The sequence below is a fragment of the Moschus berezovskii genome, chromosome 6 (assembly GCF_049115385.1).
Source record: "Moschus berezovskii isolate FMDL1 chromosome 6, NW_MosBer_1.0, whole genome shotgun sequence".
Taxonomy (NCBI): domain Eukaryota; kingdom Metazoa; phylum Chordata; class Mammalia; order Artiodactyla; family Moschidae; genus Moschus; species Moschus berezovskii.
In genome coordinates this window covers 62986459-63058547 of record NC_142465.1, presented here as the reverse complement: position 1 = coordinate 63058547, position 72089 = coordinate 62986459, and the positions used below count along the sequence as shown (strand labels likewise).

Here is a 72089-nt window from a genome sequence, read left to right as displayed (position 1 = left end):
TAGTGGTAAAGAGCCTGCCTACCAATGCAGGATATGCAAGAGACACAGGTTCAGTCCTTGGATGGGGAAGATCCCCTAGAGAAGGCCATGGTAACCCACTCCAGTATTCTTGCATGGAGAAACCCATGGACTGAAGAGCCTGGTGGGCTACAGTCCATAGGGAGGTGATAGTACTATCAATTTAAACTGTTTATTCTGGGCTTCCCCAATAGCTCAGTTGGTAAAGAAGCTGCCTGCAATGCAGGAGACCCCAGTTCAATTCCTGGGTCAGGAAGTCTGCTGGAGAAGGGATAGGCTACCCGCTCCAGTATTCTTGGGCTTCCCTGTGGCTCAACTGGTAAAGAATCCACCTGCAAGGTGGGAGACCTGGGTTTGATTCCTGAGTCTGGAAGGTCCCCTGGAGAAGGGAAAGACTACTCACTCCAATATCCTAGCCTAGAAAATTCCATGTACTATATATATATAGTCCATGGGATCACAAAGAGTCAGACATGACTGAGTGACTTTCACTTCACTTCACTTCACCTTAAATAGGACCAGTGGATGAACTGTATGATCAGTAGAATGAAATAAGCAAATATTAATTCTCCTAACTGCTGAAATAAGACATCTTAAAAATTAATAATCTAGGAAGGACTTCCTTGAGTAGATTATATGAGTGTGTCCAGTAACAAAAAGCATCAAGTGATTCCCAGCATTTAGACTATGTAAAACAAACATGATGAGAATCATATTGTCAAATTATCATCTGACTTTTTTCCAGCAACTGATGACCGTTATGGTTGCATTTCTTATCTCTGTGGACACTGCCACACAAGATCTGGGCAATTTTTTTCTTTTTGCTAAAGTTAATTTTACTGTAGATTCATTAGTAGTTTAAGTAGGGTCACCAGGGACATTTCTGCTTGTTCCCTTAATGGCTCCCTGTGCACTTACACAAATAAAACCAGTAAAGCACATGCTATTTCTATACATGAATACTCATACAGTAACTCATTTCTTTGCACAGAGACCTCAGACCATCTTCACTTCTACAGCCAGGGAGAGTTGCTAGAACTATTTGCCATTGTTTGTACATTCTTTCAGTCACAGACTTCAGAGAAGTTTTAATAGTATTTTAATGAGAGATAAGAACCCTCATCAGATTCCATTTTCCACGTGGTGATGGTAAAAGCAAAGGTCCTGGTCTCTAGGTCACTGCATATTGCCTTACACTTGCAGACACTCTTACCTGGAATAAAATGTGGGGTTTAAGGGGATGTCCAAGTTAACTCAAAATTATAGCCATAGCATCTAGTGTTTCTCAGACTCAAAAAGAAGTTTTGCGTTAAATTTCCTGAAAAGTTATGGGAAACTACCAGAAAGTAAGTATGAAATGTTTGTCATTTATGTGCCTAAAAGTTTGAAAAATGGAACCATGGAAGTTTTGTAAATGCAGTCCCTGGCTAAAAGCAGTGAGATCTTTCTGATGGAATAACCTGAGTCCAAGAAGTATCTTCACGTTCAGAGAGGATTTGAAAAGCAATCTGAGCTGCCACTTTCCTCTGTATAACATGGTAATGAACCTGAACACAACTCTTGAGCATTTTTCTGGGAAGTGATTAGAATTAAGGTAAGAAGGGTAAGACCAAATGGAGACACATTAATAATACTGGACTCTGATGTGTTTCTAGGAAATCTTCCTTTCTTTCATATACTATTCTATGATGCTGCTAAGTTGCTTCAGTCATGTCCAACTCTTTGCAACACCATGGACTGTTGCTCACCAGACTCTTCTGTCCATGGGATTCTCCAGGCAAGAATACTGGAGTGGGTTGCCATGCCCTCCTCCTGGAATTGAAACCTTGTCTCACGTCTCCTGCATTGGCAGCAGGTTCTTTACCACTAATGCCACCTGGGAAGCCCTATAGGGGAATATAGAAGATAAATATGTGTGTATCTTATTGTGAAGGACAAAAGTAATGTTATCTCTAAAGGGAAAAATGAAAAATATCAATTTTCTGTAATTCTTCTTAGCAGGATGTGAAAAAGTCATAGCCTAAAAGTCCAGTATTAAATGTAATTTCCTTATGTTAATGATTTTCCTCTTCAAGCAATGATTCAAACAATGATGTGAAGTTATCTAAAACTCTCACTCCGCCATTTCCTCTGAACTGTGAACACTAAATTACACATTTTCACAATATGTAATATGGTTTTAACTGGGAATCAGTGTGTTGACCAGCATGTAGGCCCTTGGTTATGCAGGCAGAAAGAGTTGAGGAGATGAACATTAGCAGTATGAGTGGGAAGACACTTGACTCTCAGAAAAGCATCATGTCTTAGCCTTAGAGAGCCATCTGATGGGCTCACATTATTCAAAGGTTTCCAACACTCTGGCAAACCCTTTACCCCATGAGAGTAGGGTAAAGAGCTGACTTTTCCTGTGATGGTGTCTAAAAATCCTATCACACTGTGGCAATCCTCCTCAATAGAAAAGACACAATGCCTTCTCTAAACTCAGGGGGAAGCATCACTTAAGGTATTTTCTGAGTAATATCTTAAAACATCACATGAAAAAACATTCATGTTACAAAAAAATTGGTGTCTTATGGGGAGATTTCTTCTATTAATTTACTAAAGTAAACCAGATGCCCTGGATATACTGCTTGCAACCAAGACATTTGAAAAGTTGATATTTTAATTAATGTGTTATTATTAGAATGGACACTAAAAATCCTAAAATTACAATTTCCTAGAAACAATTAAGCTTTGGGTCTGATGTGAACTGACCCAAATTCTAGCTCTGACACTTCTTAACAGTTCATTATCACTCTCCTCACTGGGTGCGGTAGGTGAACAGATAGGAAATGTGAGAAATGAAAAGTGCACAAGGGCTTCCTGGTAGGTAGTGAAACGATGGCTTCTTTAACATGAAACAACATAGGGAGGCCATCATGTAGGGAAACTCAAAAGGATGGATTGTGATTCTTTATCCACTTTTAAGAACATTCACACTTAATAGCCAGGTTTTATTTATTCTCCGTGTCATGTTTAGTCTTTGTTACTGTTAATGCCTGATGATACCTGTTCTTTGGGGGAATAGATGCAGAGCCTGAGTTTATCCTTGGTCCAAACTGCTAAGAACAAAGAGGTGTCTTGAAGCCATGAGAGTAGTAGAAATGGTAAGTAACATTCCCAAGGATGAGGTGTGTCCTCAGAGAAAGAAATAATGGCAAAGGAGGTAGTTCCTTCCCTAAGATGTATTCTCACTCTTCTGCATCTTGGAGGATATAGCCTCAGAAGGATTTGGGGAGCTGAAATATCTGTGCATAAACTATAGAACCCCAATAAGGATCATGGAAGCCTAAAGTCAGGATTCTGTTTCCCCAGAAAACCATCAGAATATCCCACTGGTCAGTGATCTGTGAAGGCTTAGGATGGGTGGAACATTAGACAACTGATGGAATTCCTGTTGAAACAGGAATTCAGGGGGGAAAAAAGCATGCTGTTAAAACTGGTACACAAGAGAGACACAAACTAATCTTTCAGCACATTATCTATTATGAAAGGGGCTCAAAGAAGAAATTCTGGAGGGGGATAGGACTTAGGAAATTTCATGGTAACTCTCCTATACTGTTCCTAAGTTTAGTCAGTTCAGTAGCTCAGTCATGTCCAACTCTTCACAATCCCACGGACTGCAGCATGCCAGGCTTCCCTGTCCATCACCAACTCCCAGAGATTGCTCCATCAAACCATCAAACCAGTGAGCCATCCAACCATCTCATCCTCTGTTGTCCCGTTCTCCTCCTGCCTTCAATCTTTCCCAGCATCAGGGTCTTTTCCAATGAGTCAGTTCTTCACTTCAGGTGGACAAAGTATTGGAGCTTCAGCTTCAGCATCAAGACTGTTCCTCGGTCACTCAAATAGTGAAAACAAGATTAAGAAATTATTTGAAAAGGATAATTTTTGCAAAGCATGAAAAATTGTACAACTAAGGCACTGGTGGCTTTTTTATTACCATAAGGCAAAAGAATGACTTGTTGACATGTTGTACTAACAATTAGGAAAATAAAATTTTTATACATCTGTTTCTATTACTCAACATTTTGTACTCCGGGAGTTGGTGATGGACAGGGAGGCCTGGCGTGCTGTGATTCATGGCGTCGCGGAGAGTCGGACACGACTGAGTGACTGAACTGAACTGACTGATTCTATACTGAGGATTAGGGATACCACAGTGGCTGCCAAAATTTCAGAGGACTGTGACATAGACGTTAAAATTGATCCTGTAATAGAATGGAAATAAAATTTCAGATGAATGCTTTTCATAAACATTCTGAAGATGAATTTAATGTAGAGTCCAGGGAAATGAAGCATGATTTAATCACTTTTCTATGTCATGATCAAGTAAAAGCTTTAAAATGTGCATCAGCTGTCTGTTTCACTACTTGATTCTACATAGCTTGATGAAATTTATTTTTATGTTCTATTCCTCAGATTAAACACTTATAATCTATTCATACAGACTTCTTATGTATCTGAAGATAGTGATGAAAAATCATTCAGCAATAACAACATTCATCCTACTAGGATTAACAGACGACCCAAGACTACAGGCTTTTCTTTCAGTGTTTCTGTTTCTCACCTACACTTCCACTGTTGCTGGAAATCTAGTCATTATCCTCCTCACTGTGGTGAACTCTCACCTTAAAACACCCATGTACTTTTTCCTTCAGAATTTCTCCATCTTAGAAATAATCTTGACAACTGTCTGTGTTCCTCGATTCCTGTACAGCATGACAACTGGAGACAAAAGAGTGACTTATAATGCTTGTGTCATCCAGTTATTTTTTGTCATCTTCATTGGGGCAACAGAATTTTTTCTTCTAACTGCCATGTCCTATGACCGCTACGTGGCCATCTGCAAGCCCCTGCACTACACCACCATCATGAGTGAAAAGGTCTGCACCATTCTGGTCCTTTGCTCTTGGCTGATTGGGTTAATTGTCATACTCCCACCACTTAGCCTGGTAGTTCAGCTAGATTTCTGTAACTCCAATCTCATTGACCATTTTGGCTGTGATGCATCTCCTCTTCTAAAGATTGCGTGCTCAGATACTCAATTTATAGAGCAACTTGTTTTAATCATGGCGGTGCTGACCCTCATACTCACACTAGTCTGTGTAATTGTGTCCTACACGTACATCATCAAGACTATTTTAAGACTCCCTTCGGCTCAGCAAAGAAAAAAGGCTTTCTCTACTTGTTCCTCCCATATGATTGTAGTTTCCATCACTTATGGGAGTTGCATCTTTATCTATATCAAACCTGCAAAGGAAGGTGTGGCCATTAATACGGTTGTGTCCCTTCTCAACACTTCCATTATTCCTTTGATGAACCCTTTCATTTATACTCTACGGAATAAGCAAGTCAAACAAGCCTTCAGGGACTCTATAAGGAAAATGGCATTTCTTTCCAAAAATTAGGTGACTAAAAATATTTTCTAAATTAAATATATATATACATAAGTATTTCATCTTTTACTATGTGTTCTAATTCAGATCTACAGAGCAGAACTAAAGGTACAGTCTGATTAGTCACTGAAATTTCTTTTCTATTTCTCTGAGAGATACGGATTGAAAAAAACTGTTATGGCCTTAATTCAAATAGGCCTTCATTCCTTACTTTCATAAGTAGGAATGAATATGAAAGTGAAAGTGAAGTCATTCAGTCGTGTCCAACCCTTTGCGACCCCATTGACTGTAGCCTACCAGGCTCCTCCCTCCATAGGATTCTCCAGGCAAGAATACTGGAGTGGGTTGCCATTTCTTTCCCCAGGAGATCTTCCCGACCCAGGGATCGAACCCAGGTCTCCCGCATTCCAGGCGGACTTTTTAACCTCTGAACCACCAGGGAAGCCAGATTTCCATAATCTATACAACCCCTCACCATCCTGATAGCTGAACCACAAAAAAAAAATAACAAAAATATGAGATGGATTTTTTTCTATTCATTCCTCTAGTTTTACAGCTCTTTGGGGGCAAAATTATTTATCTTAGGATTCCTTCCTGATCTAGCATCTACTATCAAGAAGAATAAGTTGGCCTTCCCTGGTGGCTCAAGTGGTAAAAATCTGTCTGCCAATGCAGGAGAGACAGGTTAGATCCCTGGTCTGGGAAGAACCCACATGTCATGGAGCAACTAAGCCTGTGTGCCACAACTAGTGAGCCTGTGTTCTAGAGCCCAGGAGCCACAACTACTGAGCCCACAGTAGTACTGAGGCCACAACTACTGAAGCCCGTGCCCTAGAGCCTGTGCTTTGCAACAAAGGAAGTCAAGGCAATGAGAAGCCTGTGCACCACAACGAAGAATAGCTCCCACTTGTTAGTGAAAAGCCTGCACAGCAACAAAGACCCAGCACAGTAAAAAATAAATAAATAAAAGAAGAATATGTAGCTGTAATTTTTCTAATCTTGTTTTTTATAATGCACCCCACCTTGCTACAGACTAAAATGGAACTATTTCATTATACTTGCTATTACACCGTTTTGATGTTTTAATCTTTTTATTTTTGACATTACAGCCCTTTGTTTTGTTTTTTCCAGTTTCATTTATATATAATTGGCAAATAGCATTGTATTAGCTTAAGTTATACAACATTATGATTTGATATACGTATATATTGAGAAATGGTTACCGCAGTAAGTTTAGATAACATCTACCATCTCACATAATTACAGTTTCTATTCTTGTGATGAGAACACTTTAAGATCTTGTTTCTTGGCAACTTTTACATAAACTACACAGTATTTTTAACTCGAGTCACCATACTGTACATTACGTCCTCAGGACATATTTATCTTATGGCCAGAATCTTGTACTCTTGACACCCTTTACGCATTTCCCTCAGCCTTTCCCCAATCCATCTCTGTTCCTATGCATTTGATCTTTTTAGATTCCACACAGGTGATATCATACAGTATTTGTCTTCCTTCCTCTGTTTTACTTATTTTACTTGGCATAATGCCCTCAAGGTCCATCCATGTTGTCAAAATGGCAGAATTTCCTTATTTTTATGACTGAATGATATTCCTTTCTATATATACCACCTCTTCTTTATCCATTCATTGACCATCTATGGATATTTAGGTTGTTTACATGTTTGGGGCTAATTTAAATAATGCCACAATAAACTTGAGAGGGCAAATATCTCAATGAACTATGTAATTCCATTTCCTTCAATTACATAACCAGAAGAGGGACTACTGGATCATAATATACTTCTATTGTATATTATAAATCTATTTTTATATTTAATATATATATTATAGTACTAAACAGAGTGCCAAGGTTCCCTTTTTCCACATACCAATACTTATCTTTTTAGTTTTATTTTACTGTTATTGTTATTATAGCCATTCTAACAGGTGTCAGGTGATATTTCACTGAAGTTTTGATTTGCATTTCCCTGATGATTAGTGATATTAAGCACCTTTTCATGTACCTGCTGGCTATTTTATATCTTCTTAGGAAAAATGTATATTCAAGTTCTCTGCCCATTTTTTGCTTAAGTTGTTGAGATATCTTTACTATCAAGTTGTACAAGATCCTTGTATATTTAGGATAATAACCCCTTTTCAGATGTATGGCTTGCAAACATTTTCTCCCATTCCACAGGTTGTGTTTTCACTTTGTTTATTCTTTCCTTTTCAGTACAGAATCTTTTTAGTTTGATTTAGCATCTCATTTACTTTTGTTTTTGTTGCTTGAGCTTTTGGTGTCATTTTCAAAAAAAGCATTGCCAATATCAAGGAGCTTTCCCCCTATACTTTATTCTAAGAGTTTTACACATTCAGGTCTTAATATATAAGTCTTAAATTAATTTTGCTTTGATTTTTGTTTATGGTGTAAGATAAAGGTCTAGTTTCACTCTTTTGCATGTGGATATACAGTTTATCCCATCATTTATTGAAGAGTCTATTCTTTCCCCATTGTGGGTGACCACCTATTTTAGTGCTACAGACAGTATGGTCATCTAAACAACACCAAAGATCTCTTCAGATCAAACATTTCCACTCTTCTTACCACTATGATAATGACATTTATTTTATCTGTTAGTTTTAAGTGATGCCACCTGATGTTTACACTACAGGTTTCCATCATTCCATCGAATTCAGGGAGCTCTTTTTGATAGCAATATTTCCCATTGTCATCCCTTGCCTGGCACCCCCACTCCAGTACTCTTGCCTGGAAAATCCCATGGATGGAGGAACCTGGTAGGATACAGTCCATGGGGTCACTAAGAGTGGGACACGACTGAGCGACTTCACTTTCGCTTTTCACTTTCATGCATTGGAGAAGGAAATGGCAACCCACTCCAGTGTTCTTGCCTGGAGAATCCCAGGGGCAGGGGAGCCTGGTGGGCTGACATCTATGAGGTCACACAGAGTCGGACATGACTGAAGGGACTTAGCAGCAGCAGCCTTCAAAGAATATTCACTACAGAGTACTTCAGGAAGCCAAGTCTCCTCATCAACAATGTATTTCGCAGAGGCTGATGAATGGAATGTACCTTAGAACTTCCAGGGCTATTCTTAGACAGTAGGCAAGCAAGTCTTACATAATAAATCTACTTCAGTATTCCAACCTCCCTAAGTCTTTGGATGCATCCTCAACAACATAAAGAAGAAGTTCTGGAATTTTTACTTTATCCAATGTAGGGAGTCAGCGGGTACTGAGGAAATGAACACATTTTCAATAGATTTCCCATATTTTTCTACATTTGCTTCTTTTTGTCCCCCTTCTCTACAAGGATGGTGTTTAAAAAAATTAATGCACATTTAATTTGTACATTTGGGCCAAATAGAGTCCTGTCCAAATATATGAGAGGCCAGAACTTGAAAGGATAAAACTGTTTCTAAATGATTTAAATATTACCAGAATAAACTTAGAGTCTTCATAAAGATACAGATACATCCAGGTTTCCAGAAGGTAAAATCCATAATGTCTGACATAATCAAAATTCCCAGACATTCAAAGAAACAGGAAATACAGCATATGAGAACCATGAATAAAAATAGACTCCCAAAATGGCACAGATAATATAATTGAAATAGAATATAGCTAAAATAGCAATATAACTATATCCAGTAGGTTGAAGACTATAGAAAAAGAATATTTTAAGTAAAAGTATTAAAATTATTTAAAATATTTAAATCAAACTTACTGAGATGAAAACTGCACCATCTGAGAAAAATAAGCATTGGGTAGTTTTAACATCAATCAAATATTACAGAAGAAAAATTTTGTTAACTGGAAGAAGCAGCAATAAAAGTTCTCTACATAAAACATGCAAAGAAATAGATCCTTAAACAAAATTAACAGAGCATCAGGTAACTGTGAGATAAATTCAAGAGGCCTTATACTTTGTATAGTTAAAGTCTCCTTTTAAAAATAGAAAGGACTGAAAAAGTTTTTGAAGAAATGAGCAGGTAACGTCAGCAACATAGTGGAGTGAAAAATAACTTTGTCTCTCCCCTTCAATCTACAACCAGTAAAATATCCACAATGCAACCCAAGAATATTCTATCCAGCAAAGTTATCATTCAGATATGAAGGAAAAATAAAGACTTTCCCAGACAAATAAAAGCTTAGGAGGTTCATCAACACTAGACCTGCCTTATGAATGCCTGCTAAGTCACTTCAGTCGTGTCTGACTCTGTGCAACACTATGGACTGTAGCTCACCAGGCTCCCCTGTCCATGGGATTCTCCAGGAAAGAATACTGGAGTGGTTTGCCATGCCCTTCTTCAGCCGGTCTTCCAGACTCAGGGGTGGAACCCATGACTCTCACATCTCCTGCATTGGCAGATGGGTTCTTTACCACTAGCGCCACATGGGAAGCCCAGACATGCCTTATAAGAAATGATAAAAAGAGCTCTTCTACCAGAAACAAAAAGGCAAAAGCACACAAAACTTTTAAATAGAACTTTTAGATAAATAGAAAGACAGAATCAGAAAATTGAAACTCTTTATAAGAATAGATTTTTAACCACTTTGTTATAGCATAAGGGAAATTAGAAAAAATAGCTATAGCTACTTCAATTTGGTAACAAACTCACCATATAAAAAGGGATAATTTAAGACATCAAAACACAAAAAGGGAAGAAGAAAGGATGGAATCCATATAGGTAAATAATGATAAGATGCTATCAGTAGAGAAATGAGCTATTTTATCTCTGAGACATTTTATACAAACCCCATAGTAACAATAAAACATAAATCTAGAGCAGAGATGCAGAACACAAAAAAAGAGAACCATCATAGAAAAACTACCAAGCCAAAATGGCAGACAGAAACACAAGAGAAAAGAAATAAATGCAGACATAGAGCAACCAGAAAATAAAAGACAAAATGGCAGTACTAAGTACTCATCTATCAGTGATTATCTTAAAGGTAAATGGATTGAATTCACCAATCAAAAGACATGGAGTGACTGGATGGATTAAAAAACAAGACCCAGCTACATGCTACCTCCAGAGACACAGTTCAGCTTTAAAAACAAACACAGGCTCAAAGTGAAAGGATGGAGAATGAATGGTCCAGGCAAATGACAGCCAAAAGAAAGTTGTCAAGCCATACTCATATCAGACAAAGATAGACTTTAAGCCAAAAAAGTAACAAGAGACAAAAATGGGCAGTATCTAGTGATCACTGGGACAATTCATTAGGAAGACCATATCTATCATAGTCCATCAGGATGTTTTTCAAAAATGTACTATAAACACAGAGAGAGATATCTTCTTTCTCCCCAGCTCATTTCTCTGCCAAGGAACATTTTCTTTTTTTTTTTGTAATTAATTTATTTTTTATTGGAGGCAAATTATTTTGCAATATTATATTGGTTGGTTTTGCCATACAAACATTTTCAATCACTCTCTCCCAATAGTGGGAGAAGTATGATGCATCGTGTCTATTCAGTGTGAGAAAACTCCATAGAGCTATAGTGAGTGGCCTGAGGAGAGGAAACATCTGCCCCAGTAAAGGCACCAAGAACACTCCCCTGCTGAATCATTTGACATGAACATTAGGAATGTAAATGTCCAGAAACAACAGCAGAGATAGTCAAACAGAAAGTTTTGCTCAAGGTCACTGGATAGTAATTTGTTTTTCATTGTTCAGTCATGTCCAACTCTTTGCAACCCTATGTACTGCAGCATACCAGGCTTTCCTGTCCTTCACTATCTCCCAGAGTTTGCTCAAACTCATATCCATTGGGTCAGTGATACCACCCAACTATCTCATCCTCTGTCGTCCCATTCTCCTCCTGCCCTCAATATTTCCCAGTATCTGGACAGTAATAAGCCAAAGCAAAACAAAAAACATATCTTGGAAAGAGGCAATTTTTTATCCAATAGTCAGAATGAAAAATTTTCCATTGCTTCAAATACCAAAGATTGTTTCATTGCCTACCGGAAAAATCATAAGTAGAAGAAGAAAAAATGAAAATACAGGTCAGGTAGCCTTAGAATATCAAGTTTGACATTTAAATGCTAGTGAGTCTTCAATACCAGAACAAGCAACTAGGGTAGCATGGAGGAAGAGCAGGATCTTTGTACTCAAAGATAAACTTTTGTTCTAAACTTGCATCACCACTATAGGGCATCCTGATTATTCATTTCTCTTCTTAATTTCCTCATCTATAAAAAGAGGGTAAGAGGGTTTTTTTTTCATTTTACTTTATCTGAGATTTATGTCAAAGACTTATATATATATATATATATATACATAAAGTGCTAAATCGATTTTCAAATTCTAGGAATTATCTTAAGATTCAGCAAAGAAATCAAAACAGAATTCAGATGACATCAGACCACCCTCAATGTCTCTAAGGACACTGTCTACATTGCTACGTGTGTTTTTGCACTGTTGATTAAGCTTCCACCTATTCATTAGTACTTTGGAAACTAGGTCACCAAGGACTATTTTGTTGTTCACTCAAATGTTCCCTGTGCACTGGTGGCATACTAAACATATAAAAGAAATGTTCCTATTACAGAATTTGCAGAGAAGATTGCCTCCCCACCCAGGAAGATCAAATATGCCCTAACAAAACTCAAGAGAAGTCTTCCTTTTCTCTGCACTATCTCTTTTCCCTTTGAACTAACAGAAGAACTGGGAACTCTAGGATCAGATGCCATTTTAGAGTTGGTAAAGGAAAAGGAGACTGAGATAGGGATCTTTGTATCAGGAGCCATGAAAATCTAGGAGAGTTCTGTTGATTGTCAGATTTGCCTGTGGGAGGATGTGTGTGTGTGGGTGTGTGTGCACGCATCCATGCAGGTCTGTATGGAGATTGAGACTGGGAGTTGAGGCAGGTGAAATGTGAGATTTGGAAAAGAAGTGAACAAAAGCTCCTCACTAACTCAATGCTCCTCAGACTGTGGTTTCCTCAAAGGCTGCTGCTTATAAAAATTGTCAGAAAATTGTCAGTGTTTAATTTGTCATGAAAGTCTTTTTTCTATATTCCCTAACTATATGCAAAGGGTGAGTTCAGTCAATTTTTAAATGTGGGTTTTTAGTTCATTATAATTATGCAAAAGGTAATCAGCACTCATTTCTAGTATGTTGTGACCATGGAAGGAAAATTCTAACTTCATGTTCCTTCAGAATAACAACACACTATCTCTTCAGTAAACCATTTTCCCCATGAGCTAAGGAAGGGATTTCTGCTTCAAAAGCATGTCTGTGAACCCTGAGCAGTGCACCTCGATAACTCACCTAAGGTAAGTGATAATGCTGACAATTTTAGTGGAAAGAAAAAAAACCTAAAGAAATTGAATGAGCATAGAAAAATATGAATACTTACATAGTATAACTGAGTGCTAAGGAACAAACTTGGAGCAGTTGTCATCCCAAATCTAAAGTGCGTTTTCACTTTTATCTGTGTTACCACATCACTGAGTAGGCACTACAGTGAAATGTTATCTCCTACTGGTAGCCTGAAAACTCCTAGTGGAAAGAGATCCAGTTAATGGTTGGATCGCCAGTCTCTGATATTGTGTTCTTTACATAATAGATGCTTATTAAGTATTTCTTTGTATGAGTAAGTGTAGATTATCTGAATAAACTGTGGACTTTATTTAATAATAATGTATCAGTACTAATTCACTGGGCTTCCCTGGTAGTTCAGTTGGTAAAGAATCCGCCTGCAAAGTAGGAGACCCGGGTTTGATCCCTAGGTTGGGAAGATACCCTGGAGAAGGGAATGGTTACATACTCTAGCATTCTTGCCTGAATAATTCCATGGACAGAGGAGCCTGGTGGGTTGAAATTCATGGGGTCACAAAGAGCTGGACACAACTGAGTGACTATCACTTTTATTACAGCAACTTTATTCATTATAGTTCCAAACTACAAATAACCCAAAAGTCCACCATGACTGAGCAGATTGAAAGGGAACATATATGCCAAACATATAGATGATTCTCAAAAACATCCTGAGTGAAAACCAGGTTTAAAAGATGGTTCCTATCATACAAAATTCTTGAAAACTAATTTATACTGACAAAAAGCAAATTAATGATTATTTGGGGGGCCCAGAGTAAAGGAATGGATTGAACTGCAAAGGAAAATGAGGGAGATTTTTCATGATGGAAATGCAATGTTTCTTGCATTGCATCTTGAGGTATCTTGGTTGCAGTGGTGGTTTCACAGATATATACGTTTTTTCCAAACTCAATGAACTGCAAATCTTTTAATGATTGCAGTTTATTATACATAAAAGAAAGAAAGATAGCACTAAGTGGTGTACAACTCTTGTGACCCTATGGACTGTAGCCTGCCAGGCTCCTCAGTCCTTGGGATTCTCCAAGCAAGAATACTGGAGTGGGTTTCCATTTCCTTCTCCAAATATACCTTAATAAAACTGAAAAAAAAATGAATTAACAATCCCAAATCCTAAATGCCAGCAAATCTTATGGAGCATTTCTCATATAGTTAAGACAACTTACCCACCAACTCAGACGTATGTTCTTTGAGTTGTTCTTTCAAAAGAATGATGCAATAAGAACTAGCACTTTTAAATGAATGTGCTGCTGTTAAAATTTGCCATAACAAATAAGATGATCAACATAAAATACCAATTAAATATTTGTCCAAGCCCGTGGACATTGAACACCAAGAATGAACCATAAAGTAAACTAATAGACTCTGAGTGATTGTGACGTGTCAAGTTCATCAGTTATAACAAATGTACAGCTCTGGTAGGGGTTGTTGATAATGGAGGGGAGGAAGCTGTGCATATGTGGAGGCAAGAGGTATATGGGACATCTCTGTACCTTCCCCTCAATTTTGCTGTGAACACAAAATTGCCCTAAAGACATGTTTTGATTTAAAACACACACCAAAAAGGGACTAATAGATTTTTCTTGATTTTGAAAATGGAGCATTTTGGTATAGGGTGGAGAAGCAAAGAAAGAAGAGGATGGGCAAAAAACTTCAAAAATGACACCACTTCCTCCAGGATGAGGGCAAATAAAATCTAAGCCACAAGGCAATATTGTTAAGAAGCTGAATGTCAGATTTATGGCTTTTTGGTCGGGGCTGGTGCACTGGGATGAACCAGAGGGATTGGGATGGGGAGGGAGGTGGGAGGGGGGGTTCAAGATGGGGAACACATGTACACCAGGGCAGATTCATGTCAATGTATGGCAAAATCAATACAACAATGTAAAGTAATTAGCCTCCAATTAAAATAAATAAATTAAAATTTTAAAAAAGAAAATATATATATACTTTGTTTTTCTAACGTTTATTTGTTTGTTTATTAATTTATCTGGCTGCCCTGGTCTCAGTTGCAGCATGTGGGCTCTTCACTGTGGCACGTGGGATGCTGGCATCCCTACTGCTACTGCTACTGCTAAGTCACTTCAGTCGTGTCCGACTCTGTGTGACCCCATAGACGGAAGTCCACCAGGCTCCCCCTTCCCTGGGATTCTCCAGGCAAGAACACTGGAGTGGGTTGCCATTTCCTTCTCCAATGTGTGAAAGTGAAAAGTGAAAGTGAAGTCGCTCAGTCGTGTCCGACCCTTAGCGACACCAGGGACTGCAGCCTACCAGGCTCCTCTATCCATGGGATTTTCTAGGCAAGAGTACTGGAGTGGCTTGCCATTGCCTTCTCCGTGGCATCCCTAACCAGGGATCAAACCCAGGACCCTTGCATGCACAGAGTCTTAACCACTGGACCACCAGAAAGAAAGAAACAATAGTAAAGTCGCTCAGTCGTGTCTGACTCTTTGCGACCCCATGGACTGTAGCCCAACAGGCTCCTTGGTCTATGGGATTTTCCAGGCATGAATACTGGAGTGGGTTGCCATTTCCTTCTCCAGGGTATCTTCCCTACCCAGGGATCGAACCCGGATCTCCCTAATTGTAGGCAGATGCTTTACCGTCTGAGCTATGTCCTAAATATACTTCCTATTTGGAGAATTAGAGGTGTAAGATTCATAATAGGTATTTCTTATAAATGTCTCAGTAGGATGTCAAAGTCACTGTTAACAAACTGATTATTAAGTAAAAGGAAAAAAGTGCATGTGAACTGGCTTGCTGGGATATTTCATTCATATTCTAATGCTGCTGCTGCTGCTGCTGCTTCTTTTATTTAATATAAGTGTATTCATTTTAATTGGAGGCTAATTACTTTACAATATTGTATCGGTTTTGCATACATCAACATGAATCTGCCCAGGGTGTACATGTGTCCACCATCCTGAACTCCCCTCCCACCTCCCTCCCCATCCCGTCCCTCTGGGTCATCCCAGTGCACCAGACCTGAGCATCCTGTATCATGCATCGAACCTGAACTGGCGATTCGTTTCACGTATGATAATATAAGTGTTTTAATGCCATTCTCCCAAATCATCCCACCCTCGCCCTCTCCCACAGAGTCCAAAAGACTGTTCTATACATCTGTGTCTCTTTTGCTGTCTAGTATACAGGGTTATCATTACCATCTTTCTAAATTCCATATATATGCATTAGTATACTGTATTGGTGTTTTTCTTTCTGGCTTACTTCACTCTGTATAATAGGCTCCAGTTTCATCCACCTCATTAGAACTGATTCAAATGTATTCTTTTTAATAGCTGAGTAATACTCCATTGTGTATATGTACCACAGCTTCCTTATCCATTCGTCTGCAGATGGACAACTAGGTTGCTTCCATGTCCTGGCTATTGTAAACAGTGCTGCCATGAACACTGGGGTACACGTGTCTCTTTCAAGTCTAGTTTCCTCAGTGTGTATGCCCAGCAGTGGGATTGCTGGGTCGTATGGCAGTTCTAATACTAGGTTCTTATGACATTTGTTTCTTCAGGTGGATTCACTCTTGACTTGGCAGGAGACAGTGATGAGAAATCATACAGCAATAACAACATTTATCCTCCTGGGACTGACAGATGACCCAAAACTACAAGTTCTGCTTTTTGTATTTTTGTTTCTCACCTACACGTTGAGTGTGGCTGGGAACCTCATTATTATCACTCTCACACTTTTGGATTCCCATCTTAAAACGCCCATGTATTATTTCCTCCGAAATTTCTCTTTCTTAGAAGTCTCATTCACCACGGTCTGTATTCCTAGATTCCTGTATTCTATGGCAACTGGAGATAATACTGTTACCTACAATGCTTGTGCCGCCCAATTATTTTTTATTGTCCTCTTTGCAGCAACTGAATTTTTTCTCCTTGCAGCCATGTCTTATGACCGCTACATGGCCATTTGTAAGCCCCTGCGCTACACCACTCTCATGAACAACAGAGCCTGCACTGCCCTCGTTCTCTGCTGTTGGTTGGCTGGCCTGCTAATCATCCTCCCACCTCTTGGCATGGGCCTCCAGCTGGAATTCTGTGACTCGAATGTGATTGATCATTTTGGCTGTGATACATCTCCTATTTTACAGATAACTTGCTCAGACACAGTGTTAATAGAGAGAATTGCTTTGAGTTTTGCTGTACTGATACTCATTTTTACCTTACTGTGTGTGGTCCTCTCCTACACATACATCGTCAAGACCATTCTAAGATTCCCTTCTGCCCAACAAAGGAAAAAGGCTTTTTCCACCTGTTCTTCCCACATTATTGTGGTTTCCATCACCTACGGCAGCTGCATCTTCATCTACATCAAGCCTTCAGCAAAGGAAGGAGTGGCCATCAACAAAGTGGTATCTCTGCTCACAACTTCAGTTGCCCCTCTGCTTAATCCATTCATCTACACACTTCGAAACAAACAAGTGAAAGAGGCCTTTAAAGACACAGTAAAACAAGCTGTATTTCTCACAAAGAAGTAAGAGACTATTAGTGTTTTTGATACCAAGGTAAATTAAATTTAAATCTTAATAACTCAGAAGTAACAATTGTGAATTTGCCAAATAAATGGTTTCTTTATATTCTGTAGATTCATCAAACTAATCCAACCCCAGGAAGATTTTTCTCTTATAAAACAAAAGCCAAAATAAAGCTTTTTCTTCTTTCCTTCAAGCTTATTTCATTCAGTATGGTTTCTTCAATTAATGCATGTTCCAGAGAACAGATTCCCCAAAATAACCCATATCACAAAAAAGAAATTTAAATAAATAAAATTATATTTCTGATCATATGGCCATCTCATGACACAGAATATAAATGCCCAGAGAGCATTTCTCACTCATTGGGAAGACTTCAGTATCTAAGACTCATTGGGAAGATACTTCCAGTATCTAGTGTTCAATTGTACAAGAGTCATTAGTCATTAAAGATTCTTTATCAAAGCTTAAAAAATGACCTTTAAGATAGTAAAGCTCTGTTTCTCATTTTAAAATGTTTATTTTTCAGGAATGAGTAAATGGTACTAATAGAGCAAATTCAAAATCAGTGAAGATAATTATCTTCTTTCTTTTAAATCAATGTATATAGAAAAATATTTCTGCTGGCCTTTCTGAAAATTATTTGGCTGCACTACATCCTGAAATATATGATTACAGAAGAGAACGAAAAAGATTTCCAAATGCTGGAGACTCCTACTGACATTACCATCAATGGTGCTTAGACATAAACCTAAGAAGAACAAGCCTTGAATTTAGGAATAAGATAAGTAAATCTTAGTTAATTAAGTTCTCCAGTATCCAAACTTTTATTATCCCTTGATTTAAAGAGAAAGTTAGAAATTAGGAGGGTTGATCAAAACATCAAAAAGTTCGTGATTTGGGAAAGACATTCTAAGGGGTGTTTTCTTGCTTATCCTAGACTACTGAAGATAAAATCCAGGTATAGTGTGAAAAAAATGATAGACTTACAGAAGATAGAAGTGGTAAAACAGGTAACAGTTACACAAGGACCTTGGGCCAAATGATTAAAATTCTTTCTGTTAAATGGTAACGACAGTCTTTGTAGTTCTGCACTTGTGAAAATAAAATTTTGTGCTTTCACAATATTATCTATGTTTATTAACCATCACCTCGTTGCTCAAATGTACTTTTTATTTTGATCATATTTTTAATTGTTCTTTACATGATAATGGCCATAGCATGAATGCAAGCTTCTTCTATACTTCAAAAATATTCAGGGAAAACAGGCAAGACTCTATTCTCCAAGACCTTTCTTCTTTTTCCATTTAAAATTTCTAAAACACCAAGTCCTTGACAGCATGTGGGAAAAAAATGCCAATTTACCTCTGTGGTCTTCTTCCCAATATTGTCAGACAACTTCCAATAGTGGGGCATCTTATATTAATAAAATATCTAACAAGTGATCCTCAAAGCTGCCAGAGTCTTCAAATATAAGAAAGTCTGAGAAACTGTCACAGGCCCAGAGGAGACTAAGGAGATCTGACAACTAAATGTAACATAGTGTCCTAGATGAGGTCATGGAATAGAAAAAATGATTCCAGGTGTAAGCTAAGGAAATCTGAATAAACTGTGGACTTTATTTAATAATAATGTATCAGTCCTAGTTCATTGGGGTTCCCTGATCGTTCAGTTGGTAAAGAATCTGCCTGCAAAGTAAGAGACCTGGGTTTGATCCCTGGGTTGGGAAGATACCCTGGAGAAGGGAATGGTTACCCACTCCAGCATTCTTGCATGAAGAATTCCAAGGACAGAGGAACCTGGCAGGCTGCAGTTCATGGGATTGCAAAGAGCTGGACGTGACTGAGTGACTATCACTTTTATTATAGTAACTTTATTCATTATAGTCCTAAACTGCTTCCCTTGTGGTTCAGCTGATAAAAAAATCCACCTGCAATGCAGGAGACCTGGGTTCGATCCCTGAGTTGGGAAGATTCCCTGGAGAAGAGATAGGCTACCCACTCCAGTATTCTTGGGCTTCCCTTGTAGCTCAGCTGATAAAGAATCCTCCTGCAATGTGGGAGACCTGGGTTCAATCCCTGGGTTGGGAAGATCACATGAAAGAAAAGAAAGGCTGCCCACTTCAGTATTCTGGCCTGGAGAATTCCATGGACAGTATGGGGAATCACAAAGAGTTGGACACAACTGAGAGACTTTCATTATTACTTTTTCACTAATTCATTAATGGTAACAAATGCATCATCCTAATGTAAGATGTTAAAAGGATAAATTGGTTATATGGTATAGAGGAATCACTCTTACTATCTACTCTGTGGGAGCTCAGTTGTGTCTGACTGTTGGCAACCCTATGGATTGTAGCCCTCCAAGCTTCTCTCTCCATGGGATTCTCCAGGAAAGAATACTGGAGTTGGTTGCCACATCCTTCTCCAGGGGATCTTCCCAACCCAGGGATCAAACCTGCATTTCTTACATCTCCTGCATTGGCAAGTGGGTTCTTTACCACTAGTGCCGCCTGGGAAGCCCACTACCTTCTCCATTTTTCTGTAAATCTAAAATGTTCTTTTAAAAAAAAAAGTTCTTAAAAAAATTAAATCTATTATAAAATAAATATAAATCCTCAAGCTAAATAGAAACTATTTCTCCATGCTGAGAAAAATCCATGGTTACTTAAGTGATGGATTTGAAAGAAGACATAAAGATGGGTTTTGCCGGCCACTCAATGCAAGGATGCCTCCCAACTCCATTGTTCTGTCTCTCATTCTTCTCCTTAGTCTCCTGATGACCTTTATTTCATGCTCTCATTGCAACTTTCTTACCAATCTCGCTGGGATGACTTCTCTTAAACATCTACTTAACTTTGTTCTTGGAGATGTGAACAAAAAGTCTTTATTAGTCCCTCAGAACCAGGATCCCCAAGGAATGTATTTTTTTCTCAGCACAATTGATCCCAATGTGGCTGTTCTGAAGAGAGAAAAAATATGTTACTTTGGATGTTTAAAAACCTCTAAAAAGTTAATGATGGTGCAATGGCCAATGCAGGAGACACAAGAGACACGGCTTTGATCCCTGGGATGGGAAACTCTCCTGGAGCAGGAAATGGCAACCCATTCCAGTATTCTTGCCTGGGAAATCCTATAGACAGAGGAGCCTGGTGGGCTACAGTCCACGGGATCTCAAGAGTCAGACATGACTGAGCAACTGAGCATGCATGTCTGGATCTACAATCTGTGTATATGTTGGAAGCACAATACTACTTTCTATTCTAGCAGGACCAATAAGGGGATAGAACCCACCTTAGACTCAGAAAAGATTAGAAATGTGAAAAAGTAAGCAGAGCATTTCTTTAAGAAAACTGGATCAACAAATATATAAGTCTGTCTTTTAAAACTCTTTAGGTTAATCTTTCCACTTGGGCAAAATGTTTCAGGCAAATATAAAAATTAGAAATAATTAATGATATTTGCTGGCATTAATACTAGATGCAAGCAAAGTATAAGTTTCTTATAGAGTTTCAGTCTGGATGACTGGAATTATGCTGCTCTTGACACAAATAGGCAATTAACATGGAGAATCAGCATTGTGCTTTTTGATCACATCTCCAAATTGGTCTTTCAGGCTTCTTTCAAGATTCTTACTTCTTAAAGCCACATTTCTACTTTTTCCAGAATAATCTTCCAGAAATGAATTTGAGCTTTTCACATTCCTCAAAAAAGCTCTTTAGTGCCTCCTTGAGGACAGATTTTAGTCAAATCTTCTTAAGATAGCACTCTAGGACTTTAGTCATCTGGTGTAAAAATTCTTTCTCACTGTCCTCTTCTAATATTTCAGGCCTTCTGTTCAGTCACATGAGATCATGCAGCAGAGTTTTTGCAATGCAGTTTCTTCAATCTAGAAGATCCATCCATTTTTTGAAAAATAATTGCTTCTAACATGGAAAGCTACGACCAACCTAGATAGCATATTAAAAAGCAGAGACATTACTTTGCCAGCAAAGGTCCATCTAGTCAATGCTGTGGTTTTTCCAGTGGTCATGTATGGATATGAGAGTTGGACTGTGAAGAAAGCTGAGCACCGAAAATTGATGCTTTTGAACTGTGGTGTTGGAGAGGACTCTTGAGAGTCCTTTGGACTGCAAGGAGATCCAACCAGTCCATCCTAAAGGAGGTCAGTCCTGGATGTTCATTGTAAGGACTGATGCTGAAGCTGAAACTCCAATACTTTGGCCACCTCATGCAAAGAGTTGACGCACTGTAAAAGACCCGGATGCTGGGAGGGATTGGGGGCAGGAGGAGAAGGGGATGACAGAGGATGATGAGATGGCTGGATGGCATCACCGACTCGATGGACATGAGTTTGAGTAAACTCCAGGAGTTGGTGATGGACAGGGAGGCCTGGCGTGCTGCGATTCATGGGGTCACAAAGAGTTGGACACGACTGAGAGATTGAACTGAATTGAACTGAACATAAAATTGTAAATCAACTATACCTCAATAAAAAGAATTTTAATAAATAAAAATAATTGCTTTATTGATATATAATTTACACACCATAAAATTCATCCTTTTTTCTTTTTTATTGAATGAAAGATTCTTTAAATTCTATAGTGCTTTACAATTTTCAAAAATTCTACACATATGCCTTCATATAATCCCACAATAACCTTTCTTTTCCCTTTCCCTCTCCTTACTGGTAACCACTAGTTTGTACTCTATCGCAGAAGTAGAAAACAGACTTATAGCTACCAGGGTGAAAAAGGAATAGGGCTAAATTGGGAGGTTGTGATTGACATATACACCTTACTATATATATAAAATATATAAGGACCTAATAAGGACCTACTGTATAACACAGGAAACTCTACTCAAAATTCTATAATGGCCTATGTGGGAAAAGAATCTAAAAAAGAGTGTATATATGTATGTATATAACTGAGTCACTTTGCTGTACAACACAACATTGTAAATCAACTATGAATTGATTTACATAGTCGCTCAGTCGTATCTGACTCTTTGCAACCCCCAGGGACTATAGCCCACCAGGCTCCTCTATCCACAGGATTTCCCAGGCAAGAATACTAGAGTGGGTTGCATTTCTTTCTCCAGGAGATCTTCCAAACTCAGAGATTGAACACAGAGTCTCCTGTGTCTCCTGCATTGACAGGTGGATTCTTTACCATCTGAGTCACCAGGGAAGCCATAAATAAATCAGTTTGGCTTCCCTCAGGGAATTCTGAGCAGCTTCTCTCCTAAATTCATCTGAACTATATCTAGGCCATGTGGAGAGAATCAAATCTTTTGACTTTTCATCTGATTCTTTTTGTTTTGCTGATGACCTGTTGTTGCATCTTCCTTTCTCCAAAGACATACCTACCACTGATATATGATGAGAACTTCTATTTCAGAGAATTTCTTCAAGTTCAATACACTGTAGATTAATTAGTGACTTTTGAACCTGGGCTCCCAGGTTCAAAACCTTGAGTTTGTTTAGTCTGTTGTTCCCTCCACATCTGTGATGAACTCAGCAGATATAACTAATCTTGTTCTTGTAAATGTAAATTTTAGGAGGAAACCCATCTGCCTGTTTGAAAGGGCCAAAATCTCAATTTCTCAAACTGGAGAGAGTTGCAATCAGTTTCCACAGTCTTTCCGTCTTCTCAGTTAACCATAATTCAGTCGGTTCATTTCAGTCTCTCAGTCATGTCCGACTCTTTGCGACCCCATGAATCACAGCACGCCAGGCCTCCCTGTCCATCATCAACTTCCAGAGTTCACTCAAACTCATGTCCATTGAGTCGGTGATGCCATCCAACTATCTCATCCTCTGTCATCCCCTTCTCCTCCTGCCCTTAATCTTTCCCAGCATCAGGGTCTTTTCAGAATACATGAACATTTTTCCTACTGATAGAGTGGAACCATAGAAATGAAATTTGTTTCTTTAAAATTTCCTTTTATTTTATTTATTTTTTTAATTTTTTTTTTCTTTTTAAAAGGAGAGGTGACTGGAAATTAATAGGCATTGGTTACTGAGGAGTACATTCTCACAGAATTTTTGTGAAATACTAATGTGAGGTGCACACAAATAATGTGGTGAAGTCTACACTTATTTGTCTTCAGTCATCCATTCTTATCTAGCTTTGAATCACACTAAGGACTTTTGTGATTAAAGTGCACTCAGAAGCCATGAAGGACCATCAAAGAGGTGAGTATAATCAAGCTGATATTTTTATCAGCATAGTTAGTTTAGCAGAAGACTGTAATTTGGGACAAGCTGCTATAGCAAAAATTATAGGCAAGTCTAACAAGCAAATAAGAGAAACATTACTTTGTAGAGATAAAAATGGAAGTTGGGAGGGGTTGTTTCAAATGAAATTCTTTGGGAGGAAAGTGAGAGTTTATTTTTTTAATTTTTTTGAAGTGTAGTTGATTTACAGTGTTGTGTTAATCTCTTCTGTACAGAAAATTGACTCCATTACACACGTATATATTCTTTTGCATATTCTTTTCCATTATGACTTGTCAAATGATACTGAATATAGTTCTCTGTGCTGTAGAGTTGGTCCATTTGTTTATCTGTTTATCCATAGGTCCATTGTTTATCTACCCTATATATAACAGTTTGCCTCTGCTAATCCCAAATGCCCATTCCTTCCCTCCCTTACCCACTGCCCTTCAGCAACCACAAGTCTGTTCTTGGTAAGGAAAGGAGCTCAATAAGTAAATAAGTAATAAGTAAATAAGTACAGTGCAGTAGTTTCCATTGGCTGGGCTTGTTGCTGGGCAAGGAGAATTCTTCCTGTCAGGGTCTGTGATTGATGTCAGGTTGTAGTGTGTGAAGGTTCTTACTTCTGGCCTTCTGACTCCATTTTAAATGAAGTTTCCTTCACCTTATTTCACAACATCCTGTTTCCTTCATCTTGTATCATTGCTCTCTTCTGCTGACATATTTGTTTTTGAATTAAACTTTACAACTGTGAAGTATAATAAAATTTGTTCTGTAAGTTTGTTGATTTTGACAGATATTCACCATTCAAAACTAATAGACTCAAATTTAGGTACTAAAAAATGTTGACAATATTTCAGAAGAAGAATCAACAGATAGTTCTGAGATATTGCCTTGTCCTATGACATGTGACATGATTTTGCACAAGATCTTTTTTTTAATTTATTTATTTTAATTGGAGGTTAATTACTTTACATTATTGTATTGGTTTTGTCATACATTGACATGAATCTGCCCCGGGTGTACATGTGTTCCCCATCTTGAACCCCCCTCCCACCTCCCTCCCCATCCCATCCCTCTGGGTAATCCCAGTGCACCAGCCACGAGCATCCTGTATCATGCATTGAACCTGGACTGGCAATTCATTTCACATATGATAATATACATGTTTCAATGCCATTCTCCCAAATCATCCCACCCTCGCCCTCTCCCACAGAGTCCAAAAGACTGTTCTATACATCTGTGTCTCTTTTGCTGTCTCGTATACAGGGTTATCATTATCATCTTTCTAAATTCCATATATATGCATTAGTATACTGTATTGGTGTTTTCCTTTCTGGCTTACTTCACTCTGTATAATAACTTCCAGTTTCATCCACCTTATTAGAACTGATTCAAACGTATTATTTTTAATTGCTGAGTAATACTCCATTGTGTATATGTACAAGATCTTTGAATAATGTTCATGAAAGGGAGAAGGGTTAAGAACAGAAGCAGATAATTTATAGAGGATACAGTCAATAAGAAAAGTTCCAAGAAAGCCCTTTCCTCTCAATCTGATGACAATGTCTCCCTCATTGTTCTCCACTACACAATCTAAATCTCCAAGCTGAGAATATAGTCTTCTTTAATGAGCTTTATATTTTATAACACATTTGTCCCCATGTATGTAAACACATTAAGCTATTGGTCAATGAATACATTGTTAGGGCATTTCTATGCTATTGCAGAGGAGTTTATTAATTTACTTCCCAGATGAAATTGAGATATGGAAAAAGTAGCTACTGACAGAGAAAAAAATAAGGAAATTTTCAAGGACCAGAGAATAGTCCAGGGCAAGGTATCATATGAGGGCACCTGAAGCCAGAATGAAAAATAAGAGATAGAATCAGGTAGATAAAATGGAAAGACAGTTGGAGGTCAGAGATTTGACCTTGCACCTGAAGTCTCCTATGATCAGTCCCTGAGTGACTGTATTACCTAGAATGGCAGCAGCTAGCAGATAACAAAAGCCACTCCACTTCCCCATAATGCAATCTGAAAACCAGGTGCATCTGAGAAATGTGCAACTGGACACAGCCCATTCCCTCACTGTGGAGGGCAAAGCCATGTGTCCTTAGACTCAGGGGAAACCCACCTCAAGGCTCTTTGTGGGAAATATTTATCAACAACCAAGTGAAAACCATTCTTGCAAAAAACTAGTTGGTGTTTACCTGGAGGATCCTGTTCTATATAAATAAAGGGGAAAATTGGGAGCCCTGGAGACAGAGTACAGGTGGGAAACATTTGAATAGCTACAGTGTGATTAATCATAGTTTTTAAAGAGCAATTGTCTGCCTACTACTGCTCCTAATTCAGATACAATTAGTTAACTGACATTTACTTTGGTCAAATAGGCAGAGGTGGCATCATATAAAAGATTGATTCTCTACTCAAAAAGACAGGGGAAATGAGAACATAGAGAAGTCAGTTATCTATGTCCTCCCATCTGCCCAATAATGAAAAGCTATACACAGGTAAAGTGGAAGGAAGTTTCAATGGCAGTATTTTTAAATGTTTAAGAACGAATCTCTGGAATAAAATTATTTGTCTTCATATCCCCACTTTACCATACCCTTGAAGGATGGTAATCTAGATGGATATTTTAGGTTCCCTAATACTTATGAAGGGCTTCATTCAAGGCTCACCAATAAAGAATCCACCTGCCAATGCAAAAGACACAGGTTCAATCCCGGGATGGTATGATCCCTTGGAGAAAGAAATGGTAACCCACTCCAATATTGTTGCCTGGGAAATTCCATGGACAGAGGAGACTTGCAGACTACAGTTCATGGGGTCACAAAGAGTTGGATACAACTTAGCAACTAAACAAAAATACTTACTCCTCATCTTCAAAGTGTAAATTACAATACTACAGACCACAGAGATTTGTTACATTCAGTTCAGTTCAGTCACTCAGTAGTGTCCAAATCTTTGCGATCCCATGAACCACAGCACGCCAGGCCTCCCTGTCCATCACCAACTCCCGGAATCCACCCAAACCCAAGTCCATTGAGTGGGTGATGCCATCCAACCATCTCATCCTCTGTCGTCCCCTTCTCCTCCTGCCCTCAATCTTTCCTAGCATCAGGGTCTTTTCAGATGAGGCAGCTCTTCTCATGAGGTGGCCAAAGTATTGAAGTTTCAGCTTTAGCCTCAGTCCTTCCAATGAACACCCAGGACTGATATCCTTTAGGCTGGACTGGTTGGATCTCCTTGCAGTCCAAGGGACTCTCAAGAGTCTTCTCCAACACCACAGTTCAAAAACATCAATTCTTCGGTGCTCAGCTTTCTTTATAGTCCAACTCTCACATCCATACATGACCACTGGAAAAACCATAGCCTTGACTAGATGGAACTTTGTTGACAAAGTAATGTCTCTGCTGTTTAATATGCTGTCTAGGTTGGTCGTAACTTTTCTTCTAAAGAGTAAGTGTCTTTTAATTTATGGCTGTAGTCACCATCTGCAGTGATTTTGGAGCCCAAAAATATAAAGTCAGCCACTGTTTCCACTGTTTCCCCATCTATTTGAAATGAAGTGATGGGACCGGATGCCATGATCTTCGTTTTCTGAATGTTGAGCTTCCAGCCAACCTTTTCACTCTCCTCTTTCACTTTCATCAAGAGGTCTTTGAGTTCCTCTTCACTTTCTTCCATAAGGGTGGTGTCATCTGCATATCTGAGGTTATTGATATTTCTCCCGACAATCTTGATTCCAGTTTGTGCTTCCTCCAGTCCAGTGTTTCTCATGATGTACTCTGCATAAAGTTAAATAAGCTGGGTGACAATATACAGCCTTGACGTACTCCTTTTCCTATTTGGAACCAATCTGTTGTTCCATGTCCAGTTCTAACTGTTGCTTCCTGACCTGCATACACGTTTCTCAAGAGGCAGGTCAGGTGGTCTGGTATGGTGAGATAAACTATGAAATGTGTTTAACACTACATCTGGCACCTAGTTTAAGAAATGTTAGCTGTTAGCCTAAAAAAATTCGAAAGTTAATTTGAAGGAAGAAAAATGGACTTCCTTATCCAGAAGCATCTTTTCTATGATTGAAATTTATTATCAGAAATATACTTTCCAATTAAAACCAATTACCTCTAGAATCAATAGTTCAAAATATTTTGAGTGTTTTAAAAACTTAATGAAGATTTTTAAAATTTAATATTGAACAATTTTCTGACTCTACAACAAGAAAGCTATTAGAAAGAAGCTTTCTGAATAAGAAGACACCCTCACTAAGTGGTTAGCCTTTCACATAATAGGTAATTCACTTATTAATTTTCCAGAGAATTTTAGAGACCAAGAAACAGAAATAGGTGAACTAGTAATTGTAGGAAGCTTAAGAACACTTTAGAGTTAGAAAATCTGAATATCACAAAACCTATTCCTAAAACTTTTTTCCCCACACTTTTATAGGAAAGAAAATATATAATTAAGATTCAGGAGATAAATTTATTTTCTTGCCAATTATGAGACAGTTATACATATACTTCGAACAATTTGTTCTCAACATCAAAATTAAAGGACTGAACAAAATGGTTGAAAGTATCAGCTGCATTTAAAATTGTATCAATATGTTAATAATTTATAAATAAAAATTTTATATAAAAGGGACTAGTATTGAGTGCTTTTTTAATAAACAAAAGGATGAAAGGAAATAAATAAGAGTGTAGAAGAGACAACTAAGTTTGCAGCACAGTCTGAATGAGGTATTCTGTTTTGGCAGAAGGTTTTGAAAGGTCAGGGTACCAGGACATGTCCAGATGATAACTTAAAGTTATGTGCATTTGGAGAGTGAGTTCAAAAAGAGATGAATGGGTTGAGAAATATGGTCAACGTGTTATGCCACAAACTGCAAACAGTAAATGACAAACCTAAGTACTTCTTTCTCTCTTTGAAAGAAGAGATCATACCGTGTGCTACATATATGAAGAGCTCTATTAATAATTAGACTTTCCAAGGAAGCAATACTTGTGAGATTCCAGAAGTCCTCAAAATAAAAGTGGATAGAATAGTTTATGGAAGTCTGGGAAATAAGTTAAGGAGGATAGAACTATAATCACAGTGAAGGAAAGGATGGAAAGGGTACCAAACTTCACTTAACCAAAGAGGGAAAGTAGGAGACTTCCCTGGTGGTCCAGTGGTTGAGAATTTGCCTTCTAATGCAGGGAATGCAGGTTCAACCCCTGGTAAGGGAACAAAGAGCCCATATGTTGTTGTTGTTTAGTTGCTAAGTCATGTCTGACTCTTTTGCAACTCACCAGGCTCCTCTGTCCATCGGGTTTCCCAGGCAAGAAGACTGTACTGGAGTGAGTTGCCATTCCCTTCTCCAGAGGATCTTCCCAATTCAGGGATCAAACCCAGGTCTCCTGCATTGGCAGGTGGATTCTTTACCACTGACCCACCAGAGAAACCCAAGATCCCACAAGCCATAGGGCAACTAAGCCTGCAGGCCCCAACTAGAGAGGCCTGAGAGCCACCAACTAGTGAGCCTGCGTATTCCCAGAGCCCGTGTTCTGCAAGAAGAGAAGCCTGCAGGCTGCAATGAAGACACAGCGCAGCCAAAAACAAACAAAACCAAAGAGAGAAAGCACTTAGCACACACAACTCCTTTTTAAGGGAAAAAGAAGAGTAAAAATACTCAGCCTTTATTTAGTATTAATTATGTCCCTAAAACTATGCTGAGAACCTTGGGTTTAATCTTACTTAATTCTCACCATAATTCCATGAGGCACATGATATTAATATTTGCACTTTTTGGGTGATGAAATAAAGCAGAGGGCGGCAGATCCATTATTTGGCTCATTACCCAGATCATTACCCTAATCTGACTGACTCCAATACCCCAGTCCTTCACCATCACCATTTACAAAATGACCCAGGTAAAAATCACTGCAGATGCTGATTGCAGCCATGAAATTAAAAGACGCTTACTCCTTGGAAGGAAAGTTATGACCAAGCTAGATAGCATATTAAAAAGCAGAGACATTACTTTGCCAACAAAAGTCCATCCAGTCAAGGCTATGGTTTTCCCAATGGTCATGTATGGATGTGAGAGTTGGACTGTGAAGAAAGCTGAGTGCCAAAGAATTGATGCTTTTGAACTGTGGTGCTGGAGAAGACTCTTGAGAGTCCCTTGGACTGCAAGGAGATCCAACCAGTCCCTTCTAAAGGAGATCAATCCTGGGTTTTCATTGGAAGGACTGATGCTGAAGCTGAAACTCCAGTACTTTGGCCACCTCATGTGAAGAGTTGACTCACTGGAAAAGACTCTGACGCTGGGAGGGATTGGGGGCAGGAGGAGAAGGGGAATGAGATGGCTGGATGGCATCACCGACTCGATGGACATGAGTTTGAGTGAACTCCAGGAGTTGGTGATGGACAGGGAGGCCTGGCGTGCTGTGATTCGTGGGGTCACAAAGAGTCAGACACAACTGAGTGACTGAACTGAACTGAACTGAACTGAATTCTTTCTATTCAGGAATTACCTTTTCCTGAAGTCTCAACCAACCTTCTAGGGAAGAATTGAGAATGCGGATAGACTCAAGGGCTGGAACATAATTCAGTCCTATTTCCACAAAAAAACAATTCAGCTCATTTCCACAAAACATTTCTGCACATTAATTCATAATAATCTAAAAATTTTGTCTGATTTACTCTTGGGCCAAGGCAAAGACACCTTGTGTCGGTTGAGGAGAGGGGCTTCCCAGGTGTCTCAATGGTAAAGAATCCACCTACCAATGCAGGAGCCATGGGAGAGGTTCAATCCCTGGGTTGGGGAGATCCCTTGGGGGAGGAAATGGCAACCCACTCCATTATTCATGCCTGAAAAATCCCATGGACAGAGGAACCCAGTGGGTTACAATCCATGGGGTCACAAAGAGTTGGACAAGACTTGGCGACAGAGCGAGCATGCACCCCTGTCAGTTGAGGGGACTCAGGTAAAAGCGATCTCTTTACCCTTGATTCCAAAAATAGCTTCAATAAGTTTCGAGACACTATGGGAAGTAAGTAAGACTATATGGAAGTAGATGAATGATGTTTCAGTTAAAGGGAAATCAGCCAACTTATTTCCATGTGTAAAAATGCTTAGTCCTTCTTATTGACTTGAAAAATATTTATTAACTCTCCCTGAGTGCCAGACATGTTGCAAGGCAATCCACTGAGAATAGTGAGCAAAACAAACACGATCTGTGTTCTTGTGGGTCTTGCAGTGGGATAAGAGAATAAAGAGGAAGAAGTTTAAAAGAAAATACATAATTGCAAATAGCAAAGGTGTGCCATAAGATAAACAGTGATGTTCTGAAAACCCCAAGTTTGCAGGTTTGTTTAGGAGAGAATAGGACCTCCTCTCTGAAGCTGGAGAAACTGAAAAAGGGCACCCTAAATGGGCCTTGCCGAGTGAGAGAAACAGTAGAAAAACTGCGGTTGGAGAGAGAGAAGGGAGCCAGGTCACGTGGGAATTTTCAGGCCAAAGTGAGAATTTCACTTTAATTCCAATTTCAGAAGGAAACCATGGAAGGAACTGAAACCAAGAAATGACATAGTTCAATGTATCAGCTTAAAAGAGCATTCTGGTTGATATGTAGAAGATACCTTGTTTTGCTTTTTCTAGTTTTGAAAGTAAAGAGAGTAGAAAAGCAATCTTTTCTTTTTTTTTTTTTTTTTTGTAATTGTTAAATGAGCATATTTGGCTGTGGAATTCAGAAAAGACAGAGAGTGATAGAAAAAGCTTTAGGAACATCCCACCTTTCATTATAGTAAACTCTGTTTACATTTCACTGAAAGAAGATACACAGTATTTATGACCAGAAGGATTATTGGCATTCATTCTGAAGTCTTGTATAGAATAATAATAGTAATAACATAATCGTATATGGTATTGATTATATTTTGGATAATTTTCAAAGTGGTTTAAACATATTGACTCATTTATTCCTTTAACAACACTATGTAATAAATTCAGTTTTTATCCATGGAATAATTCTTCCATATGAAGAAAATGATACACAGAGATTAATAGTTTGCCTAAAGTCATGTGCTAAATAATCATAATTTGAGCCCAGAAAACCAAGCTCCAGAGTCCATGCCCCACACCAATGTGTTGTGCTGCCTCTCTGGTGTCGTTATATGATTCATGATAAATAATGCTTTTGCCTTTATTTTTCCTTTTCTACATGACTGATGTCATCCGAAAGTGGTTCATTCTCTAGAGGGCTTTAATCTGGGAGTCCTTGTACCACAGACTTACAAAAATAAGAATGTTTAATATCAGCTTTTGGCCACACTATCGTATGAATCTTGGAGGAGCATGAATCACCAATGCAATCACATTATCAAATAAAATTATATTGTCTTGCCTGGCATTCTTACTTTACTCGCATTTTTAAGCCATTTGAACCCTACTTATATTCAATTTCTACCTTATTTTAACCAACAGAAGGTGCAGAAGTCAGAGGTCAGTGATGATAAATTACATCGTGTTAACAACATTCATCCTGGTGGGACTGACAGATGACCCAAAGTTACAGATTTTGCTTTTTATCTTTTTGTTCATCACCTAATCTGCTGAGTGTGATTGGGAACCTGACAGTCATCACCCTCACCGTTATAGATTCTTGCCTTAAAATACCTATGTATTTCTTTCTCTGGAATTTCTTCATTCTAGAAATCTCTTTTACCACTGTCTGTATTCCCAGATACCTGTATACCCTTGCCTCTGGGGACAATACAGTTACCTATAATCTTTGTGCCAGTCAATTATTTTTCCTTATTGTCCTGGGTGTGACTGAGTTTCTCCTCCGGACGGCCATGTCCTATGACCGCTATGTGGCCATCTGCAAACCCCTGCGTTACACAACCATCATGAACAACATGGTCTGCATCAAGTTCCTCATTGGCTGTTACATGATTGCTCTAATCATTGTCATCCCACCATTTGGCATGGGCTTTGAGCTTGAGTTTTGTAACTCTAATGTCACTTTGGCTGTGATGCTGCTCCCATCCTGATGATTACTTGTTCAGACACAGGGTTCCTAGAGCAATTCTTCTTGGTCCTGACTGTGCTGATGCTCATTTTCACCTTAGTGTGTGTCATCATGTCCTATACGTACATCATCAGGACCATTCTCAGATTCCCTTCTGACCAGCAAAGGAAAAAGGCTTTTTCTACATGTTCTTCCCATATAATTGTGGTTTCTATCACTTTTGGAACCTGCATTTTCATCTGCATCAAACCACATGCAAAAGAAGCGGTTGCTATGAATAAGGTAGTGTCAGTGCTAAAGACTTCAATTGCCCCCATAATGAATCCTTTCATTTATACTTTGAGGAACAAGCAAGTGGTACAAGCTTTCACAGATATGATCAAAAGGGTTGCATCTATTTCGAAGAACTAAGATTAGTGTACTTAAAAGATCAAAGTGTAAAACAATTTCCTATTATTTTAACAGTTTTATTGAGATGTAATTTAACTATTATAAAATTCACAAGTTTTAATTGTATCAGTGAATACATTCAAGTAAGTTAACAGAGCTGTCCAATCATCACTATAATCCATTTTAGAACATTTCCATCACCCCAAATATTTTTCTGATGACTATCGGCAGTCAGTCACCACTTTCATCCCCTCACCTCCAGTACAAACACTGATCTATTTTCCTCCTCTATAAATTTGCCTTTTCTGGACATTTCATACAAATAGAAACATATATGTATTTGTATCTAACTTCTTTTATTTGGCATAATGTTTTTGAGGTTCATTCATGTTGTAGCAGTTATTAGAAGCTTACTCTTTTTTATAGCAAATAGTATTCCATCACATGGATATATTACATTCAGTTTTTCCTTCACCAGTTGATGAACATTTGGGTTGTTTCCATGTCATTGTAAGACATGTTTTCATTTTTTGTACCTAAAGTTGAGTTGTGTGGTATCTATAGAGCTGTCTTCTAAATCTGTACTGTGTTAGTCCCACCAGCAATGCGTAAAGGATCCAGTTTTGTCACATATTCACCAACACTTGAATTTTGACTCTTTTTTTATTATGGCCAGTCTCATGAGTGTGTAATGGCACCAGATTATGGGTTTAATTGGTATTTCCCTAATGATGAATGATATTGAGAGTCTTTTCCTGCGTTCATCATCTCTTTGTATATCTTCTTTGGTGAAATTTCTATTCAAATAATTTGCCCATTTTTAATTGGATTTCTTGTCTTTTTTTTTTTTAATTTTTGATTGCACCACATGGTATGCATGGTTCTTGGTTTCCCCACCAGATATTAAACCCATGCTCCTGCATGAGAAACCTGAAGTTTTAACCACTGGACTGATAAGGAAGTTCCAGGTTGCTTGTCTTGTTACTGAGTTGTAAGAATTCTTTGTATATTTTTATCCAAGTCCTTTATCAGATATTTGATATTTGAAAATCAAATATTTTCTCCTAATTTGTGGTATGTGAATAAATCTGTGAAGTAATATTCATTTAAAGTCATTCTTTTCAGCATTGATTGTAATAGCAAAAGGCATTAAGTGCAATGTTTTTCAACAGAAGACTGCTCTATTCAACAGAAGTTCCATTCTGTAGAATACCTTACATCTATTTAAAAAAATAAAGTAAGCTTTTTCTGTATTGACATAGAAAATTTTCCATTATGCTATATATTTAAGTAAGAAAGGTGCAAAACAGTGCATACATCCTTTCTGTTTAGAAAAAGATGAAAACTTATCATCTAATTATACATATGCCTAAAAATGCATTAAAACAATGGAAAAATATTGAAAATATATGGATAGGTAACCAAGTGTATAAGGATAAAGTGATGAAAATGAGCTTTAACTGAATATCTTTTTATACATTGTGCTATTATAAACCTTTAAAAATTCATATAATGAATATGAGTATTCATCATGTAAATATATATAAGTACTATATACAAATGCAACTTATACAATATATTCCATCAAAAATGAACTTACATATACTATATAAAATATATTTATATTTCATTAATATTAAAATATTATATTTCCATTTTATTCATATCTGTATTTAATTCATATTCATCATTCATGCAAGTTCATTCATAATTCATACAATTTAAAATATAATTTTATATTGAATGTATCTATCATAAAACTGAATACTAATATGACACATTCAAGCATGTATCATGCTCAGAAAGTGTTAATTTGAGGCATTTTTTTAAAGAAATATTTCTGTATATTTGAAATTTAAATGTCACTGGAGATCCTGTTCGTAGTGATGCTCTCTAAGGCCCATTTGACTTATTATTCCAAGATGTCTGGCTCCAGGTGAGTGATCACGCCATTGTGATTATCTTGGTCATGAAGATCTTTTTTGTACAGTTCTTCTGTGTATTCTTGCCACATCTTCTTAATATCTTCTGCTTCTGTTAGGTCCATACCATTTCTGTCCTTTATCGAGCCCATCTTTGCATGAAATGTTCCCTTGATATCTCTAATTTTCTGAAGAGATCTATTGTTTTTCCCATTCTGTTGTTTTCCTCTATTTCTTTGCATTGATAGCTGAAGGCTTTCTTATCTCTCCTTGCTATTCTTTGAAACTCTGCATTCAGATGCTTATATCTTTCCTTTTCTCCTTTGCTTTTCGCTTCTCTTCTTTTCACAGATATTTGTAAGGCCTCCTCAGACAGCCATTTTGCTTTTTTGCATTTCTTTTCCATGGGGATGGTCTTGGTCCCTGTCTCCTGTACAATGTCACGAACCTCCGTCCAGAGTTCATCAGGCACTCTATCAGATCTAGTCCCTTAATCTATTTCTCACTTCCACTGTATAATCATATGGGATTTTATTTAGGTCATATCTGAATGGTCTAGTGGCTTTCCCTACTTTCTTCAATTTAAGTCTGAATTTGGAAATAAGGAGTTCATGATCTGAGCCACAGTCAGCTCCTGGTCTTGTTTTTGCTAACTGTATAGAGCTTCTCCATCTTTGACTGCAAAGAATATAATCAATCTGATTTCGGTGTTGACCATCTGGTGATGTCCATGTGTAGAGTCTTCTCTTGTGTTGCTGGAAGAGGGTGTTTGCTATGACCAGTGCGTTCTCTTGGCAAAACTCTATTAGCCTTTGCCCTGCTTCATTCCGTGCTTCAAGGCCAAATTTGCCTGTTACTCCAGGTGTTTCTTGACTTCCTACTTTTGCATTCCAGTCCCCTATAATGAAAAGAACATCCTTTATGGGTGTTAGTTCTAAAAGGTCTTGTAGGCCTTCATAGAACCGTTCAACTTCAGCTTCTTCAGCATTACTGGTTGGGGCATAGGCTTGGATTACTGTAATATTGAATGGTTTGCCTTGGAAATGAACAGAAATCATTCTGTCATTTTTAAGATTGCATCAAAGTACTGCATTTCGGACTCTTTTGTTGACCATGATGCCTTAGAGAGCATCACTACGAACAAAGCTAGTGGAGGTGATGGAATTCCAATTGAGCTATTTCAGATCCTGAAAGATGATGCTGTGAAAGTGCTGCACTCAATATGCCAGCAAATCTGGAAAACTCAGCAATGGCCACAGGACTGGAAAAGGTCAGTCTTCATTCCAATCCCAAAGAAAGGCAATGCCAAAGAATGCTCAAACTACCACACAATTGCACTCATCTCACACGCTAGTAAAGTCATGCTCAAAATTCTCCAAGCCAGGCTTCGGCAATACATGAACCGTGAACTTCCAGATGTTCAAGCAGGTTTTAGAAAAGGCAGAGGCACCAGAGATCAAATTGCCAACATCCGCTGGATCATGGAGAAAGCAAGAGAGTTCCAGAAGAGCATCTATTTCTGCTTCATTGACTATGCCAAAGCCTTTGACTGTGTGGATCACAATAAACTGTGGAACATTCTGAAAGAGATGGGAATACCAGACCACCTGACCTGCCTCTTCAGAAACCTGTATGCAGGTCAGGAAGCAACAGTTAGAACTGGACATGGAACAACAGACTGGTTCCAAATAGGAAAAGGAGTATGTCAAGGCTGTATATTGTCACCCTGCTTATTTAACTTATATGTGGAGTACATCATGAGGAACGCTGGGCTGGAAGAAGCACAAGCTGGAATCAAGATTGCCGGGAGAAATATCAATAACCTCAGATATGCAGATGACACCACCCTTATGACAGAAAGTGAAGAGGAACTCAAAAGCCTCTTGATGAAAGTGAAAGAGGAGAGTGAAAAGGTTGGCTTGAAGCTCAATATTCAGAAAATGAAGATCATGGCATCTGGTCCCATCACTTCACGGGAAATAGATGGGGAAACAGTGGAAACAGTGACAGACTTTATTTTTGGGGGCTCCAAAATCACTGCAGATGCTGATTGCAGCCATGAAATTAAAAGACGCTTGTTCCTTGGAAGGAAAGTTATGACCAACCTTGATAGTATATTAAAAAGCAGAGACATTACTTTGCCAACAAAGGTCCGTCTAGTCAAGGCTATGGTTTTTCCCGTGGTCATGTATGGATGTGAGAGTTGGACTGTGAAGAAAGCTGATCACTGAAAATTGATGCTTTTGAACTGTGGTGCTGGAGAAGACTCTTGAGAGTCCCTTGTACTGCAAGGAGATCCAACCAGTCCATTCTAGAGGAGATCAATCCTGGGTGTTCATTGGAAGGACTGATGCTAAAGCTGAAACTCCAATACTTTGGCCACCTCATGCGACGAGTTGACTCACTGGAAAAGACTCTGATACTGGGAGGGATTGGGGGCGGGAGGAGAAGGGGACGACAGAGAATGAGATGGCTGGATGGCATCACCGACTCGATGGACATGAGTTTGAGTGAACTCCGGGAGTTGGTGATGGACAGGGAGGCCTGGCGTGCTGTGATTCATGGGGTCGTGGAGAGTCGGACACGACTGAGTGACTGAACTGAACTGAACTGAACTGGAGATCCTGTATCAGCAGCCAGATTTGAAGGGTATTTTTAAACTTAAATGCACATTGTTGGAAAAGATGACCGAAGTTAAACTTTCAACTTTAATGGAATTTTTTAAATCTCTAAGTAAATATATTAAAATATAAAGATAAGATATAAAGACAGGATCAGAAATTAATGAAATGAAAAACAAAGATACAGCATGAGGGAAATTAATAAAGTGTTCTCCCAGAAAACAGAACTAAGGTTTTCATGTTCTGATAAAATTGATAAGCAAATAATAAGGAAGATATAAATAATATTAAAAATGGAGAGACTTTGATAGCTACAACTTAGATAGCAAAGATAAAAATGCCACAAAAATATTATATCAGTAAATGTAAATCTTAGTAAAATGAACTACTTCTTTTTAAAATGACCTGAAAAAATAAAAAACCTAAATGGTACTATAAAATTTAAGGAAATTAATCAATAGTTTTTGTTTTTTCAGTTGTCATGTTTGGATGTGAGAGTTGGACCGTAAAGAAGGCTGAGTGCCAAAGAATTGATACTATTGAACTATGATGTTGGAGAAGATTCTCGAGAGTCCCTTGGACTGCAAGGAGATCCAACCAGTCAACCTTCAAGGAAATCAATCTTGAATATTCAATGGGAGGACTGAGGCTGAAGCTGAAGCTCCAATACTTTGGCCACCTGATGCAAAGAACTGACTCACTGGAAAAGACCCTGATGCTGGGCAAGATTGAAGGCAGGAGAAGGGGATGACAGAGGATGAGATGGTTGGATGGCATCACCAACTCAATGGACATGAGTTTGAGCAAGCTCTGGAAGTTGGTGATGGACAGTGAAGCCTGGTGTGCTGCAGTCCATGGGGTCGCAAAAAGTCAGACACAACTGAGTGACTGAACTGACTGAATTTTGTTGTTTTTCAGGTGCTAAGTCATGTCCAACTCTTTTCGACCCCATGGACTACAAGATGACAGGCTCCCCTATCCTTCACCATCTCCCAGAGCTTGTTCAAATTCATGTCCATTGAGTCTAATTTACTAGATATTTTTAAAATTGATAAAGTTCAAAATTCATTCTTGATAACTCTTAGTGAGTTATGAATGGAAGTGAATTGTGGAGTGTCCAAGTGGACCTGAAATTGTTAGTTTTGCTCTTTCCTACCCAAGTTACTTACAAAAAAATAAAACCATCTGATCGTGAGGTATATTGCTTTACTTTAGAATCATGAGTGTGCAATCTCCTAAGTACTTATAATAATGAGTCGTGTAATTGGGCAAAACACACATGAGATGAAAGGGTGCCCAAAATCAAGGGAAGAGCTAATTCTCCCACAATAGAAGGTGTGGTTTCACCAAGAGCAACAACTTTGCATTCCTGAGAGTTTCTTCCCTGAACTCAGCAGAATTCCTTAAACAATGAAAAATATGGTGAAAAGAAACCACACTTATGATTCATCAACAACTGTTTTGCACCTGACCTATTTCTGATTCTATTGTTGGATCTTCCTTTCTCCAAGGACACAGTCCCAATTGAGAACATTATTTTTTCCACCCAAAGTTAATAACAATATAGGTTAATTAGTGACTTTTGAACCTATGATCCCAAGGTGTTGTATTGTTTGTTTAATCAGATGATCCCTGCTAGCCTGTTGAGGACCACATATAACTTACACCATTCTTGTTAACACGTAATTTGCAGAGAGTGCTCTCTTTCTGTACAGAGGTCAAGATATCAGTTTGCCCAAACCAAAAAGAGCTTCTCACCAACGACAAGGGTCTTTAATTCTTTTAACTATACAGAACATATGAGCATTTTTCCGAGAATTAAGTCAGAAAATATCCTTCATTTGGTATCCTTATAAGACTATAGAAGATAAAAGGACATCTGAGAAAAATCCCTGGGAAATTGTGGGCAATGGAACCCTAAGAGATCTCTGCTCACTCACACACTTGCCAGTGAGGGCAAGTGAGGGCAAGTGTGTGAGTGCGTGAAAAATATTGTAGGACACACCATCAGCTAGCAAAGTCTTCTCAGCTCTGAGTCACCCTAAGGATCTTTGTGGTTAAATTACACAGAAGCCATGAGCAGCTATCTGAAAGGTGAGTATGATTTATTTGTTTCAAAGTTATAAGACAGAAAGCTTTGACTTAGGTGTTTCAAAACCCAGGTCCAGAAGAGTTAAGAACAGTGTTTCACAGAAATCAATAGTTACATACAATGTTATTCTATTCTCTGACAAGTGACATTTGAATTCTAATAAGACTTCAGGAAGGTGTCCTCTGGAAAAATTTGAAAGCTAAGACAGTAAAGTTTGGGGGGAAGAATACAGTCTCCCATGTGTGAGACCCTAAGACTTCCTTTTCTCTTAATCCAGCAAAAATGTCTCCCTAATGTTTCTATTTTGCTCAAAAGCTTGAATATCTAACATTAGAGATAATTCCCTGTATTTAATGAGCAGTACCACAAAATATATACTTGAGAGGGTAAAACATTGTGCTATTAATAAGTGTGTGTTAGTCACTTAGTCATGTCCGACTCTTTGTGACCCCCTGGGCTGTAGTCTGCCAAGCTCCTATGTCCATGGAATTCTCCAGGCAAGAATTCTGGAGTAGGTTGCAATTTCCTCCTCCAGTTCTGTTCAGTTCAGTTCAGTCACTCAGTCATGTCCGACTTTTTGCGACCCCATGAATTGCAGCACGCCAGGCCTCCCTGTCCGTCACCAACTCCCGGAGTTCACCCAAATTCATGTGCATTGAGTCGGTGATACCATCCAGCCATCTCATCCTCTGTCATCCCCTTCTCCTCCTGCCCCCAATCCCTCCCAGCATCAGGGTCTTTTCCAATGAGTCAACTCTTCGCATGAGGTGGCCAAAGTATTGGAGTTTCAACCTCAGCATCAGTCCTTCCGATGAACACCCAGGACTGGTCTCCTTTAGGAGGGACTGGTTGGATCTCCTTGCAGTCCAAGGGACTCTCAAGAGTCTTCTCCAACACCACAGTCCAAAAGCATCAATTCTTCGGTGCTCAGCTTTCTTCATAGTCCAACTCTCACATCCATACGTGACCACTGGAAAAACCACATCCTTGACCAGATGGACCTTTGTTGTCAAAGTAATATCTCTGCTTTTTAATATGCTGTCTAGGTCCTAACTTTCCTTCCAAGGAGTAAGAGTCTTTTAATTTCATGGCTGCAATCACCATCTGCACCATCTGTTAATAAGATGCCACAATACTTCAGTGAACTTTTGTATGTTATTCTGCATGAGTTTCCCCAATATGTTTCAGGTGAGACTAAGGTAATAACAGATATTTGCAAGAAGAGAAGTTAGAATATTGTGAGTTCACAGGGCTTATCCCAGGTTGAGGAGAGCTTGGTGGACACCATATGTGGGCACTGGGAATCTAGATCAGAAGACAAGGAAGGGTAATAGGAATGCTACTCAACTTTAACATCTGGTCGGGTGTGGTCACTCCCTGAGTGGTTCTACTGAGAAAGAAGCAGTTAATCGACCAACCATTTATTACACACCCAAGTCAGACTCCTGTCCATCAATGCAAGACAGTGGACTCTGAAGTGAGATCTGAGCACATATTGGAAATGGACACTGCACCCCCAGTGGGAAGAGAAAAGCCACATTTCACTAGTCTCAGGGGAAACTCGCCTGAAGATCATTATGGGAAATAGGTGGAAACATCCAAGAGAAAGCATTCATGTTCTAAACTAATTGAGCTCTCCTGGGACGATCTTGTTCCATCCCAGTGATGAGAGAAACCAGAAGCCCTAGAGACAGTGACTGCAAATGGGAAACATTCCGTTTGCTACAAATGTGTGCATTAGTTGCTCACTCTGTCTGATTCTTTGCGACCCCATGGACTGTAGCCAGCCAGGCTCCTCTGTCCATGGGATTTCCAAGGCAAGAATATTGGAGTGGGTTGCCATTTCCTTTTCCAGGTATCTTCTTGACCCAGGGATCTTCCTGACCCAGGAATCGAACCAGCATCTCCTGCATGGCAAGCAGATTCTTTTACTGTCCAAGCCACCAGGGAAACCCTACAAATGTAATGAATTATTACTGTTGAAGACCAACCATCATTCTACTATAACCCTTAACTCAGAAATAAAAACACCCTGGGCATTGATTTATTTCATTCCCTGAAAGTTACTTGACAGATAGTATAACAGAGAAGATGTTGGTCATCTTCTGTTTTTCAAAAGATAAAGAGGAGAAATAAATCAGTCAAATAAAGAGTTGAGAAGGCAGAGTTTTATAGTCGTTATGAGCTGGGTCATATAGACAGACAGTTAATATTCCTGCTTTACCGCATCCTAAGTCATTGACCTTGGGCAAAATTCTAAATATTTCTGGACCGTGATTTCCTCAATTGTAAAATGAGGATTAAATTACAACCAGCCTCAGAGAGCCGCTTTGAGAATTAAATGATGTACTCTAAATGTTTAACATAATTATTAACATTTAGTATCTGCCTTATAAATATTACCTTCCTTGAAGAAGTTTGTGAATTAAATTGAATAAAATGAAAAGGGGATTCTCTACGCTGGTATCTCCATTAAAAGCCTATTCTTATCCCAGGAATTTCCTCATGAGAAGTTTATTCTTCAATTAAAAACATAAATATGCCTGAAGTGAGTAACATAAATATGGTTACCAGCTTCTAAAACCCTGCTGCTGCTGCTGCTGCTGCTGCCAAGTCACCTCAGTCGTGTTCGACTCTGTGCAACCCCATAGACGGCAGCCCACCAGGCTCCCCCATCCCTGGGATTCTCCAGGCAAGAACACTGGAGTGGTTTGCCATTTCCTTCTCCAATGCATGAGAGTGAAAAGTGAAAGTGAAGTTGCTCAGCCTAGGTGAATTTATTTCCTCCTACAGCGCTGATGGTAAGTGTTCCCTGAAGTAATATAGAGACTGAGGAATCAGCTAAAATGGACTGAGTTCCCTTGGAAGATTAAAACACACACACACACATTAGAAGTGGCAAACTTCCTAACGGTTGAGTGGAAATCAGGGAAACCAAAAAAAAAGCTTGAAATTCTCTCCTAGTTTTGGCACAGTGCAAAAAAAGCATAGAAATCAGATTTAGAAAACAGATTCTTCCTTAGACTTTGCTCCCAGTGAGTCTGGTGACTGCTGACCCTCTGATTTCTATCTTTGAAATTAGAGGGTTGGCCAAAATAATTATTAAGGTGATTTGTATCTCAATTTATGTAGCTCTCTTAAGTCCTTGACCATTTCATTTACTGTAACCTGACATCCATTTGACTAAGGTTTGTTTTCTTTTTTTCTCTTGTTTCTTTGCACTAGTTCAAAGAGAAAGAGATAAGGCAACATGTAGAGGTTATAAAAGAGATTTCTTATAAATTCAGTTCAGTTCAGTTCAGTTCAGTCGCTCAGTCGTGTCCGACTCTCCGCGACCCCATGAATCACAGCACGCCAGGCCTCCCTGTCCATCACCAACTCCCGGAGTACACTCAAACTCAGGTCCACAGAGTCGGTGATGCCATCCAGCCATCTCATTCTCTGTCGTCCCCTTCTCCTCCCGCCCCCAACCTTTCCCAGCATCAGAGTCTTTTCCAGTGAGTCAACTCATCGCATGAGGTGGCCAAAGTATTGCAGTTTCAGCTTTAGCATCAGTCCCTCCAATGAACATCCAGGATTGATCTCCTTTAGAATGGACTGGTTGGATCTCCTTGCAGTATAAGGGACTCTCAAGAGTCTTCTCCAACACCACAGTTCAAAAGCATCGATTCTTCGGTGATCAATGGGGAGTTCTCAAGTGCAATGAGATTAAACAAGAGGCCCCTAGGACAAGGAGAGAATATGAAAGCTGCAATTACTGAAAGGAAGTGCATATCCCAAGGAACAAAGCTTGAATTAAGAGACTTGGGCAGGAAATTACATTAGAAAGTCTAAACAGTGTAGATGATGAATGTATGAGATTCAGAGAGAATAAGTCACAAGTTACAGTGTATATAGTTGAATTACTTCCGTGTAAACAGACTTATCAATGAATATTACATTTGTGGAACTTACGAGGACCTTATAATTTTGTATTTAATCTTAAAGATAGAAGCAAACTTAAAGTATGTATACAGAATACAGTAAGAGGTGAGAGGTAAATCTAGGGATAAGGTGGGGGAAAGTGTGAGACAGTATGTGAACACAGGGAGAGGCAATAGGTCCTGAAAGAAGAAATAGAGTGAATAGAATGTATTTGATATCTATTCTATGCCAGGCAGGATGCTAAGAGCCTGGAAGAATTAATGTATTTAATCTTTATACTAACCCATGAAAAACATACAATTATTATTTGCATGTCACAGACCAGGAAACAGAGCCCATTACTGAACTTTCCAAAGTTTCATGACCGTGTGTGAACCCAAGTATCAAGCCCTGGTCTCTATTTTATTCCAGAACTTCCACTCTTAACCCCTACCTCTTTTTTTTTTAAGCTCCTCTGGGTCTTCATTGCTGAGGGTGGGCTTTCTCTAGTTGTGCTGAGCAGAGACTATTCTCTAGTTGTGGTGTGTGGGTTTCTTGTTGCATGGCTTCTCTTGGTTGTGGAGCACGGGCTGTAGAGCCTATGGGCTTCAGCAGTTGTGGCTTGCGGGCTCTAGAGTGCAGGCTGAGCAGTTGTGGTATACAGGCTTGGTTGCCTGCAGCATGTGGGATCTTAGTTCCTGAACCAGGGTTCGAACCCATATCCCCTATCTTGGCCACCAAGGAAGTCCCATATCCTCCTGCTGGGCCACCAGGGAAGTCCCATCCCTATGTCTTATAATTAACCCAGATGGGCTCTCTCAGAGGAGACCTAGGACTGGGTGACAATTCTCCTCAGCCAAGTTCCTTCTGAGAAAATGAGGCAAAGAGATGAACAAAGTGAAAACCTTACCACCAGGCCACCTCCTTCTCCCTCTGCAGTCCTTCCTTCAAGACACCACTCTTAACCCCAAGTAACTTTAAAGATTCTTATTCAATCGTAGGTACAGATGACATAGTTTAGTGTAATCATGGGAGATGATGACTAAAATTGATCATTTATCTTTCTGATTTCTAGAATTGCCTCAATACACTGAGATCCTTAAGTGAAGATTAAAACCTAAAATATAAATGAATGATGTAACTTTTCAATTACACTTTAAACGAAACTAGTCAATCAATTATCAAGGACAAAATGCCCAGCCTCATTCACTCAGTAAATTTGTATTGCATATCTGCTACATGCCAGGAAAAAATCTAGCCCTGGGTTTACAGTGGTTTACAAATAAATCCATCTGTGTCCTCATGGAACTTGCTATCGAGTAGAGCATGAAAGTAAAAAGTAAATGGATAATAAAAGAAATAAACAGAATGTGCTTGCAACATTGGAGGTAGAAACAACACAGATAGGATCCTCAGAAATGCATCTTTGAGGGGATTATGTTTAAGATGCTGGGAAAGGTTGGGGGCAGGAGAAGAAGGGGACGACGGAGAATGAGATGGCTGGATGGCATCACCAACTCTGTGGACATGAGTTTGAGTGAACTCCGGGAGTTGGTAATGGACAGGGAGGCCTGGCGTGCTGTGATTCATGGGGTCGCGGAGAGTCAGACACGACTGAGTGACTGAACTGAACTGATGTTTAAGTTGGCACCTGAAAAATAAGATACAGGCACACGAGAATGCAAGCAGAGCATTTCTAGAAGAGAGAAAACTGCAAAAGGTGGGGGATGGAAAAGAATTTGGCATCTTCAAGGAACAGGAGACCCAAACAGCTAAGCTAGAGATAAATTAGGAGCATTTCACAGCAATGAGATCATGAAATATCTTATAAACCAGAATAAGGAGTCTGACTTTTATTCCAAGGGTTATGGAACTCCAGTGAGTGACTGTAAACAGAGAAATGGATCTTATGTAAGGTTTTGAAAATTACTCTGATTCTTTCGAATAGACATATGAGCGTACTTCCATGCGGTTTAAAAGGGAAGAGAGCAGAGAGATGGGAGGCACCTTAGAGGAGAATGTGGATTATCATCACAAGCAAGGAAGTAGAGGTGGAGAGGAGAAAAAATTTAACTTCACAACATTGACTGTAGTCACCCCTGTATCCCACATAGAACCAAGATGACAGCACAGCTTGAGGTTTTATTGTCAGGAAATTACAAACCATGCATATTTTTATGACAGTGTTTTTCTGTTCATTAACACTGATAATAAAGTCTACCTTCTTTTCCATTAGGTTGTTAACAAAATAATTCCTTTACTATTGAATTAATACTACATTGATATAGTAATAAGAATCTTTAAGTGGAACCTTCTGACTAGTATCCAGTATAATGCTAAGCAGTGAGAATCCAGTAGCAATAATGATTAATAAACCACTGCTCCAATAGCATTCTTTATTAACAGGTAAATAAAATAGCGTTCTTGATTCACAAGAAATAAAATAAAATAAAACTTTGGCTTATGTAACTAAGTTAACATTAGCTAGGAATTTCATGTCATTCTTCTGCTAACTCATGTAACAGTCTAGTTCTCTGATCTAATTTCTCTCTTTCATTTTAACACACAGACACAACCACAGTCAGGAATCAGGGATGAAAAATTATACAGCATTAACAACATTCATCCTTGTGGGACTAACCAATGACCCAAATCTACAGATTCTGCTGTTCATCTTTTTGTTTCTAACCTATATTTTAAGTGTTGTTGGGAACATGATCATCATCATTCTCACTTTGGTAGATCCTCACCTCAAAACACCCATGTATTTTTTCCTCCGGAATTTCTCCATCTTGGAAGTGTCATTCACAACTGTCTGCATTCCCAGATTCCTCTACACATTGGCATCTAGGGATAATACTGTTACCTACAATGCATGTGCCACTCAATTATTTTTTTATGTTATCCTGAGTGTAACTGAGTTTTTCCTCCTGACGGCCATGTGCTATGACAGGTATGTGGCCATCTGCAAACCCTTGCATTACACAACCATTATGAACAACATGGTCTGCATCAAGCTCCTCATTGGCTGTTACATGATTGCTCTAATCATCGTCATCCCACCATTTAGCTTGGGCTTTGAGCTTGAGTTTTATGACTCTAATATCATAGATCACTTTGACTGTGATGCTGCTCCCATCCTGAAGATTAATTGCTCAGACACAGAGTTCCTAGAGCGATTCTTCTTGGTCCTGACTGTGCTGATGCTCATTTTCACCTTGGTGTGTGTCATCATGTCCTATACATACATCATCAGGACCATTCTCAGATTCCCTTCTGACCAGCAAAGGAAAAAGGCTTTTTCTACATGTTCTTCCCATATAATTGTGGTTTCCATCACTTATGGAACCTGCATTTTCATCTGCATCAAACCACATGCAAAAGAAGCAGTTGCTATGAATAAGGTAGTGTCAGTGCTAAAGACTTCAATTGCCCCCATAATGAATCCTTTCATTTATACTTTGAGGAACAAGCAAGTGGTACAAGCTTTCAAAGACATGATCAAAAGGGTTGCATTCTATTTCAAAAAACTAAAATGATTACTGAGTACAAAAAAAACTAATTGTAAAAGTATTCCTTGGTATTCATTTTATTTTTCTCTAATGACTGATGCTAAAGCTGAAACTCCAATACTTTGGCCACCTCATGCAAAGAGTTGACTCACTGGAAAAGACTCTGATGCTGAGAGGGATTGGGGGAAGGAGGAGAAGGGGACAACAGAGAATGAGATGGCTGGATGGCATCACCAACTCGATGGACATGAGTTTGAGTGAACTCCGGGAGTTGGTGATGGACAGGGAGGCCTGGCGTGCTGTGATTCATGGGGTCTCAAAGAGTCGGACACGACTGAGCGACTGAACTGAATTGAACTGAACTGAAGGCTTTTTTTCTTAATAGATGATCAGACTTTAATCTTAAAAATGTGAAAAGAAAAATAATAAACCTTCTAGATGAAAATTAGAATATTTCCATGATCTTGGGGTAAAGAATTTTTTTTATATATTGGAGTATAGTTGATTAACAATGTTGTGTTAGTTTCAGGTATACAGCAAAGTGATTCAGTTATACATACGCTGTTGTTGTTGTTTTAGCTGCTTAGTCATGTCCGACTCGAGTGGAGTGTGTTGCTATTTCCTTCTCCACCAGTTATACATATATATGTATCTATTTTTTTCTAATCTTTTCTAATTCTTTTCCCATTTATGTTATTACAGAATATTGAAAAGAGTTCCATGTGGCTAAAGAATATTTTTTAAACTAAAAACAGAAAGCATTAATCATTTTTTAAAAGCCTAAAAAAATAACTTTTTTTAAAGTATGGTAAACTGAACTATTTTACAATTAAGAAAGTTCCATTCCTCAAGAAACATTAGAGAATGAAAGGTTGATATATGAGTCTAGAAGAGAATTCAGATAAATGTGGGAGTATGAATTTTCCCTGGATTTTTTATGGTTCCTGTAAAATGTCAACTCTTTTGGTTGGCATTTGGGAATGCTAATTGGCAGTTGGGAATGCCAATTCCCAACTCTTCTCCTGCCTTAAGAATTAGATCTACAGCCATTTAGCTAGTTAATTGCCCTGATACAAAAAAATAACAATAAATTTTTATCTCCCCTAGTAAGCCAAATTGTTACAGCCAAAGACTGTCTTTAGGTTAAACACCAAGGTTCCAGGAAGACTAGAATTGTTTCCCTAATTATTTTACACATCAAGGAAGAAGGAAACTCAGGAACTTGGCTGCCATCTCTAAATTGTAAAAGCTAAGACCTGCATGGATCTATCTGACTCCTGGAGACATTTTATTTACCTAGCAAATGGCTAAAGAGAAGACCCTTTCTGGAAGGGAGCAGACAGCTGCCTCCTTTTCCTTTATAAGCAGAGAATTATTTCTCCTCATTTATTGCCTATGGGCTTCCCAGGTGGCGCTAGTGGTAAAGAACCCACCTGCCAATGCTGAAGATAGAGGAGATGCAAGTTCGATCCCTGGGTTGGGAAGATTCCCCAGGAGGAGGGCATGGAAACCCACTCCACTATTCTTGCCTGGAAAATCCCATGGACAGAGGAGCCTGGAAGGCTACAGTCCATGGGGTCACACGGACTCAGACACGAATGAAGCGACTTAGCACGCATGCATTGCCTGTGGGTTTAGAATTGCTCACACAGGATATCTGACTTGGCTGTCATCATGTCACCTCAGTGATTAGATTTAGGGTTAGGAGATCTAATGTACTTATTATTTATTTGTGTTAGTCGCTCAGTCACGTCTAACTCTTTGAGACCCCAAGGACTGTAGCCCACCAGGTTCCTCTGTCCTGTGGGCTAATAAAGGTTGAATCAGATGCACTTTCTTAAGATCAGATGATTACACAGCTACTCACCAAATGTTGAAAATGTTAGTCACTCAGGCATGTCCCAACTCTTTGTGACCCCAGGGACTGTAGCCTGCGAGTCTCCTCTGTCCATGAGATTTCCCAGGCAAGAATACTGGAGTGGGTTGCCATTTCCTTCTCCAGGGGATCTCCTCAACTCAGGGATCAAACTGGAGTCTTCTGCATTGCAGGAGGATTCTTTACTTCTGAAACACTAGGAAATCCCATTATTTATTTCAGTTCAGTTCAGTTTAGTCGCTCAGTCCTGTATGACTCTTTGCGACCCCACGAATCACAGCACACCAGGCCTCCCTGTCCATCAACAACTCCTGGAGTTCACTAAAACTTATGTCCATCGAGTCGGTGATGCCATCCAGCCTTCTCATTCTCTGTCGTCCCCTTCTCCTCCTTCCCCGCAATCCCTCCCAGCATCAGAGTCTTTTCCAGTGAGTCAACTCGTCACATGAGATGGCCAAAGTATTGGAGTTTCAGCTTTAGCATCAGTCCTTCCAATGAACACCCAGGACTGATCTCCTTTAGAATGGACTGGTTGGATCTCCTTGCAGTCCAAGGGACTCTCAATAGTCTTCTCCAGCACCACAGTTCAAAAGCATCAATTCTTCAGCGATCAGCTTTCTTCACAGTCCAACTCTCATATCCATACCTGACCACTGGATTATTTATTTACTGAGATGTAAATAAGCAGGTCAGGAAGCAACAGTTAGAACTGGACATGGAACAACAGAATTGTTCCACATAGGAAAAGGAGTACATCAAGGCTGTGTGTTGTCACCCTGCTTACTACTTATATGCAGAGTACATCATGAGAAACACTGGGCTGGATGAAGCACAAGCTGGAATCAAGACTGCTGGGAGAAATAGCAATAATCTCAGATATGCAGATGACATCACCCTTATGGCAGAAAGTGAAAAAGAACTAAAGAGCCTCTTGATGAACATGAAAGAGGAGAGTGAAAAAGTTGGATTAAAGCTCAACATTCAGAAAACTAAGATCATGGCATCTGTTCCTGTCACTTCGTGGGAAATAGATGGAGAAACAGTGGAAACAGTGCCAGACTTTATCTTTGGGAGCTCCAAAATCACTGCAGATGGTGACTGAAGCCATGAAATTAAAAGATACTTACTCCTTGGAAGAAAAGTTATGACCAACCTAGACAGCATATTAAAAAGCAGAGACATTACTTTGCCAACAAAGATTTGTCTAGTCAAGGCTATGGTTTTTCCAGTAGTCATGTATGAATGTGAGAGTTGGAGTAGAAAGAAAGCTGAGCACCAAAGAATTGATGCTTTTGAACTGTGGTGTTGGAGAAGACTCTTCAGAGTCCCTCAGACTGCAAGGAGATCCAACCAGTCCACCCTAAAGGATATCAGTCCTGAATATACATTGGAAGGACTGATGTTGAAGCTGAAACGCCAATACTTTGGCCACCTGTTGTGAAGAGCTGACTCATTTGAAAAGACCTTGATGCTGGGAAAGATTGAAGGCAGGAGGAGAAGGGGACGACAGAGGATGAGATGGTTGGATGGCATCACCGACTCAGTGGGCATGAGTTTGAGTAAACTCCGGGAGTTGGTGATGGATGGGGAGGCCTGGCATGCTGTGGTTCATGGGGTCACAAAGAGTCGGACACGACTGAGTGACTGAACTGAACTGAGAGGTAAATAATAAGAAATCTGCCTCTGATCTAGAATACCTCAGTGTACATTCAAGAATAAAATTAATAGAAATAAATATTTTAAAATCAAAAATAAAATAGTATTATATTTCATACTTTAGTTTCAATTTAAAATTACTGTATATAACATCAACATACAAAAATCAGTTGTATTATCTATATGCCAAAAACAAACCAGTAGAATATGAAACTAAAATAAGACACCATTTACAAATCAAATAGTGATAAATGAATATATGCAAGATTTATTGGAGAAAATATATCATTCTATTTGTAGACATTTTAAAGATTCAAATAAATGGCTGTACCATATTTATGGGCTAGAAAACAAAACATTTTAAAGATACCAATTTTCACAAGTTTACTATAGGTATAGTGCAATCTCAGTAAGGATTTCGTAGATTTTTTTGTAATACTTGATAGGCAAAATTTCTGCTGAGTTACAAAGGATAAAAAATAATGACACACTCTTAAGAAGGATAACAAAATGAAATTAACAGAGAACACTAATTATTCTAAAGTGAAAAAGTGAAAGTTGCTCAGTCATGTCCAACTCTTTGCGACCCAGTCCATGGAATTCTCCAGACCAGAATACTGGAGTGGGTAGCCTTTCCCTTCTTCAGGGGATCTTCCCAACCCAGGGACTGAACCCAGGTCTCCAGCATTTTGGGCAGATTCCTTACCAGCTGAGCTATCAGGGAAGCCGTAGTTAATTAAGACAGCATATTATTGTTGTGCTGCTGCTGCTGCTGCGTCACTTCAGTCGTGTCCGACTCTGCTTGACCCCATAGACAGAAGCCCACCAGGGTCCCCCGTCCCCGGGATTCTCCAGGCAAGAACACTGGAGTGGGTTGCCATTTCCTTCTCCAATGTGTGAAAGTGAAAAGTGAAAGTGAAGTCGCTCAGTCGTGTCCGACCCTTAGTGACCCCACGGACTGCAGCCTACCAGGCTCCTCCATCCATGGGATTTTCTAGGGAAGAGTACTGGAGTGGCTCACCATTGCCTTCTCCGATTATTGTTGTAGGAATAGACAAATAAACCAATGGAAAATAACTGAACTTAGAAACTGACTCGTATATATGTGAACTCTTAATTTATGATAAAGTTATCATTAAAATGGAAAAGGACAATCTTAACAGCAGACAACTCTGGGAATATTTGATGTCTATATGGGAAAAAATGAAATTGGATATCAATTACAAAAGAGATCAATTCCAAATGAACTATAGACATAAACCTGAAAGTCAAAAAATTAAAGAAGATTATATAGAAGAATATTTTCATGGCAGTGGGTTAAGGAAAATTTTTCTTAACTTAGGTACAACAAAAAATTGATAAATTTGACTGCATTAAAATTAAGATTCTGTTCACAAATGAAAATCATTAACAGAGCAAAAAATAGTAAGATGTCTGCAACTCATATAATCCAAAAAGTATTTAAGTTCAGAATATACAAAGAATTCCAAGATATCAATAGAGGAAAGACAGATAGCCCAGTGAAAAAGAAGTGAGCAAGAGACTGGAAAAAGGACTTCAGAAAAGAGAAATATAAATGGCAAATGTTGCTATAGAAAATTCTTCACCTACACTAACAATCATGGAAAAAGCTAACTAAGATCACATGAGTTCAACTTCACATAATCAGATAGGTAAACGTTGACAATCTGAAGTCCAAGTAAGGAAGCTATGGAGCAGAGAGCAAGTGGATATTGCAAACAATTCAACTACTTTGAAATCAATTCAGCATTACTATTAAAGTTGAAATAATCCATACCCAATAACCCAACAGTTCCTCTTGTGGAATACATGTGTCAGTAGAACTGCACATTTCATAATGTTTCCAAAATGAAAAATAAATCCCTGCTAACTAAATGAATGAATAAATGGTGGCAAATTCATACAATGGAATATTATAATGCAAATGAAAGTGTCACAGCTATCAGCAGCAACACAAATGAATTGTATGCATAAAACTGAACGAAAGAAGTGAGACACAAAGGAATACATACAATGTAATTTCATTTTTATAAAGGTTGAAAACAGGCAACACAAAACTATATTGTTTAAGGATCCATAAAGTGATAAAATTGTAAATGTAAGAAATTTAATTTGTTGAAATTTACTGATATATAAATGGGGATACAAATAAGTCCAGATCTAAAAGATTTCTGAGACAACTAAAGAAGTTAATCCATGTAACAGACTCAGCCCCTGCTTAAAAAGAAGCAGAGATCACTTAATAGCACAGTTATTCATAATTTTCTCCTTGGCCTTGCTGTTAATGTTCGTGTGCCATTGATTTTTTATCTTTTGAAATCTCTGAAAACACAAACATTTATCCAAAATAAAGTTTCTCACAACATATGTTTTTTTTCCTTTTTGAGTATAATCTTTGTACTTCGTTCTTATAATATCAAGTGATAAGAAGAAAAAAATGGACAGAAAATAAGATAATATTTATTATATTTGAAGGTAGGAGGTGGATGAATGACAATCATAATTTGAGAGATGGTTTAATTTCTAATGAATTTAGAAGTACTGTACAGGGCCACTCACACTCCTACAAATGAAAGAGCCCCTAACTGTGCTGATTTTAGAAAAATGATTCACAAAGTATTTTCAGAATGTGGGGCTCTTCAATGACCCTCAAATTGTGTCACCAATGTGGTAGCATGTTTCAGTGATAACCAAGTGGTGATTTTTCTAGCCATCTTCAAAGGTCTCACCTCATTACTCTCATCTTCTCGCTCAGATTCTTAGGCTGCAGCTGACTGTCTCACTGTACTTTTCTTTTTGTCTTTTTTTCCCAAATATATTGAAATATAATTGAAATATAAATATATTGTATAACTTTAAGATGTACAATGTGATAATTTGATACTCTCATTGTACTTTTAACATAGTCTCCTTGTCACTTCTTCTCTCAAATATGTGTCCAAAACTTGTTCACAAAGTTGTCAACAATTGATGCTCATTAACACCTCTGAACTTGAGTCCACAAGGCACCTTTAGCTTCTTAGGGAAATTGATCCCCATGTGCATTCTCTAAAAGGAACAGATAAAACTGGGTCACTGTTGATAACACAGGATCTGCAAAGAAGTCCATATCTTGGCTTCTAAGGAGAGCAACATAATTTATCACAGAGCAGAAAATTTAGGGTATTTTCAGTCTGATCAGTCCTCTTTTTAATCCTATCACTTCTACTTTTTACAACTTTTTGGTATGCTATTTTGCCCCTGTTAAGTAGAACTCTTATCTCTCAAGAAATGAGGTTTAATCTAATTTGAATTATTTGAATTAATAGAGAAAATAATTCACTTACTATTTAGTTAAGCCTTAAAAGGTTGAGTACTTCCATAAAAGAGCATGGCAGGATAAGGCAAGACAATACAAATAAATTATGCTAATTTTTTGCTACTTGTAGACTCATATGTGAATCTCACCTTTGATTCATCTTTTAGTACCAACCAGGTAAACAGACCACCACAATCATTCAAACTGTGAACAGTATAAGCCCTTTATGTTTCTAGTTTCCAAAATCACTGATGTAATCATTAGTGGACATAGATCATGAAATTTTACCATTGCAAAATTTTGAAAGAAAATGTAAAGCTACTGTTAAAAATTTCAGGTGAGTACAACCAGGGAAATAAGATCCAGATCTGAGAAAACCAGATTCAGGTTTCACCTTATCTGGTTTCTCAGTATTCATGTATGGCCGTCATGGGGTATCAGTGATGTCTTAAAGTATATAACTTTTCTAACTAACCATACAGGTTGATTAAAGGATCCCTTAAAATGTCCTTTGCCACAAGAATATTTTTAATCAGATAAGGCTACAGGTGAAAAAATACGTAGCTATCAAATTTGCCTTCCTTAGTGACTACAAATATATCTACAAAGAATAACTATAACCCATAATACTAGCATCAGTTTCCTCATTTCTGTGCTCTAAGAACAATAGAAACACATATTTTTGAGATTTATAACCAGCATCCTAGTTCCATTGAGCAGTCTTCAAAACTTTGAGCAAAATCCATTCTGGGAGCTATGTACTATGACTGCCACAATATCTCTCTCCCCAGCTGTATGCCAAATCAGTGCCCAGAAGACTCTGGCAATGAAGTGTAAGTGAAAAGTGAAAGTGTTAGTCGCTCAATCATGTCCAACTCTTTGCAAACGCCATGGACTATAGCCTGCCAGTTTCCTCTGTCCATGGAATTCTCCAGGCAAGAATATTAGAGCAGGTTGCCATTCCCTTCTCCAGGGGATCTTTCTGACCCAGGGATCAAACCCAGGTCCCTTGCATTGCAGGCAAATTCTTTACCATCTGAGCCACCAGGGAAGCCCATAAAGCATAAGGCTTAATGCATATCAATACAATTTAGTGATGGCAGAAGCCTGGACATAGGAAAAGACTTATGGTATAAAATGATAGCATTCTAAAACAGTCTCATAATCTTAAATGCCAAATAGACATTTATCCAAAAAAAATTCATGAAGGTAGCAAAAACAAATAGCTTTGGATTTGGGGTTTATAGCATTGCCTGTACCGGGAGAATTTCCACAGGTTACTTTAAAGAGGAAACCAGGCAACTAGACTGTGAAGGAGATGAGGGTCAGCTCCATATATGATGAAGTATCAGGTAGTGTATGAAGGGGAACACAAAAAGGAGAGAAAGGAGGAACAAAGAGAAAAATTCATACCAAGAACATAGACGTAAATGAGGACATGTGAAATGTAAGATTAATTTAAAGGTAAATTTGAGCAAGCTATCCAAGGAACAAGTGAGGTTTGGACATAAATGTCTGGCTTTTATCTCAGAGTGACTGAAGAGCACAGATTTAGGAAACAGTCTGAAAAATAGTTTCTAATCAAGGATATTCTGAAATAAAGTCTGCCAATAGTAGCCATCAGAGAGATGAAAGAAGAGGAGGAGGAAGGAGACAGTGGAAAGAGAAGAAGGGAAGGAGAAAGGAAAGAAGGGAGAAAGGAAATAAAGAGATATTATAGAAAAGTCAGAAATTATAGGCTTACAATTTGTCAGAACTGGAAGCAAAGCAGTCGAATTGGCAATGTTAAAGTCTCACCATACTTTCAAAGTTTTATAAGTGAAGTTCAGAATTATTTCAATCTAGTATTACGAGACAACTAGAGGTCATGTGGAGAAGAAAAAGACTGTCATAGCTAATTTTAAAAGAAATTAAAGTTTTAGACATGCAAAGTAGACACTGAAGGAAATAAAGAGAACAAGAAAAATCTTGAATCTACTTGCCTGGCAAGTAGAAGCATTTCATTGTGCCTTTTTTCATAATAATAATAATCCACCATCTGTGCTGTTCGATATTGTCCCTAGAATTAGTGTCTTATGATTTCTTCTGAAAAGCTTCCTCAATTGTGTTTTTTAAATTTATATTTAATTGGAGGATAATTGATTTCCACCATACAACATTAACCAGCCATAAGTATACATATGTCCCCTTCCTCCTGAATCTTCCTCCCCTCCACCCCATCCCACCCTTCTAGGCTGTCACCTAGCACAGGGTACAGATCTCTATGTTATACAGCAATTGTATTTTAAATGCACAGGTGGGAGACTTTGAACATTTTAAAGAAATTAGCTCCATCACTCAGTCGTGTCCAACTCTTTTGCTACCCCATGAACTGTAGCCCTCCAGGCTCCTCTGTCCGTGGAATTTTCCAGGCAAGAATACTGGATTGGGTTGCCATTTCCTTCTTCAATAAATACAAGTGGTACCATACAATTACACTATTTTCTTGAACAGCTTTTTTTATTGTCTAGCGACCTTTTTATTTAACACAATTTGCAGTATCTTATTTTCAAATGTTTGTCTGTTAAACATTCTATTGAATTCTCTTTCATCCTAAAGACCTCACTTGTAAGGCTTCCATCTTCCTACTACATCTGTATAAGTGGCCTTCTGTGTATGTTCAACAGTTGTCCTATATTCACTGTTGGTTAATGGATTAAAATGTGAAATGAAATGTAATTTTTAAGAACCACTCAACAAGAATTACAACAATGCGAGAACATTACAAAAAGATTATAAATCAAAAACCAAGACTCAAAATAAATTTGTGTATCATGAAATAAAACAATAAGATGTTTCAACATGTAGGAACAATTCCTGAGACCAACAGATAAGGGTTATTCTCGGATAGAGATTATCTCAGATGCTACAAATACAGCAGATATTATTGTCCAGATAAATGCCTTAAGAGGAAGTGAGTTGTACCCACCAACGATTGAGTCTTTACCTAGTATATATCGTCAACTGGGAGAGTAGGTAATGTGAAATTTTGGAAATCTTTTATAATCATTCCCATAAGCTTATAAAGATTGGATTGTGGCAAACCAGTGAATGTCTGGTCCCCTCAATGTAAGCAGACTTCAAGAGTACACATATAAAATGTGTACATATCATTCCTGGAATGTTCTATGATTGCTACAAGAGTCCTCCAGTCATTTTGATCCACAGGAGAAAAAGTTTGCTTTGTGTAGTTGAACAATTTTTATAGAACAAGCATGAGAGGTGGAGATGAAAATAAATAAACTAGTATTCATATAATTGGTCCCACATTTGCCCCTTCTTCATTGGTTAATCCTGTGTTTTGAATTTGTCTAGCTATTTCCTCAATGGTATTATGTTTACCTAGGAGGACAAGAATGTTGCAAGGATGGTGCATAATGTGATTTCCTATTACATCTGCCGTGGTTGGCCTTAAGACTTCTTTGGATTCTGGTTTTAGAAGGTATTTTAAAAATTTGGAAAGAGGTTTAAACAGATTACTCTGAACCTCAATACTCTCAGCTCCAATCATGGTGCCAATGTCAGTGGAATGTCTGATTAATAAGAAATCTAAGGCTTCATGGAGTTCCTCCAATGTGTTTTACTTAGACATAAGGACAAACTATCTCAACTATCAAGGCAAAACAACCTTAGATTTCCTTCCGTCAAGAGAATATATGTACCATTGTAAACATATCCTGCTGTACAACGACAAATTATTCTTACAAAGTTAAACAATCTACATCCATATTTTAAAACATATAGTTATCTAAGGTAGAACCAAATAAAAAAAACAAAGACATGCTTTTGTAGCCCAGATTTAGAAATCCAGGACAATGACAATTTGCAAACTTTAATAGTAACCTTTATCTAAGTTTGTCTGTCTTACAGTACCTGATACATGGCCTTCAGGATTGTAAAAGTCATGCAGTATATGCCATGGCAAATGACTCAGCAACTGGATTATCTAATACAAAGAAATCAACAAGACCTATGCAGCAGGAGATTGAAATGACTGTTGAAAACAGTGTATGATCACAGCCTGCTCAACAGCAATACAGAACCAGCTGATCACACACACACACATCAAAAAAATGATCTATTTTGCATCACAGGCTGGAAGTTAAATAGTGTGGATGCTACAGTTTTGTTATTCTTTTCAAAATTGTTTAGACTATCTGAGTTTCTTTGCCTTTCTTTATATGTAAGTTTTAAAATCAACTTATCTATATCTACAAAAACACATGTACACCCGGGGTGGATTCATGTCAATGTATGGCAAAACCAATACAGTATTGTAAAGTAATTAGCCTCCAATTAAAATTTTAAAAAAAAGAAAGAAAAAAAATATGGTATCTCAAAAAAAAAAAGAGAAGCGGAGCGGAGGGGTGCGGACCACAGTTGGTAAAGAGTCTGCTTGCAATGCAGGAAACCCGGGTTCAACCCCTGGGTCGAGAAGATCTCCTGGAGAGGAAATGACAGCCCACTCCAGTAGCCTTGCCTGAAGAATTCAGTGGACTGAGGAGCCTGTGCCCACCAGCAGAGAGGCGCTGCAAGAGGGAAAAATGAGGACGAAGTAGATGTTTCCTGTGTCCAGTTGAGCACTGACTGGAGGTCCATCTCAGAGGACTCCGGGGGGAAAGAGCTCCATGTGCAAAATGGTCATCCAGAGGACCCAAGACATGGTGGTTACTAATAGACTTCCCTCAGTATTTCTTCATTCCACGTGGACTCCTTCAAGGACAGTGAGCAGCACAGCTTCCCTTGAACTTCGTCTGGAATGTTACTGAGATTTTCAGTTATTTGGACAAACTTGATGGATTTAAGGAGATCCAACCAGTCCATTCTAAAGGAGATCTGTCCTGAGTGTTCACTGGAAAGACTGATGCTAAAGCTGAAACTCCAATACTTTGGCCACCTCATGCGACAAGTTGACTCATTGGAAAAGACTCTGATGCTGGGAGGGATTGGGGGCAGGAGGAGAAGGGGACAACAGAGAATGAGATGGCTGGATGGCATCACCGACTCGATGGACATGAGTTTGAGTGAAATCCAGGAGTTGGTGATGGACAGGGAGGCCTGGCGTGCTGTGATTCATGAGGTCGCAAACAGTCAGACACAACTGAGTGACTGAACTGAACTGAACTGAACTAATGGATTTAAAGCAGACATGCTGAATATGGGATCTGGGTGGCCTTTTCTATATGGATTTTTTTTCACTAAAGATGGTTTTATTTTCATGTTGTAACATGTATGAATCCTGCATTCTTTTTTTTCCCCATAGTAATTAAAAATAAAGAACATGCCATTTACCATTTAAAAAAAAAAGAAAGAAAGAAACAAAAAAAAATCATGCTAGAATTTTGACTGAATTGCTTTTTCTTGGTAAATATTTATTTACTAATTTATTTATTTGGCTGCACTGAGTCTGAGTTGTGGCATGCAGGCTCTTCAGGCTCTTTAAGTTGCGGAGTGTGGAATCTAGTTCCCTGACAAGGAATCAAACCCAGGCCCACTGCATTAGGACCTCGGAGTCTTAGCCACTGGACAACCAGGGAAGCCCCGACTGGAGTGCTTTAAATCTAGAGATCACACTGAGAAGAATTTATATCTTAAAAGCATTAGAACGCCTTCCCATTACAGTTGTTATAGAGGGCTGCCACTGCAGGAAGTTGTGGTTCCCCAAAGGCCAAGACCCTTTTCCCCAGGATCACATCCGAGAGTGCACTAGTCTGAGGGAGCTGGATTTCAGACCCGATGCAGGATATTGAAGACAGGAGCAGCACACCCCCAAGAGGTAGCAAATTAGCAAGGGTCCCCAGTACATGATCACCAGCATGTGAGTATCAGAACAAGGATCATTTTCTTCTCATCAGGTTTTAGATAACTGAGAGCTGAATAGTGAAGAGCAGTACACAGATTTTGAGAGCTGGCAGCAGCAACAAGTCGGCCCAAGACACGATGGACCACAGGATGGCAACCATGCTGAAGCAGGGGCAGAATCTGAAGTCTCAAGGACTGTGGTCACCATCAGTTTAGACTCTGATGACCTAAATGGCTTCAACATTTAGGCTAACAATATGGGGAAACATGCTCAACTTGTGCTGAATATCAGAGAGACCATTCTTATCATCAGTAGAACCAAGAAATGTGTTGGGCAACATTGTTCTGGGTCAGGCTCCCTTGAGATCATTCATTAATTCATGCATTTTCTAGCAAGGTCTCTTGACAAACTACCAACAAGAGCTTTAGTTCATTTTAGTAAAAGTATAAGAAGAGCCTCATTGAGGTCTTGTATTGTGGCTTAATGGTAGCATGTCTGGAAGGAGAGTGGAATACTATTTCCAAGTGTCTACCATGATCCATGGGAAATAGATGGAAAAACAGTGGAAACAGTGTCAGACTTTATTTTTTGGGGCTCCAAAATCACTGCAGATGCTGATTGTAGCCATGAAATTAAAAGACGCTTACTCCTTGGAAGGAAAGTTATGACCAACCTTGATAATATATTAAAAAGCAGAGACATTACTTTGCCAACCAAGGTCCATCTAGTCAAGGCTATGGTTTTTCCCGTGGTCATGTATGGATGTGAGAGTTGGACTGTGAAGAAAGCTGAGTGCCGGAGAATTGATGCTTTTGAACTGTGGTGCTGGAGAAGACGCTTGAGAGTCCCTTGTACCACAAGGAGATCCAACCAGTCCATTCTAAGGGAGATCGATCCTGGGTGTTCATTGGGAGGACTGATGCTAAAGCTGAAACTGCAATACTTTGGCCACCTCATACGACGAGTTGACTCACTGGAAAAGACTCTGATGCTGGGAAAGGTTGGGGTGGGAGGAGAAGGGGACGACCGAAAATGAGATGGCTGGATGGCATCACCGACTCTGTGGACATGAGTTTGAGTGAACTCCGGGAGCTGGTGATGGACAGGGAGGCCTGGCGTGCTGTGATTCATGGGGTCACAGAGAGTCGGACATGACTGAGCGACTGAACTGAACTGAACTGAACCATGATCCAAGAATAGTAACTAACAGCAGAGGGAGTCAGTGGCCTTATAAATCTATTTGCCACTGGCTAAGAGCCATCCCCCAGGGAAATAATCTTCCATTATATAGGCAGGAACAAGTTTTACCTCATAAGATGTATGGATTAGTCACTATGTTATCTTATGTTCCCACTGGAAAAGGGAAGTCCCTTTAATTCTTCTCAGGCCTTGAAGGCAGAGACCATACTGTGGACTGGCATTTCATGAGCCCACCAGTAAGAGATTAGTGGAATCAGATCTGAGACTGTACCAGTGTGTGTTTCAGAAATCCAAGCTAATTTATCAGCCTGTGCATTGTAATGAAGCTCTGAAAATTGAATTTTAGTATGCGACCTTGATTTGCATTTTGATGCAAGAAATTCCTGGAGTTCTTTACCCCAAAGGAGAGTGTGAAACAACTTAGATAAAGGATTGTTGTTGCTGTCATTAGCCAGACCATGTGACCATATGGTCGGCAACAGACCAAGAGTCTATAAAAATGTGAAGGGGCCAATTGTTGGCCATCATATCCTCCAATATTAAAATGACTGTGCTGTGGTGCACTGGGAAGAGCCAGAGGGGATGGGATGGGGAGGGAGGTGTGAGGGGGGTTCAGGATGGGGAACACATGCACACCTATGGCTGATTCATGTCAATGTATGGCAAAAACCACTACAATATTGTAAAGCAATTAGCCCCCAATTAAAATAAATAAAAAATAAATAAAATGACTGTGCTGACCCCTGGGTCCCAAATTTGATTAGGGATGTTCCAGTGCAGAAGATTTTCAGTGAACTTCATCCTGTGTGATGTTGGTGCTGAATCTATAAAGTATACAAATTCCAAGAGGCTCCCCAAATGACCAATGGATGTGGGGGAGGGGTGACCTCTTCAGGCACCACTGCATCTAGCAAAGGATTGAGGACATGGAAATCATTTCCTCCTGCGGGTGGCATATGCCAGAAGGCCCAGGTTTGGCTCTCTAAGTAGCATTTTCATTTGAATAATGAGGTCTCTGTGGCCATGCCAAGTTTGTGGGGTGGTGCCTCAAAGACCCAAGGCATAATGAACAACTGGGTGCAGAGTCAAAGGTTCAGATTTTTAAAAGCACTTATTCCAAGAAAGATCCACTATACAGTCAACAGTTGCCATCCTAATGCTGTGAAATGTGCAGCCAGAGATGGCAGATTTTGCAGCAGAAACCCATGAACAAGGACTGATTCAGGGACTCCAAAAGGAACAAGATAAGGTAGCCAAAGCCTCTACAGTGAAGAAGTTTGGGGGGTTGGGACCGTTGAATGACACTGATAGAAGTGCCTGTTTTATTGCAATTTAGAGCTTTTTGGTTTGGGGTGGCAAGCCATTCAAAGCAAGCCAATTTACATTCAGCCACTATGAAAAACAGTATAGAGTTTCCTCAAAAAATTAAAAATAAAAAAATCATATGATACATCAATTCCACTTCTGGATATTTATTTGGAGAAAATGAAAACACTAACTTAAAAAGACACCTGTCCCCCCACATTCATTGCAGCATTATTTACAACAGCCAAGATATGGAAACAACCTAAGTATCCTCTAACAGATGAATGAATTAAGAAAATATGATATATATAAGAAGAAAATCTTGTCATTTGCAATAACATAGACAGACCTTAAGGACATTATGCTAAGTGGAATAGATCAGACAGAGAAAAACAAATAATGCTTGATCTCACTTACATGTGTTCGCTGCAGCACTGTTTACAATAGCCAGGATATGGAAGCAAACTAAATGTCCATTGACAGAAGAATGAATAAAGAAGATCTGGTGTATATAGATAGATAGAGAGATAGATAGAAACAATGGAATATTACTAAGCCATTAAAAAGAATGAAATTATGCCACTTGCATCAATATGGATGGATCTAGAGATTATCATACTAATTGAAGTAAGACAGGCAGAGTAAGACAAATATCATATGATACTCTTTACATGTGGAATCTAAAAATAAAGTACAAATGAACATACTTTAAAAAACAGATATAGAGTCACAGATATAGAAAACAAACTTATGGTTACCAGGTGGGGTAAGGGGGAGTGGGATATATTGGGATATTGGGATTAATATGTACACACTACTACTACATATGATATAGATAACTAGGACTGTACTATATAGCACAGGGAACTCTGTTTAATGTCATGTTTCAGCCTGGATGGAAGGGGAGTTTGGGGGAGAATGGATACATGTGTATATATGTGTGTATATATATATTCACATATGTACATGTATATACATATATGTGTATTTGTATATATGTGTGTGTGTGTGTGTGTGTATGTGTAACTAAGTTCCTTTGCCTTTGTCTACCTGAAACTATCAGATTGTTAATTGGATACTCTAACACAAAACAAAATGTTTAATAAAAAGTAAAATAGATGACTAGTAAGGACTTCCTGTATAGCCCAAGGAACTCTACTCAATACTCTGTAATGACCTATATGGGAAAAGAATCTAAATAAGAGCAGATATATGTTTATGTATAACCGAGTCAATTTACTGTACACCTGAAACTAACAGCACTGCAAATCAACTATTCGCTAATAAAAATTTTTATAAACTAATAAACAAAATAAAATTAACTCATCGATACAGAGAACAGACTGGTGGTTGCCAAAGGTGGGGGATGGGGCTGGGAGAAATGGGTAAAGAGAGTCAAAATATATGAACTTTCAGTTATAAAATAAATTAGATATGGAGATGTACTATATAGTATGGTGACTATAGTTACTAGTATTGTATTGTACATTTGAAAGTTGCTAGGAGAGTTGATCTTAAAGAGCTTTTATCACAAGAAAAAATTCTATAACTATGTACAATGACAGATTTAATTAGACTTATTATGGTGGTCATTTTGCAATATATATAAATATCTACTCATTATCTTGTATTAATGCAATGTTGTATTCAATTATGTTAATTCTAAAATTAATTAATTAACTTTTTAAAGAAAAACAAAATGAGTCCATTTGCAAGAAGCAGCATAATGGACTGAAATCAAATTCCTAAATGAGGAGCATGTTGCCTCTGAGAACCAATTAAGCATGTGAATGCTGAGACTCCTTTAAAATAGCAAATGCTGATAAAACTGGAGAATTGGTTCCTTACTACACCAGGTATAAATCATTCCTGGGCTGAGGAGTATTGTTCAGAAATTTTAGTGCGGTAGCGGGACCTTGAATTTTATAGGATGCAGTGGACCAACTCTAATTAGAAAGTTCTATGAAAAGTTTTGTTTAAACCCTGTGAAAGCATTGTTTGAATTTCCTTGCAGAATGATGTAATCAATATAATGTCACAGCTGTATTCCTGGAATAAGTTGGATGTGGGTTAAGATCTTCCCTGCAGAGTTATGTGCAATAGGCAAGGCTGTTGGAATATCTCACAGGGAGGCAAGTGAAAATTCCTTCAGAAGGTGAAGGCAAATAGCTTCTGAGAGCCTGTAGAACTCTAGAATGTATACATAAAATAGAACATATTAGTCAAATCTTCCATAGAAAAGTATTTTCCAGGTGCTGATTGGATGGAGTATTAATTTCAGAAATAATAAGTATGCAGATCTTAATGGAGGATACCATGGCATTAAAGTTGTTGTTGTTGTTTAGTTGCTAATTAGTGTCCAACTCTTTTGAGACCCCACGGACCATAGCCCGCCAGACTCCTATGTCCATCGGGTTTCCCAGACAAGAATACTGGACTGGTTTGCCATTTCTTTCTCCAGGAGATCTTTCCAACCCAGGGATCAAACCCATATCTCCTGCATTGGCAGGTGGATTCCTTACCACTGAGCCACCAGGGAAGCCCCAAGGTTGTGATAATCCACTGTGAAGTTACATTCATTTATATCAGGTTTGAGCACTGGCCAACTAGTTTATTAAAGGAAGAAATAATGGGAATAATGACTCAGGCAGGCACACCAATCCTCTGGGTTCTCACTCCATCACTCTCAACATCACAAGCCTCATGACTGTGGCAGATTCTTTCATGGAACCCTTATGGTCTCTCAGGAACTTCTCTCCTCAGCCACATGTTTACAGCTTGTTCTCCAAGCTGTCAACTGAGGTTTATTTGCACCTTTTGTACTTGGGTCCACAGGGCATCTTTAACTTCTTTAAGAAATTGATCCCCATGTGCCTGCTCTAAAAAGAGCAAATAAAATCCATGTCACTCTAATGAACAGAACCTGCAAAGAAGCCCACCCATATCCTGCCTTCTAAGGACTCTGTAATAATCTTTCTTAGAACAGAAACATTAAGGTTGTTTTCTGGTTATTAAAGTCCTCTTTTCTAATTCTGTTATTGCCAGGAGAAGGGGGTGATTATTTGCTTTTTTTTAATTATACATGTGAAGGACTCTATGTCTCAGAAACTGTGATTTGATTCTGATTCAGATTCAAAAAATGGAAGTAATACACTTCCATCCCAGTTAAGCTCTAAAAGTGTGGGTAGTTCCATTGAGAGAAGAATTGAATGTGGATGGGAAGCCAATTTTTAAAAATGCTAAATTTTATACAACTCAGAGACTCACATGGCACATCTCACCTTTGACTCACCTCTTGGGGACAGCAAGGTAAACAGCCCACTACAGTCAATCAGATCATTGAGGGTGTAAATACTGTATGTTTTAAAGTAAATGATGTTATTATTCTATAAATATGGATTGATTAAATCCTCCAGCGGTGAAAATCTGGATGAAAATGAAGCATTTGCCAAAGACTACAGGTTAGTACAGACAAGGAAGGCAGGGTTGTAATGGGATACAGGTCAATACCTCCAAAAGCTGTATGGAATAATGGGGAAGTTGACAAAAATGATTGTGAGGGTCTAATTTTTCTTACTCTTACACATGTAAATTAGAGTGGCATTTTACATTGTTTCTGCTTCTTAATCAGAAAAACTAAAGAGGAACACAGGATACCACCAGTAAAATTTCCTTCCTTGGGGATTACCAAATTTACGTACAAGGACTCATGAATGTCCCTCTTCCTGGGTTCTGTATGCCAAGAAAATTTGAAGCATGATAAATTTATCATCCTTAGTTTGCAACTGAGGACTCTTTGAGGCTTTGAGCAAAATCTACTCTGAGATGCTGTCTATGAATCTCTCAAGATTTCTATTCTCAGAAATATAGTCCAAATCAGTGGGTAGGAGACTTTGAAAATGGCAGAGAAATAAAAGTAAATGCTAATGAATATGATTTATTAATGCCTTAAACTTGTTCATGTAGTCAAAATAAAATGATAGAATATTGAACTAAAGGTCTTTAAGTCCTAAAGCACTGTTACAAATTCACCCTACAAAAGAACTGGTGTGTGCATGCTTAGTCATGACCAACTCTTTGTGACCCCATGAACTGTAGCCCACCAGGCTCCTCTGTCCATGGAATTTTCCGGCAAAAATACTGGAGTGGGTTGCCATTTTCTACTCCAGGGGAATCTTCCCAAATGAGGAGTCAAACCCGAATCTCTTGTGTATCTTGCAATGAGCAGGCAGATTCTTTACCAAATGTGCCACCTGGGAAGGGGGGAGGGTCTAGAAATATCAGTTATGCATCAAGATCTTCAGAATTATCTACTTGGGGAAATATCTATTGGTTCCTGGAACAAGGGAAGTCAGAGATCTGTAAAGTAATGGAGATGAGGATCTGTGGCAGGTATCCATCTAAACATTAAATAGTATGAGGAGGGGGAATATTACAGGGAAGGGGAAATAGTATAGGGAAAGCACCAGAGGGGAGAGGGAAGCACAGAAAATAGAATCAGATAGAGATATTTCTATCAAGTGCCCACAAGTATGAGATTAATAGAGTCAGAGAAATGTGACTTCAATATGAAGATATTGTAAACATTTTGGAAGGAAAAGATGGGTACAAAAATTTATTCTTCCCCCAAAAAATTAATTATTCTGTAATAATTCTCTTATGTGTGCAGGAATAGATCAACTTGAGGCATTACAAAGACTTTAGGAATAAGGTCATTTACATGAGCAACAGGAGGGCTTCCATGGAACAAGTCTAGTCCAATGGACACTGGTTTGGGCCAACTGGATGGAGAGTTATATATGATCTGATTCTATTGATTACAATGAGCTTTATCTCCCCAACCCCAAGAAACTTTAGTTTTCATCATTTTCACCTATTCCCTTTAGATCTACTGAAGGTCAACAATGAAAAACCGAACCACATTTACTGAGTTTATTTTGCTGGGCCTCACAAATCAACCTGAGGTCCAGGCAGTGATATTCATCTTTCTGTTTCTCACCTACATGCTAAGTGTCCTAGGAAATCTGACTATCATCATTCTCACTCTAGTAGATTCTCACCTCCAGACCCCCATGTATTTCTTCCTCCGGAATTTCTCCTTCTTAGAAGTTTCCTTCACATCCATTTTTATTCCCAGATTTCTGACCAGCATGACAACAGGAAATAAAGCCATAAGCTTTGCTGGATGCTTAATTCAATATTTTTTTGCTATATTTCTTGGGGCAACAGAGTTTTACCTCCTGGCTTCTATGTCCTATGACCGCTACGTGGCCATCTGCAAACCCCTGCACTACCTGACCATCATGAACAGCAGAGTCTGCATACAACTTGTGTTCTGCTCCTGGCTAGGGGGATTCCTAGCTATCTTTCCCCCAATCATCTTAATGAGCCAGGTGGATTTCTGTGCCTCCAATGTTCTGAATCACTATTACTGTGACTATGGGCCCCTCCTGGAGCTCGCCTGCTCAGACACAAGCCTCTTAGAACTGATGGTCATTTCCTTGGCAGTTGTGACTTTGGTGGTTACTCTGGTGCTGGTGACACTTTCTTATACATATATTATCAGGACCATTCTGAGGATTCCTTCTGCTCAGCAAAGGGCAAAGGCTTTTTCCACTTGTTCCTCCCACATGATTGTCATCTCGCTCTCTTATGGCAGCTGCATGTTTATGTACATTAATCCTTCTGCAAAAGAAGAAGGTGCTTTCAACAAAGGAATAGCTGTGCTCATTACTTCAATTACTCCCTTGTTAAATCCCTTCATTTACACTCTAAGAAATCAGCAAGTGAAGCAAGCCTTCAAGGACACCATCAAAAAGATTGTAAAGCTTTAACAAAACAAAATACACTTCAAGGAAAGATATACTTCATTTAGTAAATATGTATTGAGTGTCTACTATAATTCAAGTGCTGACCTGCCACTTAAGGATAAAAATATGAAAGACATATGTCCTAATTTCAGGGAATCTATGGTATAATGTGATAGAAATGTATATAAACTGTAAATTGTCAAGTTTCCAGTTTACTTATAAGTCATAAGCTTGTGTGCGTGCGTGTGTGCTAAGTCACTTCAATCGTGTCTGACTCTTTGTGACACTATGGACTGTAGCTTGCCAGGCTCCTCTTTCCGTGGGATTCTCCAGGCAAGAATACTGGAGTGGGTTGCCATGCCCTCCTCCAGGTGGTCTTCCCCACTCAAGAATTGAACCAGCATCTCTTATGTCTCCTGCATTAGCATACAGGTTCCTTACCACTAGCTCTACCTGGGAAGCCTCAAGTCATAAGTTTACAAAAAAATAAAAGACTGTGGTAAGTGTTAATAGAGAAGGATGAATGAGAAAGTCTAAAAAGAACACCTGGAAAGAATTAGCTGTTTTCTGGAGTTAATTGGACATTGGTGAGTCAAGAGATGTTTTAAGAAAGGAAGTGATGCTATGAGCGTTGTTTCTAAGAAATTTAGCATTACTGTTCTTCATTATGGAGCTGTGGAGCCATGTTTCTATTAAAGTGAAAATATTTTTTATTCTCCTTCTCTTTTTCATTTATCTTACAGCTATAGCCACTGAAGCTACCATCTTCCTGTAAATTAGGTCCACTTTTCTCCAAATGAGGCAAAAACTCTCAAGATTTTGTCAACTTACACATTCATTTTCTAGAAGTTGTGGCTAGAGTTCTAGAGGCAAGGTTTACATCCTCTTACCTGTTGTTGCTGTTCCTGGCTGACATCTTTCTAAGTTAATGGCTGAGTCACCCATTCTGTCTCTTTCTCTCTGGTAGTCTTTTAAAAATTTTTTTCAATCACAATTTAATTTTCATCTTTCTATTTACTTTTGTTAGGCATTATAAAGGACAAATTTTGTGATATGGCTTCATTCTTTCAACTTTTCCCCAAATTTTTGCTTTTTTTACATAACCCATGGATACTTGTTTCATAAAGTGAAAAAATATATAAAGTATCACACAGTTTTATATCTAGCATGTTCCAAATTATGAATCTTCACAACCAACTAAATAGGTTTTAGGTAACAACAAACTGAATTTTAAGAGGTGATGGTAGGAACTCAACGTCAATGAAACTTAGGACATTTTGGAAAGCTGATTATTTATACATAGTTTAGTAACACCCTAATTCATTGCAGAATGCTGATTGAGATGCAAATGGAGCATCATCTGATGTATTCACATGTTTTATATGTGGTAATAACGTTGAGTGGAATGATGCTTCTTAGTCACTTAAGGAAAAAACTGTACCAGCCTGATCATAAGAGAAAATTTCCAAAATCACAGAGGATAGTGAAGAGTGTATAATATTTTTAATAAATGACCTTTTTTGTAAGCCACAGCTATTTTGAATATCTGGGTTTCCTTGAAGGCTAAGCTAGGGACTGTGTTAGTCTCTCAGTCGTGTCTGACTCTTTCAGTTCAGTTCAGTTCAGTTCAGTCGCTCAGTCGTGTCCGACTCTCCGCGACCCCATGAATCACAGCACGCCAGGCCTCCCTGTCCATCACCAACTCCCGGAGTACACTCAAACTCATGTCCACAGAGTCGGTGATGCCATCCAGCCATCTCATTCTCGGTCATCCCCTTCTCCTCCCGCCCCCAACCTTTCCCAGCATCAGAGTCTTTTCCAGTGAGTCAACTCGTCGCATGAGGTGGCCAAAGTATTGCAGTTTGAGCTTCAGCATCAGTCCCTCCAATGAACATCCAGGATTGATCTCCTTTAGAATGGACTGGTTGGATCTCCTTGCAGTATAAGGGACTCTCAAGAGTCTTCTCCAACACCACAGTTCAAAAGCATCGATCCTTCGGCGATCAGCCTTCTTCACAGTCCAACTCTCACATCCATACATGACCACGGGAAAAACCATTGCCTTGACTAGACGGACCTAGTCTGACTCTTTGCGACCCACTAACTATAGCCCGCCAGGCTTCTCTGTCCCTGAAGTTCTCCAGGCAAGAATACTGGAGTGGATTGCCATTCCCTTCTCCAGAGGAACTTCACAACACAGGGATTGAACCCTGGTCTCCTGCATAACAGGCAGATTCTTTACCGTCTGAGCTACAGGGAAGTCCAAGCTTGGGATTAGTGACACCTTTACATTTATTCCAAATTCACTGAATTATTAATTAATAGAGAAATGTTCTCAAATGATCACACCTGAATCATTAACTTCCCCCATATCCACATTTCTACCAAAGCCCATGGTGAAATGGAAGACAATGCCATATAGTGGTTGAAAATACAGGCTTTAGTTCAAATCCCAGATTTTCAACCTTCTACTCAAGTCTCCTTGGAAGTTTTTCACCTGCCTAAAGCTTATTTTTCTCAACTCTAAAATGTGGATAATATAATGTCTATCTTATAGGGTAGTTTTGAGAATTAAATAAAATAATAGGCATAAAATTTTTAAGTCATTATTTATTATGTTTAAGAAATGACATCCATTATAACAATATGGATGACAATATAATCAATGTCTTTTTCAAGAAACTCAGACTTAACTAGTAAGAACAAGCATTAAATTGATTGGCTTAACATAAGCAGGACTGTAAAAATGCTGGTCATTCTATTTGAACTCCCTGTGCAACAAGACCAGCTTATTTCCATTCCTCTTATGTCCACTTGCATCCTTGGATAGCTAGATTATTCACACATTTGATCAAGCAAGGCAGACCACTTGGCAGCAGATTGTTAGGACTAGGCTACAATCAATCCCATGTGACCTGGACATCTCTGAGTATAAATAAGATGAAGAAGAAGAGTACTTGGTGTAAATCAAAGTACAAGGACACTAGCCAGGACTTCACCCAGGCTTCATAATTTAGAAATGAATTTTTGAAGGAATGTATCACCTTTTAAATGTACTTGTTCAAAAAAGAGAGAGAGAGAAATAAAAAGACAAGTCATGCTCTTCTGAAACTGTTCATCTTGCTAGCTTTACATCAATATTTAGTGGGTATGTAACTCAAGTCATGGCAGAAAGTGAAGATGAACTAAAGAGTCTCTTGATGAAAGTGAAAGAGGAGAGTGAAAAAGTTGGCTTAAAGCTCAACATTCAGAAAACTAAGATCATGGCATCTGGTCCCATCACTTCATGGGAAATAGATGGGGAAACAGTGGAAACAGTGTCAGACTATTTTGGGGGGCTCCAAAATCACTGCAGATGCTGATTGCAGCCATGAAATTAAAAGACGCTTACTCCTTGGAAGGAAAGTTATGACCAACCTAGATAGTATATTAAAAAGCAGAGACATTACTTTGCCAACAAAGGTCCGTCTAGTCAAGGCTATGGTTTTTCCCGTGGTCATGTATGGATGTGAGAGTTGGACTGTGAAGAAAGCTGAGCGCTGAAAAATTGATGCTTTTGAACTGTGGTGTTGGAGAAGACTCTTGAGAGTCCCGTGGACTGCAAGGCGATCCAACCAGTCCATCCAAAAGGAGATCAGTCCTGGGTGTACAATGAAAGGACTGATGCTAAAGCTGAAACTCCAATACTTTGGCCACCTCAAGTATTTCCTCTTATTGGAAAAGACTCTGATGTTGGGAGGGATTGGGGGCAGGAGGAGAAGGGGACAACAGAGGATGAGATGGCTGGATGGCATCACAGACTCGATGGACATGAGTTTGGGTAAACTCCAGGAGTTGGTGATGGACAGGGAGGCCTGGCATGCTGCGATTCATGGGGTCGCAAAGAGTCAGACACGACTGAGCGACTGAACTGAACTGAACTGAAGTCACAAAACAAAGGAATGAATTTACTGTTTCTGCAACTGAACTTTTGGAATGTTCAATGTCTAAATGTGTAGGTTGGTAGGTTTTATCTCTCCTGTCACCACTGCAGACAAGAATCAAAAGAAACAGCTTTACCTACCTAGTAT

At 38.8% G+C, this 72089-nt stretch overlaps 4 protein-coding genes and 1 pseudogene across 4 annotated transcripts; all 5 read left to right on the top strand.

Moving 5' to 3' along the window:
• The first annotated feature begins 4514 nt into the window (after nucleotides 1–4514).
• Nucleotides 4515–5468, top strand: LOC129536362 (olfactory receptor 6C2-like). The gene has a single exon (XM_055395223.2). The coding sequence runs from the start codon at nucleotides 4515–4517 to the stop codon at nucleotides 5466–5468; it is 954 nt and encodes a 317-aa protein (XP_055251198.2).
• A 10883-nt stretch (nucleotides 5469–16351) lies between these two features.
• LOC129536176 (olfactory receptor 6C2-like) lies at nucleotides 16352–17329 on the top strand. Its single transcript, XM_055394895.2, has one exon. It carries the CDS (start codon nucleotides 16391–16393, stop codon nucleotides 17327–17329), a length of 939 nt encoding a protein of 312 aa, XP_055250870.2. The 5' UTR covers nucleotides 16352–16390.
• A 14720-nt stretch (nucleotides 17330–32049) lies between these two features.
• LOC129536993 (olfactory receptor 6C2-like) lies at nucleotides 32050–32982 on the top strand (annotated as a pseudogene).
• Nucleotides 32983–46015: 13033 nt separating this feature from the next.
• LOC129536508 (olfactory receptor 6C2-like) lies at nucleotides 46016–47038 on the top strand. The gene has a single exon (XM_055395468.2). The coding sequence runs from the start codon at nucleotides 46094–46096 to the stop codon at nucleotides 47036–47038; it is 945 nt and encodes a 314-aa protein (XP_055251443.2). The 5' UTR covers nucleotides 46016–46093.
• A 20075-nt stretch (nucleotides 47039–67113) lies between these two features.
• Nucleotides 67114–68043, top strand: LOC129536266 (olfactory receptor 6C4). The gene has a single exon (XM_055395087.2). The coding sequence runs from the start codon at nucleotides 67114–67116 to the stop codon at nucleotides 68041–68043; it is 930 nt and encodes a 309-aa protein (XP_055251062.1).
• The last annotated feature ends 4046 nt before the right edge of the window (nucleotides 68044–72089 follow it).

Coding starts and splice junctions, on each gene's coding strand:
- LOC129536266 (XM_055395087.2), top strand. CDS start 67,114: ATGAAAAACCGAACCACATTTACTGAGTTTATTTTGCTGGGCCTCACA.
- LOC129536176 (XM_055394895.2), top strand. CDS start 16,391: ATGAGAAATCATACAGCAATAACAACATTTATCCTCCTGGGACTGACA.
- LOC129536508 (XM_055395468.2), top strand. CDS start 46,094: ATGAAAAATTATACAGCATTAACAACATTCATCCTTGTGGGACTAACC.
- LOC129536362 (XM_055395223.2), top strand. CDS start 4,515: ATGTATCTGAAGATAGTGATGAAAAATCATTCAGCAATAACAACATTC.